Below are 72,089 nucleotides of genomic sequence, written 5' to 3'. Positions count from 1 at the left end.
CCCAATTCAAACAAAGGTAAATTTACTTAAACAAATTCATACATCGTTATCCATGTTTTTGTATAGCTTCCAAAAGTTTGTGTTTTTCTTCAAATATCAGAAAAGATGAAGAATGGGATCCCTCTTTCAGAAGAAGATAGAATCCCATGGCTTGAAACACTTCGAAATGTCTTAAGACAATGTTTAGAAGATAAGAAAAGCACAATTCTCGGTTGTTCGGCACTGCAAAAGCAATTTAGGGAGATTCTTAGATCGGCTGATCCGAACTATGTACCACAAAGCTATGTCAGCAGCACTGTCAAGTTTGTTCTGTTGGATGCTACGGCTGAGGTGCTTGCGGCACGGTTAGAGAAGAGAGCTGCCCAAGGAAAGCATTTCATGCCCTCTACCCTTTTAAAATCACAGTTGGAGTTGCTTCAGATTGATGATTTAGAGAGTATATCAAAGGTAGATGCCACTCTCACCCCTCAAATTATTGTAGATACCATTCAAACACTCATATTATGAAGAGATTGTTCAAAACTACATCTTCAAGTTTTGTAAAGAGCTGTGTTTGGTATTGATATGGATTGTTCAACAGTGCAAGGAATCTCATGATGACATTTATCGAACCAAAATAACACTTCTTGAATTTCGCTTTACCATTACATATTGACCATTATGGTAGTATTTTCTGCATCATATATTTCTTCATTTTCTTATTTAATCCCTGTCATGTTATTGATTGTAGTTAGAATTCTAATAAAGAGAGTAGAGGAAAGTCTCTTGTTAGATCTGGAAATCATCAAGCTTAAACTTCTATTCTCATGCATAATTCTACATATATACGAACAAGTTTAAACAGTACACAGCTCTATATAGCTCTGATTGTTTGTGCTTCAATAATTAGTTAGAACCAAAATATTTTCTTATGTTGTGGCCACGAAATGAGAAAACTTGAGATTATGAATTTCGTGTAAAGTATCACCTAAATTATTTTATTTCAAAGTGACTATTACCTGAATTTTGACCCAATTGAAAATATTTTAACAGAACCAAACTTACCAGTATAATTTATTTAATATAAAGAAAATATTTCTAGTGACTATACATATATTAATTCCAACAGTGCATAATATAAGAACAAATTTGAACTGTATAGAACTCTATTTCTAGTGACTATACATATATTTAACATGACTATTCCTATTACTTTCAAAACATGTACTTTAGTTTGATGGAGCAAGCCAAGATCTTGTACTCATTGAAAAACCAAAAGCAAGCATGTTTACAAAAGCCACAAACCAGCAAAGGACCAATGATACCCACGAAGCCAATTGCAAATCCAACTGCAATGCCCAATCAAAACCGGTATTCCTCTAGGTGTTGTCTCTTGATCTTCTTTACACTTTTTTTTTTTGCTAGTGGTAGTCCACAAAGTTGATTTCCGTTAGAGCATTTCTAATGGAGTGCCAAAAAGTTGGTGCAATGCTATACGACTCCAATAGTATTTCAAAAAATGTGTCAAATTTAGCACAAAATATACTATAGGTTAAATTTGACACGTCAATAAATAATATATTTTTTTAATTACTATATTATCGCTAATTATTTATTATAATTTAGTAGTGGACAACTAATGACCAACCATATTTTTTATTTATTTATTTCTTTTAATGACGCGAAATTTTTTGGAGTACACAATTTGGATTAATAAAAAGTAAAAAAAAAATTAATTTTTGCAAATATTGATTTTTTGTGTTAATTTGCTTCTTGTACATTAGAGCATAATTTTGTAAATATTGGTCTAAATATGGCATTAATTCATTTTTTTGTGTTAAATTTGGCACAAAATTTACATATTGCATTGGAGATGGTCTTATAATAAGAAGCTTCGAAATTTTATAGTTGGGTGCATGTTGAATTTATTCATGATAAGTTGTTGTACGACAAATTCAAGTGATTCAAGAGACTATATAATAGATACTATAGCTAGTCTTCGATTAAATATAGAGAGCCAATTATTCCAACTTAGTTTACACGTTTTGATTTGTGCACTATTTTTCTCTTGAGAGACTAGCACTACTCCACCATCAATGGGAATAACAGTTCTTGTTAGATACATATAAAGAATTTCTTCTCAATAGACAAAATATCATCGAAGTAGTATTAATTCCACCCTTGTTTACACGTTGTATGTTGTCCAATATTTTCTCTTATTGCATCCTTTGTTCTAATTTTTTAAGGGTAGGTAACTATTGGGTACCCTGTATTTTTGCAAAATATCATTTTGGTACCTTGTGTTTACAAATAATGCTCATTTGATACTCTATATTTTTAAATCGTACATATCAGGTACCCTACATTTTAAAATCGTACATATTTGGTACCCTGTATGTTAAAATTGTACATATTTGGTACTCTAAACTCAAATTTAATTAATAAAATTTTACCAATTTAATCAAATTACTCTCAATCATACGAGCTATAAATTATATATAACTGTTGACAGTTTGATCATATTGACAAAATTTTATCAATTAGGATACCAAATATCTATGTTTTCAAACTACAGAGTACCATATGAGCATTATTGAAAACAGAGGGTACCAGAACGATACTTTGCAAAATGACACTTTCTTATTAAATACATATGCCATTAGGAGTTGTAAATATAGGCCGGATTTTTTGACATGACATGAAACCGACACGAGCACGAGCACGACACGACACGACACGAAAAAAACATGGATACGACACAACATGATGTTACATATTAGCACAACATGACATGACAAAGTCTACACCCTACGATGACTCCCAGATGGAAACGTTGAATGTCTACAAAGTTTCTTTATGGGAGTCATCGCATGTTCACTTATGATAACTCCTTTAAATTTAGTAAATAAAATTTGTACTCTATATGTCATAATTTAAAAAAAAAAGCATATTAATATTATGAAATGATATATGTTATTTAATTATTTATCATATTTTATATTTTTAAAAATATCATATTATAATTTCTAGCAAAACTATAAAAAGATATTCATCAACCATAGTTTTGTTTAAGATTATTTTAAATAAAATCATACTATTTGTACAAGAAAAAAATATATTAGTTTCATATTAATTATAAACAAATATATTATAACTTTATAGAATTATTTTCAAAATAATAAAGAAGAAATAGTATTTTATGATTATTTTTTAAGGCAAATGTGATCATTCATTTTATTTATCTGTTTTTGTTTCTTTATTTAATTGTTTTTACATTATTAAAACTATGTATGTGTATTAACTTTTGTTGGATATGTATGTTATTGTAGGTGTATTATATTAACTTTGTAAAATTATTAAATAAAATATATATTTTAAAAAAACATTAAAAAAACTATTTTCACTAATTATGCTTAATATTTTAGCTAAAAAGTCCTTGTATGCTTAAACACTGTTATGTGACATATATCTTAATTAATTTGAAATATATTATTTACATACTAGATCAGTATGATAAGTGTGTTAGGTTTTTTTTGATATTTTACTTGGTGTTTCATTTCCAATATATTATTATGAAGTTTTTCCAATGTATATAGTTAGTTTTTTTTTATAAATAAACTACTTAATGTAATAAGTGTGTTAGTTTTTTTTTTCTATTGATCAATCTCTTCATTTAAGTTTCCCTTTACACCTTATTTGAGTTTTTAAAAATTCACTACTAATATTCTATACCTAGCCGTCCATTCTCTGTTATTTTTTTTTTTAGGAAATCTCTTCACATGTGTTGAGACTTACCCACACAAACATTAGATTGTTTTAGAGAAAGACTTGGAAGACTGTGAACTTGTTTCAAAGCTGTTTGGATTCATTGCAATATCTAGCATTTAACAAGGACAAAAGGTTAAGGAATCCAAAGGGTGTAGTTATTGTTCCGCTACGCATCGCGTAAGTACTCTAATGATTTTATTATTGTATTTACGAATCTTTGTATGAAAATCACTTCTATGCATATATTTATATTTTTCTATTATATATTATTTTGGGTAATAAAAAATATGTACATAGACTTATATATAAATGAGATCCTTCAAATTATTCACCAAGGCTTTTGGTTGACTTAAACAAGTGTCACTTCATCAAGTCTCTTTCTATATTTGGTATTGGCAAAAAGCTTTCAAAACTGTTGAAAGTAGAAACGTCCTCTTCTGCTCATCAAGTAAGACTTCATTATATATGCTTAAATCCTCTTCCCACGTTCGACAAAATGTACACCAAATATGACTTTTCCAAATTCCAAGAATTTTGTACTCTTGGCCTTGCTTCCTATTCTCACTTTCAATAGTTTGACACTATAAAATTCAAATAATATCACGTGCATTAGATAGCAGTAGAAAAATAATAGCATTATTTATGAAATTATATGCTGCAGTTATTTATTTTTAAAAAAGGTCTCTATTAATAATTATAACTTTTCTTTATTTCATTATTGATGAAAATTATTTGTTGTACCCATTTAGTTCGTCGGTAGAGGGACAAGATGATTTTCTTTGTTCGTAAAGTCTCTAAGGATAACTTTTTCAAAAAAAAAATATAATAGTTCATATTAATAATAAAATTGTGATAATATAATAAAAAGTAGACTAAGATACTTGTATTAAATTAATTCTTAGTGAATTTAAGCAAAAGAGTTTTCGTAAAAATAAAAATACATATGAAAGTTGACCTACTGACCCGATTTTTCAGCATTGGGATCATCAAGTGGTGGAGGTGGATATTGAGACTTCAAGGATAATAGCATGAGTCTTGATGTGCTCTTCCAATAATTGAATGTGCTTTCTAATCTCAGCAATTTCCTCAAAAGTGGTATAGGGAAGTGTGTACAAGAAGAGATGGTGATCAATTGGTTTCTTGATTACTTGAAGTAATTCCAACAAAGTTTAAAATTTGACAGCATTTTAACTTTGTGTTGTACTCCCCAGCGCCATTTAAATTGCTAATTATATATATCAAACAGTTGTATATTATCCGAAATCTCAATTTTTATCTACATTTAAATATATTTATGAATAATTATAACCTTATTAATTAAATACAATATATATTTAAACATATTACACTAGAAAATGTTTCATTGTTCAAATTACAAAAATATAGTATCTAGTACTATCCGTTGAGCATTGGATGAAATTTTAACTTTTTATAAGAAAATTTCGAATATAAAATAATCATGAGAAAAATTGTACTGTACTTATAATTTCTGGTCTTCGATATTAAATTTCATGACACAAATTTCTCATTTCTTGATTAAGAGACGTTTGAAAAATCAAACTTGATGACATTTGACAACGGAAATAGTATAAAATATGTAGTGGTGTGGTCATAGACTCACAAAATAGTAAGTCTTGAAAGGAGTTGAAACATCCATCAACTAAGAGATCTCCAAAAGATTTTCTATCACATTGACACTGAAAATTATGTATTGATCAATTTGGGCTATTATTATTATTATTTTCCATCAATTTTGTTGTCAACATTAAAGATTTTACATAGAAACTAAGTAATTGTTTATTTATTAATTTTGTTGACATATGTAATACCCTATATATATATATTTTGAAAATTGAATAATTTCATAAAGGCAAACAAAATACTATTATTAATAAAATGGTCCACAACCACCTATAGTGGGAGACCTTATTAACAAAATAAAGACAAACAAAACAATAACAAATTAAGACAAAGTTGTTACTAACAAACTTTTGCAGAGCAGTAAAAAAAGCTTAACGAACTTGAAATATCAACACTAATACAATCTAATTAAAAGGATAATTTTGTTAATTTAAGACATTCTAATTACCTTTTCTAATTATGTAGCTTCCTAGTTAGTTTAGTTAAACAACATAATACAAATTATGATTCACATTTGGAGCAAATATGCAATTCATACTATTGTTTTTCCCTTTAATTTACTATTGTGATTCTCTCTACCATTTAGGAAAGGTTGATATGATGCTCTGTCTTTCTAATCAAACTTCCAATATTGTTTCATATATAAGATTATAATATAAAGTCATGGTTCTGTTATTTTGATTGCATTGCATTAGATTATATTATAATGTGGCTAATCTTATATTTTGAAACATCTCTAATATAAACTCTCTGTTCTGAGAGAACAGACGTTGACCACAATAAAGTTTGTTGTTTTTCATTTTGAAATTTCTTTACTATAAACATGTCCTTATGTTCTGATCAACTTGTAACTTGTATATAAATATATAATCTTTTTCATTATCTCTATTTGTCATAGTCCCTCTCGCACTCTAATCTCTAGCTATGTTGTTCACTCTTTTGTGAATTACTTTGGTTTAGTTCGTGCTCAGTGACAATCTCTTAACCAAGGTGAGTGTGATCACTTTAATTTTGTATTTTGATTATAGATGAGAAAACAGAGTTAGAAGAATACAAAAGAAGATGAATTTGGCGCAAATATAAGTTGTGGTTTATATATTGTTTGATTTCTACTTTATTATTTGATAAATATTTGCAAGAAGATTTCTTTGGTTTAACATTTTTAGAAGAGCGAGCTTCAAGCTTTGGAAGCAACAAATGTGTATGAGGTGATTTTCTTTATTTTTATTATGCACATGCACGTGAGTTTCAGTCCCTTAATAATTCACGTTAGAGCTTATTATGATACTAATCCAACTTCTAATGTTTTTTAGAAAGTCTGTCTTGGAAAAGGTAATGGCTTCAAATATTTTCAGTTGAAAATTTGAAGATGTAAATATGGCTATGTTATTTTTGTTGTATTGTATTACACTTCATTATAGGATTGTATTGTGGCTAATCTTATATTTTGTAATTTCTCTAATATAAACTCTCTGTTTTGAGAGAATAAGCGTTGACCACAATGTTTCATTTTTTTCAATTTGAAGTTTCTGCAAAGGGTAATGGGCTTTTTGGTGGATAAATAGCTCAATATATGCAGAGGTGAATGGAAAGGTAAGCCTATTTTCAAGTTGTTCTTCTCATCTAAATGAGATTTCTACTGTATTTTAGTGTGGTTCAGGGACAATGGCATCTTTGATATTGTGTCACTTTCAGCCTCTTCTTCTTTTTTTGTTGTTATTTTGTTTGAAGTATTTAATTGTTAAATTAGATTTTGACTTTTAACGTGATTGCTTATTTTGTTGTTAAGCAATACTAAAATAAAACACAAATTACCTACATCTTATACATAAAACCAATACGACCTTCTTTGCTTTGCATATAATTTTTGTAAATCCTATAATTGGCATTTTTATAGAAATATCTTTTTCTTAAAAGATAAATTGGTGGATTTAGTTGTTTCCCTTTATTATAATATTCGGAAATGTTTGTTTCCCTTTATTATACTTTTCGGAAATGTTTGGTTTCCCTTATTATAATTTTCAGAAATATTTGTTTCCTTTTGTGTGAAGTTTAGACAATAATGTGCTTCCTTATTTAGCCTATGTTGTTTCATTTTGTTTATAAAGGAAACAAAGTACATTGCAAATATTCGGTACTTACCCAAAGTTGTTTTTGGATTATTTGCTAATATATTTTCGTGCAGCTCAAGGATTGCAATCAGGAAACTGGTTCTTAATGTCATTAATTATTGTTTCCTTTTTGAGCTTGTTTTTTATCCGATACAGGTCTGAGTTGTCCCCACCGATATCGCATCTGTCGGATGAGCATTTTCTAAAAAAGGCAACTCTTCATCAATCAAGAATAACCACTGTGATTCTTGCCTTTATTAGAAGAATTCCTTCTCTGTCTTTGTGAGCACGAAAAAGACTCTATAAATAGGGCTCTAAAGGCAGTGAGAAAAGTGAACTCTTTGGTGCATTATTCGTGAGCTTTACTGTAATATTTGTGAGAGTTTCTCTTTGTATTCAAGATCATAAGTATTCACGTGATCTTGTAGAATTATGTGTGCTTAGTTTTTAGTGGTGAGTTTATACCATATTCATGAGTGAATACACATTGTAATTTGAACACAACATTTATAGTCTTCGGGAGAAGATTTCTTACAAGCCTTGCATCGGGAGGATGTAAGCACTCGCTGGCCATTGAAGGGAGTTCAAGTGGTTGAGCGTTTCAATCAAGATCAGATTAGTGAAGAGAAGTACAACAAGTTGCGGCAAATCTCAAGAGGGGAGTCTTGTTTTGTTTAAGTCAATGTTTTTGTACTTGTGATTCTTTATTAATTGGTTTTATTCTCTGGGCGTGGCCCCAAGGAGTAAGTTACCCGAAAGGGTTTCTGAACCTTGTAAAAATTAATTGTGTTCTTTATTGTTTTGCACTATCTTTTTATTGTGTTCAGTTTTTGTCGTGACAAGTTTGGTTTCTGTCCCGACAGAACTGTAAATAGTGTAAACAGTTAATTACCATTCCGCACTTTAATTAATTTACTTGGTTTAATTAATTTGGTAATTACTAAAAACGAAATTTCAATTTTTATGATTAATTAGATTTAAAACACTTCCACATGTCTTGAGGAAAGCCATTCAAACATTGATAATTATGAAGATGAACTCCTTATACTTAGAGTCGAGTTTGTTGTTAATTATAGTTGTTAAACACTGCATTTGGGGATATGTTCAGTGTTGAAGAAGTTCATTAGGGATGACATTTATCGAATAAAAATAACACTTCTTGAATTGTACTTTACTAGGATATATGGACAATATGGTATTACTTTTTACATTATACAATATAACCTTGATAAATTAATACTTTATGAATTAATAAATTATACTTTTGTCTAGACTCGACTTGAAATAGTGGAAATTAACATTCGATTAATTAATAACATTGGTTAAATTATACTTTTGTCTGGTCTCGACATTATTAATTTAGAGAAGTTTTACAGTACATTTCTTCATTTTCTTATTTAAACAAAAATTAGTTTTCTGAGAAGTTTAGGGACTGACCCCTGAGGCTAGCCCTTAATGTTTGAATGGTTTCAAGAAAATGAAATGTATAGTTTATATTATAATAAGAAGCTAGAACCAAATATGTTTTCTTATGTTTAAAGTCTTAGCAGTTTCATATCATGAATAACAGAAGTTAGAGCATTGAATTTCATGCAAAGTCTTAGTATCTTTTTTTTTTTAGGATTTACATACCATCTATAATTAATACATGTATGAAGTTTTCTTATAATATAAACCATACTTCATTTCAAAATAATTTCTTTTTCTTAAAAAACAAATACATGATTAAAACTTGTAAGAGAAGTTTGGTAGCCACAAAATGCTCATCACTTCACAAAACAAAACAAGAAAACAATCATTACGGCTTAATGGATTAATAAAAAAAAAAACAGAACAAACAAATAACATAAAATAAATCAAAATCTTGAGAATGATCGGAAGTGATTGCATTTAATTTCCAGTATTATATATATATATAGTACAGGTCTTGTGTGTCCAAGACTTGAGTCAACCATTATCACAATTTCCTAGTGTTTGGGCTTCGAAAGTCTTCACACAACAATTGCTGGTTTGTGTGGTTACGCAGTACAATAGGTGTGATACAGATGATTTCCATCCCAATTCAAACAAAGGTAAATTTACTTAAATTTCTATTATAACTATAAACTATTTTATATATCAGCATCCATGTTTTTGTATAGCTTTTAAAATTTTATGCTTCTTCAAATAACAGAAAAGATGAAGAATGGGATTCCTCTTGCTGAAGCAGACAGGATCCCATGGCTTGAAACACTTCCAAATGTCTTGAGGAAAAGTTTACAAGATAAGATAAGCGTGATTCTTGGTTATTCAGCGCTGCAAAAGCGATACAGGGAAATTCTTAGATCAGCCGATCCAAATTATGTACCACAAAGCTATTGCAGCAACATCATCATGTTTGTTTTGTTGGATGTTGTGGCTGAGATGCTTCAAATTGCTACAGAAGAAATTTTTTTCATGCTCTCTACCCTTTTAGATTCGCAGTTGGAGTTGCTTCAAATTGATGATTCTGAAAGTATATTAATGGTAGATGCCTCTCTTGCTCCTCAAATTATAGTAGAAACCATTCGAACATTGATAATTATGAAGATGAACTCCTTATACTTTGAAAACTAACTGCAAGCTAGCTACTGTTCAAGTTTTATATTAGAGTTGGGTTTGTTGTAAGAGAAGTTTGGTAGCCACAAAACAAAATGGTGTACCTTTCAATATTATAATACCCCAATATATTTCACAAAACAAAACAAGAAAACAATCATTACAACTTAATTGATTCCAAAAAAAAAAAAAAATAGAACAAACTACCAGAAAATAAATCAAAATGTTGAACAAAAAGAGTGATGAGTCTTTGGTCATAAGGCAAACGAGAAAATGAACAAAGCTATATCTTATTACTAAAGCCATAAAACATGATTGAGCCTTCTAATTTTGCAGCTTGTACCTTACTCTGATAAAGCAATCCTCAATCTTGTACCACATATACTCGTTGAAGAACCAAAAGTAAGCACGTCTCCATAAACCACAGGCCAACAAAGGACCAATGACACCCGCAAAGCCAACGCCAAATCCGACTGCTATACCCAATCGAAACCAGTATTTTTCTTCTTCATCTTCAGTACTTGCATCATTAGGTGTTATCTCATGATCTTCTCTACACTTTTTCAGGAGTGGAAGTCCGCAAAGTTGGTTCCCAATATAGTAAGATTGATCCATGCTCTGTAGTTGGGTGCTTGTGGGAATTTCTCCTGAAAAGTTGTTGTATGACAAGTTTAAGTGATTCAAGAAAGTTAAACTTGACAAACTTGGAGGAATGACACCAGACAGTTGGTTCATTAAGAGGTTAAGAGATTCCAACATATCCATATCTTTTATTTGATTAGGAATGCTTCCTTGGAGAGAGTTTCTTGACAGATTCAAAGATTGTAATGAATGGAGATTTGTGAGCTGTATTGGGAAGTCTCCTGATAAATTGTTATTTGAAAGATCTATGCTAGCCACCAATGATAGGATGGTGTTGTATTGACCTTCCCTTCCTTTCATCACCACAATTGCATTTTCCATGAACACACCCGTATAAAAAGAATACGAGATTAAATGACCACTCAAACTTGATTTATTAATCATGCCTTTAAAATCTCCGAAACATCTTGGTATGGTTCCAGAGAAATTGTTATAAGCGATGTCCAAAATCTGAAGTTTGTTAAGGTGACAAAGTTCAGATGGAATCATCCCACTCATCTTATTTGAACGAAAGCCAAGAAACATTAGATTGGGAAGACTAATTCCTATCCATTTGGGTAGACTTCCCACAATGTTATTTAGACCAATGTCGATGACACTTAACATTGTACAATTTTGAAGGAACATAAGTATGTCTCCAGAAAGGGTATTATTACGAAGGTGCAATGATTTCAGTCTATGTAGAGATCCTATGGACTTTGGAATTTGCCCAGTCAAATTAGCATTACTCAAATTTATCACTTCTAGTGATGGCAAGTACTTCCAACAATCAGGAATATTGCCTGACAAAGCATTGTCCCCAAGATGAAGAATAGTCAATTTATTTGGCCCATCATTTGGTTCACCACACAAATGATGGGAAGTATCCCCTGATAAGGAATTATTGGAAAGATCTAGCTCTGTTACAGAAGAAGATATACGAGATAAATGACCCTCAAACTTATTGGAACTCAAGTATATCATGCAAATATATTTAGAATTAAAATGCATATCAGGAATACCCCCACTTATTTGGTTATGGGAGAGATTCAAGTAACAAAAATTGGTTGATAATTTCCAAAACCTATTGGGAATGGCAAATGAAATTCCAGTTTGGGACAAGTCCAGGAACTGTAAATACTTTTGTGATTTGAGCCAGTTTGGAAATTGGGGGCCTAGGCTCCAAGATCTTAAACATATATCTGAAAGCTGAAAGGGTGGAATCCAATAAGGACTCACTCTTAGTGTCAGTGAATTTCCAGAAGCATCTAAATATATCAGGTTTGTGAGATTGGCAAAGTGAATTTCTGAGACAACACCTTCCAAAAGATTATTAGAGATATAGAGTGCTTCTAAGGTAGAGAGAGATCCGAGACTTTCAAGCAAAGTTCCTTTGAATTGGTTCCCAGCAATATCTAGAAACATCAACGCTGATAGTTTCCCAAGGGAACGAGGAATGAGACCCGAAAGCATATTACGTGCAAGAGAAAGATAGGTTAGATTTTCAAACATCTCAATGGTGTCATCTTTTGGTTGACCAGAAAAAAAATTTCCACCCAAACTCAACGATGTAATTCTTTTTGGGTTGCAACCAATCAAACTTTCAAGGGCATCTGAAATGTCTCCCTCAAATTTGTTTTCATTCAAAGAAATAATTTGTAAATTGGATAAACTTCCCATAGATGGCGGTATTTTTCCTTCTAAGGCATTATATGATAGGTCAAGATAAAACATAGAAGTTAGATTTTCAATGGCATTTGATACGACTCCGTGCAAATGATTTGAGCTAAGTCTCATCATTTCAAGATTTTTAAGACTGTAAAGGCATCTGGGAATGGTGGAGTTAAAGTTATTCCCATATATATCAAAATATTTTAGAATGGTCATGTTATGGAAATGGCATGCAATTGAAGCATCAAGATTGTTGCCACCAAGTAAAAGTTTGGCCATATTTTTAAGACCAAAAAACCAGTTTGGCAAAGAATTAAGATTGCCATAAGAAACATCAAGGTATTTTAGAGTAGACAAGCTCTTAGGAGGACTATTGGGAAGTGGGCCTTCAAAATCATATCCTCCAAGACCAAGATGGACAAGCCTACTGAGATTGAAAATCCAATTTGGCATCAAAGAGTTAAAATTATTGAATGAAATATCAAGAACCTTTAGAGATGTGAAATTAACATCAGATGTCTGATGGATATTGGTGAGTTCACAAGATGACAAGTGTAATTCCATCAAAGAAGGGATTTTGTTTATTGAGAGTAGCCAATGATCAGATGTTGCACTAAGATTCACTCTCATCTCTAGATATTCTAGTGAAGAAAGATAAGACAACCAATGAAGATTATCAGCATATAATTTGTCACGATAATAGCCAATAACATAATCACTGTAAAGAATAAGATGGCTCAAACTCGATAGATTTCCAAGTTGGTAGGGGATATTTCCCTCAAATCCTGTTCGAGTGAGATTTAAATATTTCAAACTCATCAAAGAACCCATGAAGCTGGGAATTTGAGTTCCCCCAAAATCATTGTAGCTCAAGTCTAAGTGAGTAAGATATGTAAGATTAAGTATGGAAGGATTTACCTTGCCACTTAATGCACCATTATATTTACTTGTCACCTCATGATAAAGAAAATCATAAGAGATCAGAGGATTAGCAAGTCGGAGGTGTGTGACATGGGCTGTGATGTTGTCACAAACAATTCCAGTCCATTTGCAGCAGTCATCTCCGTTGGCAACCCAAGAACTTAACCTATTCATGGGATCAACAAGGTCTTGCTTGAAACTCAAAAGTTCTTGTTTCTCACTTTCGATACAGAGTACGTCATGGATTTTTTTTGGAGAGGTAACAGTACTGGTAGCAGTAGCTTCTACAAGAAAGATAAAATTGAGCAGAATAAGGAGAAGAGTGGGAATTATTGGTTTAAGCGAATATAAAGCCATGTTGATGGATATGAGAAGTAATTGCATGTTCCAGTTCTATTTATATATATATATATATTATCAAGAGAAGAGTGGCAAATAGTGTTAAATTTGCCACGATATTTTAATATATATATATATATATAGTGCTCCCTTGCACCATTTAAAATATTTGTCATTTGATTTAAAAGTTAAAAAAATTACTAACGTTAAAATTGTCATGTTATTTTTTTCTTCATTTAAGTAAATGAATAAATAAGAAGGCATAAAATAAGGCTATAGTTTTAAATCAAATTTTGTAAAAGCAATGGACAAAAAAGGATAAACTATTAACGTCGGTTGTGTGTGTTGTGATATGCCTGACTTTTGAACAAAAGCAATTCCATTGACTTTAATAATAAATAATTATACTTTATATATAATGTTGAAAAATCTTATATGTTTGTAATTTTTAATTATTTTACAAATTATGAGAATAAAAACTAAAATTTTTATTAAACGGGTACCCGACGAAGCCCCCGATCCCGTTTTAAATGCGGACGGGGCGGGTATGGGGAGAGAAATTTTGCAGTGGGGCGGGGGTGGGGGAGCCATCCCCGACCCCGACCTGTCCCATTTACATCCCTAGCAACAATTGGTCGGACACACAATGTTTTGTATAACGGTATGTCTTAAAAAGTTAATTGGGTGAAATTTTAATTATTTAATTTGAAGCCAACAAAAAGTTATATATAAATATATATTATTTAATTAATGGCTAGATGAACTAAAATAAGTAAGTTCTCATTAAAAAAACTAGACGGCAAAATAAGAAAATACGTATATTTATGTCTTATTATACTATCACATAAAGGTTTGGATAAACAAAATAAATTAAATGACAAAATAAATAATTAATAAAAGAATAAAAAATATTAAATATTAAATTTAAGCACATAAAAATTGTTCTATTATAGTTTGGAAAATATGATTGATAGAGTAATTTAAATATGTGATGAGAAATTTTTTTTCATTTATTATTTTTTTTAATTTATTAACCTTATTTAGATGATTTTAAAAAAAAATTTATTTACCTTATTTAGATGACTTTAAAATTAACAGTTTTAGAAAATAAAAAAAAAATTAAAATCTAACTGGAGGAACAATTTCCATTATACTCATATGTTTCTTATATTCATATGTTTTTTTTTTTAAGAAAATGACTAGACTTTGATGTGAATTGTTTTGAGCATGATCTCAATACCATACACATAACACGTTTGTGTACAGCTATCAGCATTGACACGTTTGTGTACAGATATTGGAACAATTTTCTAAAAATTGTACCGATGCTCTAAATAACTACAATATACACGGTCATAAAAAAAATCGTACCGAAAATTATACAAAGGTCGAAAACACTGGAAGCCCCACCAGTAGAGTTTAAAGTGAAGCCCTATAAAAATATTCTCCATTATATTTATATCATATTACTTGTAAATGAAATGACTCATCACAATATGTGTAACCACAAATTAATGATGATATTGGAATGGCTAATTCAGAAGAAGTGTTATTCTTCCCTAATTTACACGTTTGAACTTTTATTCTTTTTTTTAGTTCTTTATCTTATGGTCTCATTATTAATGACAATTGCTAGACATCCAATTTATAATTCCAACTTTAGTTTACACGTTTTAGTTTAATTAATGACTGTTGTATCTCTTGGGAGATTAAAGAATTTCTTCTCAATAGAAAGGAAATATCAAGCATTATTATTAGTTAGATTATTGATGATTAAAAAGAATAAAAAAAATGTATTTTTTTAATTAAAATTTGAAGTAATAATTGGAAATGAAATAGTAATTTGAAGTGAAAAATATGAAAAAAATGAAGTTAAAGTAGATTTATAATAAAGTGAAGGCTGGCCTAACATTTCACAATCGATATAGTAGAAAATATGTAGTGGTTTGTAGACTCACAAAATAGTAAGTCTTGAAAGTAGTTGAAACATCCATCAATTAAAAAATCTCTGAAAGATTTTCTAATCACATGAAAATTGAAAATTATGTATTCAATTTGGATTATTATTATTATTTTGCATCAATTTTGTCGTCAACATTAAAGACTTTACATAGAAGAAAGAAACTAAGTAATTATTTATTTATTAATTTTGTTGATATATTTAATACCCTATATATATATATTTTGAAAATGGAATAATTTTTTTACAATTTCCAGGTCTTCGCCCTTTCGAAGGTTTCACACGAAAATGGTATTTTATTGAATGTAATGGCCCATGTGTGGAAAATGGTAGTTGTTGGTGCATATGTGTATTCGATATCTTAGATATACATATATTAAAAGAAATAATAGTGGACGAATTAAAAGAAGTCTCTTGATGATAAAATAAGTCTACTTAGTTGGAGTAGTATTCTCCAAGGGAAAAAAAGTGAATATGACTTTAATTGTAAAACTTAAAGAATTATTATTATTGTTATTGTTTTTCCATCAGGCTTGGTCAATATTATGAATAGACTTTATATAAAATCTATAGGTTTATTGGGATTAATTCTTCTAATTTGATTTTATCGAAGAATATAATGATCAATATGTAGGCATATTACAATGTACAAGATACCTAAAAAAGAAAGAAATAAATATTACAATCTATGCTTAGCTGTACAACACACTCTAGATACTCTAGATATTTACACGCTATTACTATTTCTATAGGAGTTAGTGCATAATCAAACAAACCAGGAATTATAGTAAATGAGGGCTCAATGGAAAAGTGATCTGTCATCAGTGGATGCAAGTGTTATTTTTAACTTTCTTGTATTTAAAATTTTACAATTACGTAGGGCTTCCCTAATTTTCAATTTAAAAGCTTGGAGAAATAAATATGGGTCTGTTATGTATCTGTTTAACGCCCAAACGTGACTTCCACTTAGCGGTAGTCGTAGTATAGATCGGGCGGTCGATTCCACAAGGAGGCAAAGAAATAAAGTTAATCAATAAATAAAGTTTAAGAGATAAGTAATATGAGGAAAATAAAACAATTGATATTTTTGTTGTTTTTGAGATTTATAGATTAAAAATAAAGATAGACTAAAGTGTGATGTAACAATAGGTAACAAATAGGAAGGATCAAGAGTCACCAATATGCATACTTATTTATTTGGATCTTTGATTCATAAAAGTTACGCAAATGAAAAGTTCACATCCCAACTATTCATTTGGAAGATTTAACATTGAAGCATAAATATGTTTTACAAAAATGTATTCAAGTGATTATTATTCTTTACCATGGAAAGATGAGATAAATCTTATGAGAAATCTAAAAATGACATTATACCATTGACAATAATGCAATAAAAGATTGGACATAAAACCTAACACAAATATTACTTTTATTATTTATAAAATACATAGAAAGAGCATGGCAAATTCTATATTGATTTTAGCAAAAATACATATATATGAGTGAGATGGAGAAAATGATAAATATATTATCTATATTATTTTTACTAATTTGATAATACACAGAAAGTGCATGACAAAATCTATATACTATTAGTAAACATAAATATAGATAATAAGATGAAGAAGTAGAGATGAAATAAAATAAATCACTAAAATATATAAACTTTAAGCACATGGTGAATCAAAAATACCAAACAAAGTCATAGTACATATAGGATCATCCTAACCTTCCTAAAAAAGTTAGCCTATTATGCTAGACATTCTCATGAAATTCTAGAGAGAAAATATGAGAAATGAGACTAAAATTTGGTGGAGTTTTGCTACCTAAAAATTACATATTAAATGTGAAGAAAGAGTCCCTATTTATAGAGGGAGAAAAGGACTAAAAAGAAATTAAACAACAAAATGGGGTTTACAAAATAAATCTGAAATATTAATAATAAAATATGATTTTAAAAAAATCAAATCTTATTATAAATATTAACCTAGTTATTTTGGTGTATGGTCAAAATACTCTTTTTCAAAAGCACAAAAAAAGATGAGCTTTAAAGCTCAAAATGATAATTTTGCAAGGCCCAATACCCACAAAATATGGGTTGAAGGTGGTTGTGGCAGAAGTGGGTTTTGACCCATTTCCAGCCAATGGGATCGCGCCACGTAGGCAGCTGGGAATGTTGGGCCAAACGTTGGGTTTGCATGGGCTTCAGCTGGAGACGGGGTTTAGGTGTGAGTGGGAGGTGCTGAAGGGAGTTGGCTGCTTGTTGGGCTTTTGGAGTGTTGGGCCAGCTGGGATGATGGGGAGGCACGTTGGGAACTTGTTGGGGATGCTTCGGCTGGTCACGTTGGAGGTGCTGAATGGAGTTGGCACATGCGGAGAGAATGGCTGGGTTGAAGGAGCTGCCTGGGACGCGTGGCATGCGTGGAGTGCGCCAGGTGGCGTGCATGGGTGATGAGAGCCTGGGTGTAACGCCCCAAACTCCAGGGACCGTTACGGTGTGCCTTGTAAACAGTGCTAAACTCGCTAATCGAGTCATTTGGCCACTGTGGGCGTAATTGTACATTTTGGGTGCATGAATGTGATTAATTATTATAGCCACATTATAAGGTGGATTGGTTCGAGCTTGTCGACATGAGACGATCATGGGATGTAAGTGTTCGGTCTAGTCATAACGGGTTTAAGTTCGGGGCTCAGGATGAGTCTCGGGGTGAATTTAATGATTAGAGCGTTACTAGGGATTTTAGGGTAACGGGATATGAATTACTGGAATTTGAGGATATTGAGAATAGCGGGAATTGGAGAGCGTTAATTATAATTAACGAGATAGGTGGGAAATGACGGTTTTACCCTCGGAAGATTTTAGAGGGGTTTATTTGGCTTAGGGGTATTTTGGTCTTTTGGCCCAAGGATATATATTACATTGGAGGGCTGTAGAAGGCAGAGCAAAAACAGAGGCTATCCATTTCCCTTCCCGTACACTACCTTTCCTTCATCCTTCTTTGGTGTTCTTGAGGCCATCTTGAGGTTTTGAGCTAGGAATTCAAAAGGCTGAAGTTGTGGACCTGGTTAAGCTGTTAAGGAAGGTTCAAACTAGTTGCAAGGTGAGTTTTAGTCACTTGTTTCAGGTCATGCTCTGTTTTGATCTTTAAATTTCTCAGCCTTTGGTTCTTGATGGAAGTATGGATTTAAAGGGGTTTTGATTGATGGTATGATTGGGTTTTGATGATGAGAGGTTATGGGGGATGTATGGGGGTTTAATTACATGTTAGGAAGAAGTTTTAAGATGGTTAGAATGACTGGTTCTAGGGGAAAACGCAGGGGCAATTCTGAGTTCGCGTGCTGGTTTTAGGCTGAACTGGGCTCGGTGCCGCGGCACGGCTTTTGCGTGCCGCGGCCCAAGCGTGTCTGGCAGATGGGGCTTGGAGGCGTGCCGCGGCACAGCTTTTGGGGGCCGCGGCCCATAAGGCCAAATTTGTTAAAAAGTGGTTTTTAGCTTAGGGATTCTTACCATAGGCCTCGGGGTTGGACCTAGTACCCGGTTGGGTAGTATTTGAGGTCTCGGGGGCTGGGATTTGGTTTGGGAACCCTCAGTTATCGTTTTTATTAATGATACCTTATATTTGGTTATGACTAGGTGACCGCTAAAGGACTAAAAGTTGATCATTCTCAAGGGTCGTTCCTTTAATCGTTCTAGCTCGGCTTTGAGGTAAGAAAACTGCACCCTGTGTATATGTGACATGCATGGCTGTTATGATGCATGTTAGTTGCTTAATGAGTATGACATGTGTGGTTATCATTGATGCATGTCGGTTGACTATTAAACGTGACATGCATAGCTGTTATTGGTGCATGATGGATTGTTGGATATATTGCATACGGTGCATGAGAAACATGTGATTAGGACATGCTTTGTATACTGGGTATGAGATTGTTCAGAGCTTGAGCCTCTGTGGTTGGGCATGGTCCTAATTGTACTGGTATCTGTTAGTAAGCATGCTAAATACCTTGTTTATGGATATTGAACATGTGATATATGATTGGTGGCATGTCTTACTCGTGAACGACACTGACTAGTCAGGGACCGACTCTAAAGTCGATGATCACGCATTGAATAGCTCTATGACATTAATGCAGGACCGACCCTAAGGTCGAAGAACTTATAAGCGCTTGCCTGGTCTACGACCAGATGACTATAGCCAAGGTATATGACCCCGGTGACTGTCTGTCACATGGCTAAGGGACGTTGTCCATAGTTTCGACTCTAGAGTCGTGAGGAAGGTTATGTTGGTGACTAATCACCTTGCACTTGTCCTAATCAAGCTTAAGTCGAGAATCATGCATTGAATGGCTCTATGGCATTAATGCCAGACCGACCCTAAGGTCGAAGAACTATTAAGCGCTTGCCTGGTCTACGACCAGATGTTTATGGCCAAGGTATATGACCCCGGTGACTGTTGTCACATGGCCAAGGGACGCTGTCCATGGCACGACTCTAGGGTCGGGAGGAAGGTTGTGATGGTGACCATTCACCATGCACCTGTCCTAATCAAACTTATGAAAGGATCACTTATCAGTTAAGCCCTGGTGACCCTATCGTCACATGGCTAGAAGGAGCGATGCTCATTATTGTGACTTTTGGCTATTGTCACCTATTTGCTTGGACTGATAGTCCTGAATGGTTATTATGATCGTTGTTGACATTATAGCATGCTTTATTGAGTTTTCTTGCTGGGCTTCGGCTCACGGGTGCTACGTGGTGCAGGTAAAGGCAAGAGGAAGCTGGACCATCCCTGTGTTGGAAAGCTTAGGTGATGATGTGTACATATGCAGCTGCTCGTCCGCCACGGCCGAGGTTTAAAGTGGAACTAGGGTTGAACCCTGTTTTGCCGCTAGAACGGCCTGTTGTAAATGTTTTCTGTAATAAACTCTGAAATTATATTTTCGGGATCCCAATGTATAAATTAAACGTTCTAGTGAAACGTTACATCCTAATCAAAGTTTTTAAACCCTAAACCGCTAATCATACTTAGTTCACGATTTTGGCCAAATGACTCGATTAGCGAGTTTAGCACTGTTTACAAGGCACACCGTAACGGTCCCTGGAGTTTGGAGCGTTACACTGGGCTTCGATGGGCTTGGGGAGGAGACGGGTTGGGCTTTTCCTCAACAAAATGCCATTTTTTTCCTTTTGTTTTTCAGATTTAACTCTTTTTTTATTCTTTCTTTTTCTTTATGCCAAAATATCAATTAATTCCTACAAAATAACAATAAATTAAATCATGATCAAATATTTTCATCCATAAAATATATCATATTAATTAAATGAAAATAATAATCCAAACTTAATTTATTTTGACATTTAAGATCAATAAAGTGCAATTTTCACCTCTAGTTATAATCTTGCCAAAAAGAAAACAAACCAACCCTTTCTTTGTTATATTATATTATATTATCTTATCTTATATTATTTTATAGTATATACTATTCAAAATATTGTTAATTATCTTATTAGAGTTGTGTTTCCTGTTGCTAAGGATACTAAATCACTAGCTACATTCATTTGGGGATATATATTTCATGTACAAGTTTGGTAATCACAAATGGGGCAATCTTTGATGCTATTTTGATGCTCTGCAGTGAAATTTGACAAAAATTTTGGAGGTACATATTTTTGATGAAAATTTTGGAGGTTTATATTTTTTTTACTCAAATATCTGTTTCAAATGATTTTTTTTTTTTTTTTAAATTTGTATTTTTTCGAGATCTACAAAATTAGAATGAGAGAGAGAGTGAGAAAATAAGAGATGTTAGAGAGAGAGAGAGTTCGGATTGAGATAGAAAATGAGTGTTTGATTATTTTTGTCTAAAAAATTAAAATTGTCATATATTTGGGATAGTAACTTATATTGACATATTAAAAAATTTCACTAAGTTATCATGCATATAACATGAAATTTCCCTTTTATAATCACACCAAGTTTTCTAAATTATTTCTTTAATTCCTCAAGGGAAATGAAGACACATGATTAAAACTCTTAAAAGAAATTGGTAACTACAAATGGGGCTATCTTAAAAAACGATAATATACCAATAAACTTAACCGAAAGATAAAAGACCAATTAGCGGCCAAATACATGGAAACAACTATTCTGACTTCAAGGAAACCATGAAACAATACAACCAATAGTACAAAATAAAGTAGAGAAGGCTAAACAAAGTGAGTAGAAAGGAAAAGGAACAGGGCCCTATCTTATTACAAAAGCCTTTAAACCACAATTGACCCAAATAATATTAAAACATGTACTTTACTTTGATAAAGTAATCCACAAACTTGTACCACAAATATTCTTCGAAAAACCAAAAGTATGCACGCCTCCAAAATCCACAAACCAGCAACGGACCAATGAAACCTACAATGCTCACCTCGAACCCCATTCCTATGCCCAATCGGAACCAGTATTCAGCATCTTGTGTTTCTCCATCTTCAGTACTTGCATCTCTATTCAATGTCACATGATCCTCTCTACACTTTATGAGGAGTGGTGGTCCACACAATTTGTTGCCAATAAAGCCGGAAGCATCCATGATTTGCAATTGGATGATATTGGAATGGCTAATTCAGAAGTCAAGTGTTATTCTTTCCTAATTTACACGTTTTTATGACTGTGTATATTGTAGTTATTTAGAGCATCCCGCAAATTTTCAGAAAATTCTGAATAGTTTACAGTATCGAAAACTAGGTTCAAACATGTTTTCCATGCGCATAAAAAAAATTAGCAACGCGTGCAACAACATGTTTGAACCTAGTTTTTGGTACTGTAAACTATTCAGAATTTTCTAAAAATCGCTCCGATGCTCTAAATAGCTACAATATACACGGTTATAAAAAAAATCGTGCCGAAAACTGTATAAAGGTCGAGAACACTAAGAGCCCCACCAATAGAGTTTAAAGTAAAACTCCTATAGAAAAATTCTCCTATATATTTATATCATTACTTGTAAATGAAATGACTCGCCACAATATGTGTAACCACAAATTAATGATGATAACTGAATGGCTAATTCAGAAGTCAAGTGTTATTCTTCCCTAATTTACACGTTTGAAGTTTTTTTCTTTTTTTGGTTCTTTATCTTCTTGGTCTCATTATTAATGACAATTGCTAGACATCCAATTAATAATTCCAACCTTAGTTTACACGTTTTGGTTTAATTAATGACCACCGTATCTCTTGGGAGAATAAAGAATTTCTTCTCAATAGACAGGAAATATAAAGCATTATTTCCCCCCTACTTTACACCTTGTTGTGCATAATTTTCTCTTGTCTCTACCAACCATCCTTTGACCTCTTTTTTGTTCTTTATAGTAATAATAATTAAATACATTAAATTCTATGATCACACACTCTCTCACTACAAACATATCACAATCAATTAGGCCTACAATTATTTTTAAAACTAAAAGACAAGTAAATGTCTCTCCATACTACTATATAGAGTCTCATACGACTATATATCTCATTTATTATTTTCTTAATGTTCAAACCATAACGACATATATATATATATTCTCATGTTTCTAAAAGGAAAACTGAATTAGGTATCACAAATAATATATTTTCATGCATAATTATTAAAGGAGTAAGAGAATATCAAAATCAGTATTACATATTAATTGGTTTATGTATACTGCAGTAATAAATAAATAATTATTTCTTATTTAAAGTTTCAGAAAATTATTAATTTTAGAAATTACTTCACAATATCAAAATTTTACATATGGTCAAATTCCTCTATATTTATATAGTTCAACTATCTAAAATCTCATATAGATGATTCATTTCAAACTTATTTTCTTAATTAGAAGCCTACATTACAATAAATATTTCAATTGTTTAGAAAAAATAAACAATTATAACTATTAATATAGATTTCTCTTTTGAAAATAAAACTAGTTGTACAAATTTATAAACAAACCATATTAATTAACACGTTATAAGAGTTTTGCAAATAGATAGAGTCTGTCCAAGTGAGAGATAAGCTGCTCCTGCATGTTTATAACGTTAATATATAATATTATTATTAGTTAGATCATTTATTGATGATTAAAAAGAATTTAAAAAATTGATATTTTTGTTTTAATTAAAATTTGAAGTAATGATTGGAGATGAAATAGTAATTTGAAATGAAAAATTGAAGTTAAAGTAGATTTATAATGAAGTGGAGGTTGCCCTAACATTTCACAAGACATAGTGGAAAATATGTAGTGTTCATACACTCACAAAATAATAAGTTTTGAAAGTAGTTGAATTTTCTGATCACATGGAAATTAAAAATTGTATTCAATTTGGATTATTATTATTATTATGCATCAATTTTGTAACAAAAATAAGTAATTATTTATTTATTAATTTTGTTGACATATGTAATACCCTATCTATATATATATTTTGAAAATAGAATAATTTTGTTACAATTTCCAGGTCTTCGGCCTTTCGAAGGTTTCACACGAAAATGGTATTTTATTGAATGTAATGGCCCATGTGTGGAAAATGATAGTGGACGACTTAAAAGAAGTCTCTTGATGAGAAAGTAAGTCTACTTAGTTGTAGTATTCTCCAAGGGAAAAAAAAATGAATATGACTTTAATTGTAAAACTCAAAGAATTATTATTATTATTATTATTCCATCAGGCTTCGACAACATTATGAATAAAAACTGTAGGTTTATTGGTATTAATTCTTCTAATTTGATTTTATCAAAGAATAGAATGATCAATATATAGGCAGATTACAATGTACAAAATAATTAAAAATGAAAGAAATAAATATTACAACTTATATTTAGCTGTACAACACACCCTAGATATTTACACATATGCTATAGCTATTTCTACAAAAATCAATAGTTCATATATTTAATACTTCTACACAACAAAGTCATGAGCTAGTTAGTGCATAATCAACCAAACTAAGAATTATAGTAAATGAGGGCTCAATGGAAAGCTAAATTATGAGTCAATTTCAAGTTTTTTAAGATTTATATATCTTGTGTATTTTTTTTTTTTTGACAAAAGATATGTAAAAATCATATTACATTAGTCTCTCACATATGAAATTTGAAAATGATAATACACAAATGGGGCAATCTTCGATGTCATTTCGATGCTCTGCATTGAAATTTGATGAAAATTTTGGACGTTTATATTTTTTCACTCAAATGTCTCTTTCAAATGATTTTTTTTAATTTTGGTATTTTTTCGAGATCTACAAAATTAGAATGAGAGAGAGTGAGAGAATGAGAGATGTTAGAGAGAGAGTGATGATTGAGATAGAAAATGAGTGTTTAAATATTTTTGTCTAAAAAATTGAAATTGTCATATATTTGGGATAGTAACTTATGTTAGTATATTAAAAAATTTCACTAAATTATCACACATATAACATTAAATTTTCCTTTCATAATCACACCAAGTTTTCTAAATCATTTCTTTAATTCCTCAAGGGAAATGAAGACATATGATTAAAACTCTTAAAAGAAATTGGTAACTACAAATGGGGCTATCTTCAAAAACGATAATACACCAATAAACTTAACCGAAAGATAAAAGACCAATTAGAGGCCAAATACATGCAAACAACTTCTGATTTCAAGGAAACCAAGAAACAATACAACCAATATATTTATATCATAACTTGTAAATGAAAAGACTCCCCACAATATGTGTAACCACAAATTAATGATGATAACTGAATGGCTAATTCAAAAGTCAAGTGTTATTCTTCCCTAATGTAAAGCTTATCGGCAAGCTTTATCTTCGATCTACACCACTGGCTGTTGCCAGAAACACAACACCATTAACAACAGAGTACTAGCTCTCAAACTCAGAACAAGAACAAATATATCTTTAAAACTTTTGTGTCTTTACACTACAAGAAAATGGGGTCTTTACCTACCAATTGTAAGTGTAGGTAAAACTAGCATAATGGTGGGTAATATGGTTTACCTACCAATATTGAATTGGTAGAGATTGGTAGGTAAAGGTTAGTGGGGAAAGAGTCTTTACCTACACTTATTAACACTGGTAGGTAAAAGAATCAGTGGACCCCACTAAGTTATAAATCAATTGATGAGTCATCAGATGACGTGTTTGATGACATGGCATCCTACGTGTATGCTGACATGGTTTTTGTAATTTTACATGTCTGATGACGTGGCATCATATGTGACATCCTACGTGGCATCATATGTGGCATCCTACGTGGTGTCATTTTATTAGCCCACATAGCATTATTTTATTGGTCTGTTACACAATTTATATTTTGTTCAAATTTAATGGTTATGTGTAGGTAAAAGATAATAACAGTTATTTATAAATGTTCTATATTAGAAATAAACTAGAAAAAAACCATACAATAATAAAATGTCTAATGCTAAAATTCTTTATAATGTTCAATACTAAAATAAGTTATAAAGTTATCATTTTAAGGTTACCCCTACCAAAATAAAAAAAAAAACTTCATAAAGTGCATTCCTTAATAAATTAATGTAAATAAACTAAGAATCATCTTGTGACTCCCGAACTGAAAAAGATGGCGACTCTCTTAAATTTGCATCTGAAGCTTGGTCTGTTGGAGGTGGTGGAGGCGGTGCCATCAAATTGTTATGACGAAGTATATCCACAACCACACTAAGTTGTTCGTTAGTAGCATTAAGGTGGAAAGTTGTATCATTAAGTCGTTCAACTAACTCTTCATAAGTTGGTTGATTACCCACAATATTTTCACAATGTGAAGTAGAAGTTGTGACACTAGGAGACCGCCCCCACCCTCGCAAGTATACCGAATCACGTCCAAGTACACGCTCCATAATCTCTTTATCAGACAGTTCTTCCGGAGGATGTTGTGTAGCACCCACATTATTTTGATATAATATAGCCAATAATCACATGATTGCATTGCATTACATATCATACAATATGTATAATTTGAGCATATGCATATTCTTATAAGTGTTTTCGTGTATAAGTATAAAAGTTGTGTATGTGATGTCTATATGTATGCTCAATATTATTAACCTTGTGGCATTTGAGTTGTCTTTTATGGGTGTTTGATGTGCTCAAGATATAAGAAAGTATGAAAAATATGGACAAGGCATGGAATTAAGTGATGAAAGTGAGATATAGAAGGAAAAATAGGTTAAGTAGTGAAAAATAGTACAATGTCGATTACTAGTATTTCGATGTAAAATTGAGTATTTATGGATTTACCAAATGTAATCGAGGTATGATTAAGGTCTCATTGATGATGTAAAAATGGTTTTAGAACTATTAGATCAATTCTTGATGGGAGGTATACATAATCAGTGGTATTGATGCAAAGTCAAAACGAGCTTAGCATAAGTGCGCTACGCTCGATCGGGTAAGCATAACTATTGGGTATGAAGTCATATGGACCTAAGGTTTGGTGTGAGTGTTTTACACATAAGGATAATAGGCCTAGCAGATGATTAAGTCGAAATTATTGAAGTGATAAGGTTTTCATAAGTCAAAAGGTGAAATGATGAGATGAAAGGTGTCAAATTTTGATACAATAAGGCTAAATCATTGAAAATAAGGAATTTTCATCAACCTTATCACTTTGCACGACCATTACTCTGAAAAATAGAGAGAAAAGAAAACCAAAAACCATTTCTTGGCTGGTTTGAAGAAATTCTAAGGAGATCCAAGTGAAAGCAAAGCCAAAGAATTAGATTAAGCTTAGTTCTAGCATTTTTATGGTAAGTTCTTGTACTTGGAAGTTAAACCATGTTTTTGAATTTTTCTGAAATCTTATATATGGTGTTTTATCTTTTTTAAGATATTTCTTGGGGTTTCCAAGTGGTTTGAGGTTTAGAAAAGCTTGAAGAGATTGTTTTCGCCGAAAAGTTGCTCGGTAAGTGAAATTTTGTGTTTTATGAGATTTTTGGGGTTCTTGGAGTACAAGTTGATTTTTGGTTATTTGATTGAGTTTATAAGAGAGTATATATGTTTATAAATGTTTGAATAGATGTGGAGACTCATTTAATTTAGGTGATGATCTAGGAAATTAGAATTTTATCAAAATCGGTATATGATAACTTTATGATGAATTATGTTGGTATTTGGGATATATATGGTTATGGTAGGTTATTTGATGTTGATTATTGGTTGATTTTGATATTTGAGGATAGCTAAAATTAAGGGGAAACTCTGTCAAAATTTCTCCAAATGTCTAAGATAAATCTAATGCTCGATCTAGGTGGTTTAAGGCATTTTAGGCATGTTTTGGGTATGAAATTTGATATGATGTTTTATGGGTATTTTTAAATGAGAGTTCAATGTATTACTGCCATCATTATGATGAGAAATCCATGCCATTGTCAGGATAAGCACATCAATACCTAAGACACCACTTGTTACACGGTGAATTATATTTTGGATAGAAGGTAAGTAAAGTACTCAACTGCAACACAAGAATTACATGTTATGTGAAAGTATGCATTATATGAATATTTTGTGAGTAAGTGGTATTAACATACATTGACACTTCATCATAAATTTTTATGCATGGCATAATAGTGATATGGTAATGTTATACCCAAAAATTGGAGATCAATGACGTGGCAATAAAGGTGACAAGTGGCAGTGCATGGTCAGTAAAAGACACATTAATAGTCAATTAATACATTGACTCCTCAGAGTTGTGATAAAGGGACCCGGTAGACTGACGAAGAATTTGGACTGCCTGAAAGATGTCATAACCAAGCCAAGTGCACCTTGGTCCGAGGAGGCTAAGGAGAATGCATCCCAGGAGGCTAAGGAGAGTGCATCCTAGGAGAGCTAAGGAGAGTGCATCCTAGGAGGCTAAGGAGAATGCATCCTAGGAGAGCTAAGGAGAGTGCATCCTAGGAGGCTAAAGAGGATGCATTCTAGGAGAGCTAAGGGGAGTGCATCCTAGGAGAGCTAAGGAGGGTGCATCGAGGAGAACTCAAGAAAGTGGTCCTAGGAGACCCCAAGGAGGATGTGGTCCTAGGAGACCCCAAGAGAGTGATCCTAGGAGACTGTAGAGTCCAAGAACTTTACTTAGCTAAGATAGATAATAGTATGATAGCATTATCTTTGTTACTGTGGATTTTTGGTTCAGACCGGGAATTATTTGGACACTCATAGTAGTACTTATAGATTTTTCTAAGTTTAATCTATAGTTTAAGAATATTAAGTTTAACCTAAGGTTTGATTAATGTGACTGATATTAAGGATTATATTTATTATACTATAAGGTTTAGATATCAACCAATAGGATTTTAAGCACATGTTATGAATGGTGATTAAGGATTAAGTATTTTTTAGGATTAAAAATAATAAGGAGTAAAGTTTGAATGTTATAGGGTCAGTGAGCAGCTTTGAATACGTTGAGGGCTTAGTCAAGGCTGTTTACTCCATTCAAACTTAGCTAAAAATGTGTAATTTCGTGTTTAAATATTCAGCGTGTGCCGATATATCGCAGCACGTAGATACGGAAAACACGAATCAATGCACGGTCGCCTCGGGAACAATGGTCCAGGCGATATATCGCCTATAGGGGGCGATATATCGCCTCCTCCAGCATAAATTCAAACATTTTTTAATTCCTTTCCTTTCAGCCATTCAAACTTCTTCTTAAGTCCATCATCTTTTGAACGAGTCTTCAGCCTCTGCTGAACGATTATTCAAATTATTTTCACCTAAATAGCCATTATTTTTATTCAAGTAAAATCAAGATACTTTCATTCCCAAACTCTATAAATAGGACCTAGTACCCAGCCATTAATCACCTTTTACTCTAAGTTCAGAAGCTGCAAGTGCTAGGAGAGTGTGAGAGTTAAACACCTGGGTTTGGGAAATCATAAGCTTAAACATCATAAGCTTATCAAACACTTTGGGAAGTGAGATTCTATAGTATTTCGGTTGTGGTGTAGATTGGTCTCGCAAGTCTTTGAGGTAAACCCAAAACTCTAGTTCAGTTGATTTATGTTATGTTTCCCTTCTCTTAGTCTTCTACTCAGTCCCCTAACCTCATTCTTATTTTGGTTAGGGAATCCAAGTTCTTAAGCACATAAGTTGTGGTAAGCATATTTCTCAATGGTTTAGTCTTCCTATTCATTTTCATTTCTTCTTCTTCATAAAACTCACTCTTTCTCATATGGTTTTAGGAGTGTTCCAAAAGTCCCAACCCAGTCCATCATATCCCGGTAACTTTGGTAAGGAAAATAGGCTAGAATCTATATGTTATATGCTTATGTTATCTTATGTTTTATGTTGTTAAATGTGTTATGATATGTATGCATGTATGTTTGTAGGCTTGGGCATATGACCCATATGACTAACAAGACCCCAAATGGGTTATGGGCATATGACCTACTTAGCTAGTAGGACCCCACTAATCCCATGGGCATATGCTTGTTTAGTCTATGGGACCCCAAGTAATAATGGCCATTATAATAAGTGTATGTATTATGTGTTATGATATGTCTTTACGTTTATTATGAAGTTTATGTTTATGATTATGTGTTAGATTTTCCTTGCTGGGCATTAGGCTCATTCCTTTCTGTTTTATGTGCAGGAAAATAAGCTTTAGAGGCGGTAAGATTCGTGACGCTTAGAGGATGTGTATCGATGGTGAATGGAGTCAAAGGGGCCGAGCGTTATTCGATTCGAGGATGTAGTCTTGTTTATGTTTTTATGGTTTTAGATGTATTTTCTGCATTTTCTATGTAACTCTTTTTACTTTAAGTTATTTTTGTTTTAAAGACAATGGGTACCCATATCCTACTTATTTTTATGAAAGTAACCTTTGTTTCTACAAGTTTATAATAAATTATGGTATTTTCGCAAATGTATGTTTTAGTAAGAATTTGTATGTATAGTTCGATAATGGTCCAAGAGTCTAGATTAGTGGGTCATTACAGAGACCCCAAGGATGAGGTCCGAGGAGAACTCAAGAAAGTGGTCCTAGGAGACCCCAAGGAGGATGTGGTCCTAGGAGACCCCAAGAGAGTGATCCTAGGAGACCCCAAGGATGAGGTCCGAGGAGGAGAGCCCAAGAGACCTTGGTCCTAGGAGACCCCAAGAGGGTGGTCCTAGGAGACCCCAAGGATTTGGTCCGAGGAGAAACATGGCATGCTAGAGGAGAGTGCCATGTTAGAGAAGAGAAGTGCATGTCCTACCACCATGCACGTCCGACCAACAAATATTTGTCCTACCACCATGCACATGTTCGACCAGCACTTGCATGGGTGGTCAGTAGGAGGTGGATCAACTAGCTAGAGGAGACTAAGTCAAGATTCCCAGAAACAACTTCAACAAGATATGCGGGAATCTCTCATTCTTCCCACAAATGGGGGGTTTGTTACATTTTGAATTTTGAATGTTTCTTTGTAATTTAAATGTAATAAATATAATAAAATATCCCGGTTCTAGGGGATACCGTATGCATGACCCTAAGCCTATAAATAGAGAGCTTATGGGATTAGAGAGGGGGTTCTTCTTTCTAGGGAGAGAAATTTGGGTCTGAGTATTCTAGAGAGAGAAAACTTGGGTCTAAGTATTCTAGAGAGAGAAAGTGCTGGCACTTGAAAGAATTCTTGTATTTTTGCAATCTGTACTGAAGAAACTCAGTTGGCTCAGTCCATCTGATCTTAAGTATAGATCTATAAATCACAACTCTAAGTGGATTAGGCTATTACCGACAATCGGGGCTGAACCACTATAAAATCTTGTGTGTTCTTTATTTTCTTTATAAAACTGTCTGTGTCGTTTACATTCTCTTGAAGGCTTGTCGTTATTGACGTTCTCACGTCGTTGGCTAAAAACACAGTCAACAGGTAAATTATTATATGATATAAGACCATGCATGATATTATGATGATTAATTATATGATGCCTTTGCAAGTTTTGTGCAACATAAAAGAAAGTTGTAATAAGAAGTTTAAGTTCAGTGCCACTGTTTTGAAAAGGCAAATGAAAGTGTTAATAAGTGTAAATGGAGCCCTATAGTAGGCTTATAGTGGCTGCCCAATAATTTGGGCTAGGTTTTAGTGAACCAATTATATTGTTTGCCATATTTCCGTTTTTATTTCTCCTCCATATGAGTTATTGTTATATGTATTGACACCACAGTGTGTGGCCGCCTTAACTCTTGAGCCTGACGGGGCAACGATGGAATAAGGTTTTTAATGTGCCCTACTGTGGTGATGGCTAGCCGGAGGAGAACCCATGGGATTTTATATTGTATGTGTAACAAGCCCTGCAGGCATTGACCAATTCAAACAGTGTGCACAATATTAAGGGGCCCAAAATTTAAAAAGAAGTTGTGTATGTCCATTGATATTGGGTAATCATTAGCATTGCATGCATTACTTTGCTTACTGAGCTTTAGGCTCACAGTTGTCTTGTGTTGCAGGTAGAGAAAGAAATGTGTGAATGACATGAGGAGAACTGAAGCATGGTCCTAACCCTGATTTGTACATATGAACATATCGACCTTTTGTGGGTTATTTCAGTTATCAGTGAGATGTTTGTAATAAAGTGTGAAGTTATGTTTTGAAAATAAATTGGGTTATTTAATACTTATGTATAATATGTTTGAGACACACTTTATGTTTAATATAAATAATGTGAAATAAGTTTTCAAGTTAAAAAAAAAAAAAAAATGTCCAGACTTCCGCAGTAATAAATTACGATATAGTTTTAAAACGTAACACCTCAAATATGGTTTTAACTAAAATAAGTGAGGGTGTTACACCCTTACTCAAATAAGAATCTCATATTTATAGATTAAAAATGTAAAGTCGTTAGTTTGTTCAATCGAACCCTTGATTGGTGGAGGAGATATAACCGAATTTCCTTCCAAAATGTGTTGATTCTAAATTATGAATTCTGAAGTCAGAGGCGTAGACTGCTTCTGTCCCGTAGCTTCTGACTTCGGAGCTTCTGTTGATCAAAACGATTCGTTTTGAATACTCGACAAATGAGGAAAGAATTCTGGGCCGAATATCTTGGGCCCAATAGATGCCCCCTGGTCCAAGCTTCGAACGGATGAGGCATGATTATATTCTCAAACCTTGGGCCGACTCTTCAACGCCAAAGATTTCGCCCAAAGTCGTCATTCTCCGTGCATTGAGGCAATTCGTAGGTACACAATCATCAAATCTCCTGACATGCTATTTTTGAAATTTAATGCGAACACAATTATCGAGTGAAACACTCGATTAATCCACTTCTCACTTAACTGGTTTTGATTCAAATAACTCCCAATTCAAACTTTTCAAACTTTACTCTAAATTTTTCAGAGAAAGAACTCGAAGGGAAGAAACCCTAAAATTAACCATCCTTCTATTCACACATCAATTACCTCAGCCTTCTCAATCATGTCTTCACGTTCATCTCCCGAACCCATGGATCGCGATGGATACAAAAATGCTTATGAACGCGTACGCAAATCGTTCGACATTCCTGACAATGTCACAGTGCAGATGCTTTCGGATGTTGAACTTCGGAAATGGCGATTCAAGGACGTAATCAAGCCTACCGAAATTGTCATGAGCCTGAGACACATCGAATGGCTTCGTTTCCCTCTTCCTGCTCTGTTGGTGCAAATAATTTCGAACTCTGGAGCTCATATTTCTCAATTTCTTCCAAACGCTATCCAATCCATAGTTGGTGCTCAGATGATAGGAACTCTTAAGAATGTCGACATTTAGTCAGATGACATTTATGCGTGCTTTACCAAGTCGACGAACAAGGCGATAGAGGGAAAACCCTGGAAGACCTTCTATCTCTCTCCCAAAAAGGATCAGACGATTCTTACTGATTTTGATAGCTCCCATCGAAATTGGGATAAATACTACTTCACCGTTGGTGGAGCATGGTATCCTAAATTTCTGCCCCGAGAAAATTTTCCTTTGGCCGTGGTGTTCATAAAAGGTGAGTTATGTTTTTCTTTTGTCCCTTGTTGCTTTTAGTGTGAGTTAATCATATCTGGATGATTGCCTATTGATATGACTCTGCGCATTACCCCTTATTTTTTATTTCTTTGTGTCAGATTTTTCGTGGCCTCAGGTTAACATGAGTCCCGAATGACAGAGCATGTTGACAGAGAAGGGGTTTCTGCATGAATCCAAAGAGAATGCCATTAGTATCAGGGGCGTGATGAACCCCTACTGTATGCAAATTATGACCCGGCTCTGCTTCGTGGATCGAGTCGATCCTGGTGTCGTGCGGGTCAGATCGCACAGGGTGACATGACCCTAGGCAAAATTACAGCTTCATGTGCAAAGCAGCTGGGAGCTTTTTTTGAAGAAATCTCCCCCTGCTTCTTCCACTCTGTCGCTATCGAAGACCGAGTGTGAAAGAGTGTGCTCTGAGACCTTCGCCGCATGTGTCAAGTGCCTAGGGATCCCAGAAAATAAAAAGAAAGATGGCTCTGGTACAACTACTGCTGCAGAATCATCTCCTGATAAGTCTGCTTTGTCACGCAGATCTTCCCGTATCCATGGACGATCTTCCACGCCTTCTGATGTTCTCCAAATCCAGCCTCTTCAACAGGTGCCTTTTCCTAAGGATGCCTTAGGGAAGAGAAAGACGCGCGAGGAATCCTCTGATGAAGATTTGAACGATGGGAAGTGTATTTCGTCCAAACTTCAGATCCCAAAGGGATCTGCTTCTGCTGCCAAGGGTTCTCCCCTTGCAATCCCCAAGCTTACTCCAGGAAAGTTACCAACTGGTCAGGCTCTAACGTTGTTGTAATGCCCCAAATTTCCTAATAAGGTTTAGGACCTTGATTAGGAGGCCGAGAGGGCCATAATTGATTTATTATATTATTTAATGATTATATGCATGTTTACGTGAATTATATTATTATATGATGGTGGATGCATGCATACGGGAGAATTTATTATTGTGAGGGTATTTTGGTAATTTGGCCACTGTGGGCGTAATTGTATATTTTGGGTGCATGGCTATGATTAATTAATATAGCCACATTATAAGGTGGATTGGTTTGAGCTAATCGACATGAGACGATCATGAGATGTAAGTGTTCGGTCTAGTCATAACGGGTTTAAGTTCGGGGCTCGGGGTGAGTCTCGGGGTGAATTTAATGATTAGAGCATTACCGAGAATTAAAGGGTAATGGGATATGATTTATTGGTATTTGGGAATTGTAATGCCCCGGATTCCCTATTATGGTTTATGGCCGGATTAGTAGGCCGGGAGGGCCATAACTGTTTAATTATGCCATTAAATGTGTTTATGCATGTTTATGAGAATTATATTATCATATGATGTTAAATGCAGGCATGTGAGTCCACATTTGTTTACAGGGGTATTCTGGTAATTTGGCCCGTTGAGGGTATAATTGAATATTTGTTTGTATGATAATGATATACTGTGAGACCACATTATAATGTGGATTGGTTCGAAAATTTCGACATGAGACGATCCTTAAACATGATTTATCGGTTTGGTCATAACAGGTTTGAGCTCGGGGCTCGGGGTGAGTCTCGGGGTGATATTAAAGGTTATAGCGTTACCGGGGATTTTAGGGTAACGGGTTATGAAATATCGGTGTTTGAGGATATTGAGATTAGCGGGAATTGGGAAGCGTTAATTATAATTAACGGGTTTAGCGGAATGTACCAATTTTGCCCTTGGGGTGGCTTTGGAGGCTTAAGATGACATAAGGGGTATTTTGGTCTTTTTAGGGGTGTATATATATGATGTTTGATAGCTGAAGGTTGTAGAATAAAATAGAACAAAACAGAGGCTCTATCTTCTCTTCCCGTACCTTCCCATACCTTCATCTTCTCCATTGCCTTCTTTGAGAGTTTTGTGTTCTTGGTGGTAATTCAAGCTAGAGGAACTTAAGGCTGGGTTGGAGCACTTGTGTTAGCTTGTGTGGAAGGTTCAAGACAAGTTTCAAGGTGAGTTTTGGCCTTTAACACAGCTGGTACTCTGTTTTTGTTTAAAGTTTTCAATTCATGTTCTTGATGTGGGAAGTATGAATCAAAGGAGGTTTTTGGTGTTAGTTGATTGGGGTTTAATGTGAGTGAGCTAAGGTTGTTATTTGGGGGTTTAATTATATGTTTGGAGGAGGTTTTATGATGGTTTGAGAGGCTGGTTTGAGAGAAAAACGCACAAGGGGAAAATCTGGTTTGTGCGTGGGCTAGTTGCTGAACTGGGCTGGGTGCCGCGGCACAGCTTTTGTGTGCCGCGGCCCATGCGCGTCTGGCAGATGGGGCTTGGGGGCGTGCCGCGGCACGGCTTTTTGGGGCCGCGGCCCATAAGGCCAAATTTTGCTAAAAGTGGTTTTTAGCTTAGGGATTCAAACCATAGGCCTCGAGGTTGGACCTAGTACCCGGTTGGGTAGTATTTGAGGTCTCGGGGGCTGGGATTTGGTTTGGGAACCCTCTGTTATCATTTTTATTGATGAATCCTATATTTTGGTTATGACCAGGTGACCGTCGAGGAATTTAAAGATTTATCGTTCTCAGGGGTTGTTCATATAATTATTCTCACACGAACCAGAGGTAAGAAAACGGTGTTTGAGTACAGTTGCACCCTGTATAGGTATATGACATGCGTGGTTTGATACTTGAGGCATGTTGGTTGATATATGTGGACATGGATTGCATATTAAATGCTGTTGAACGTTGTTTACCTGTTTGAGACACTGACTAGTCAGGGACCGACTCTAAAGTCGAGAATCATGCATTGAATGGCTCTATAGCATTAATGCCAGACCGACCCTAGGGTCGAGAAACTTATAAGCGCTTGCCTGGCTTACAACCAGATGATTATAGCCAAGGTTTATGACCCCGATGACTGTTTGTCACATGGCTAAGGGACGTTGTCCATAGTTTCGACTCCAGAGTCGTAAGGAAGGTTATGTTGGTGACTAATCACCATACACCTGTCCTAAACAACTTATGAAAGATTCATTTCTCAGTTAAGCCCTGGTGACCCTATCGTCACATGGCTAGAGGGAGCGATGCTCATTGTTGTGACTTTTGGCTATTGTCACCTGTTTGTTGGACTGATAGTCCTGAATGGTTATTATGATCGTTGTTGATATTATATCATGCTTTATTGTGTTTTCTTGCTGGGCCTTGGCTCATGGGTGCTATGTGGTGCAGGTAAAGGGAAGGAAAAGCTTGGCCAACCCTGAGTGGAGAGCTCGGGCGATGTGATGTACATACAGGGCCGCTTGATCGCCGCGGTCAAGGAGTTCTCAGAGGGACTAGGGGTTTACCCTATTTTTGCCGCTTAGGCCGGCGGGGATTGTATATTTGGAACTGTAGCAACTCTTTTGTAACATGAACTACTTGTAAACATTTTAAAAAGGCTCATGAGCAGTTTATTTACTTAATGAAAAGTACCCTTTCCTTTTTACTGGTTTTCCACCTTAACCTGTTAATAACGCTTAGATCACGTTTTTAACCAAAGGACTCGGGTAGCGGGTCAAATTTCTGGTTCACCGTTCTCCGTAACTGTTCTGGGGTAGCCAGGGCGTTACAGGAATATTGAGAATAGCGGGAATTGGAGAGCGTTAATTATAATTAACGAGAAAGGCGGGAAAGGACGGTTTTACCCTCGGAAGCTTTTTGAGGGGTTTACTTGGCTTAAGGGCATTATGGTCTTTTGACCTTAAGGATTTATATCAGCTTTGGGTGTTTAGAAAGCTGTGGAAAACAGAATAAAACAGAGTCTATCTTCATCTTTCTCCCTTTCTTCCCGTACAAGTTCTCCTTCACCCTTTTCTTTGAGTTTTGAGAGCCAACTTGAGGTATTGAGCTAGGAAATCAAAGGTGGCAGCTAGGGAACTTGATTCAGACATTTAAGGGGATTCAAAATCGCTTTTAAGGTGAGTTCTAGACATTGAATTCAGGTTATGCTCTGTTTTCCTTTTGGTTTTCAGCTTATGGTTTTTGATGTAGAAAGTGGGAATCAAGGGGAGTTTTTGTGTATGTTTGGTTGGGTTTTGATGAGGGGGAGTTATGGGTGATGTTTAGAGGTTTAATTGTGTGTTTGGAGAAGGTTTGGAACTGGTTTGAAGGCTTGGTTCTAGGGGAATATACAGGGGAGGTCGAGCTGGTGCGTTGCTGATTTTTGGCTGATCTGGGTAATGAGCCGTGGCCTGGCTTTTGTGTACCGCGGCCTAAGGTGGCTTCTGAGGCAAATATGCCTCTATCAGGGAGATGAGCCGCGGCATGGCTGTGGTGAGCCATGGTCCATCAGGGCATTTTTGGCTGAAATTGTGTTTTTAGCTTAGGGATGCTTACCATAGGCCTCGGGGTTGATCCTAGTACCCGGTTAAGTGGGGATTGATGTCCCGGAGGCTAGATATTGGTTTGGGAACTTATGTTGATCATTTTTATTAATGATACCTTATATTTGGTTATGACTAGGTGACTACTAAAGGACTAAAAGTTGATCGTTCTCAAGGGTCGTTCTTTTAATCGTTCTAGCTCGACTTTGAGGTAAGAAAAATGCACCCTGTGTATATGTGACATGCATGGCTATTATTGATGCATGTTGGTTGATTATTGAGTATGACATGCATGGCTATTATGATGCATGCTGGTTGATTATTGAGTATGACATGCGTGGCTATTATGATGCATGTTGGTTGATTATTGAGTATGACATGCATGGCTATTCTTGATGCATGTTGGTTGGTTATTAAGCGTGACATGCATGGCTGTTATTGGTGCATGTTGGATTGCTGGATATATTGCATATGATGCATGAGAAACATGTGATTAGGACATGCTTGTATACTGAGTATGATATCGTTCAGAGCTTGAGCCTCTGTGTTTACGCATGGTCCTAATTGTACTAATACTTGTTTAGTAAGCATGCTGAATACCTTGTTTATGGATATGGAACATGTGATATATGATTGGTGGCATGACTTACTTGTGTATGACACTGACTAGTCAGGGACCGACTCTAAAGTCGAGAATCATGCATTGAATGACTCTATGGCATTAATGCTAGACCGACCCTAAGGTCGATGATCATGCGTTGAATGGCTCTACGACATTAATGCTAGACCGACCCTAAGGTCGATGATCACGCACTGAATAGCTCCATGGCATTAATGCGGTACCGACCCTAAAGTCGAAGAACTTATAAGCGCTTGCTTGGTCTATGACAAGATGTTTATAGCCAAGGTATATGACCCCGGTGACTGTTTGTCACATGGCTAGGGGACGCTGTCCATAGCACGACTCTAGAGTCGGGAGGAAGGTTATGTTGGTGACCATTCACCATGCACCTGTCCTGATCAAACTTATGAAAGAATCACCTATCAGTTAAGCCCTGGTGACCCTATCGTCACATGGCTAGAGGGGAGCTATGCTCATTATTGTGACTTTTGGCTACTAACACCTATTTTCTTGGACTGATAGTCCTGAACGGTTTTTATGATCGTTGTTGATATTATATCATGCTTTATTGTGTTTTCTTGCTGGGCTTTGGCTCACGGGTGCTACGTGGTGTAGGTAAAGGCAAGAGGAAGCTGGAACATCCTTGAGTTGAAGAGCTTAGGTGATGATGTGTACATATACAGCTGCTCGTCCACCACGGCCGAGGTTTAAAGTGGAACTAGGGTTGAACCCTGTTTTGCCGCTTAGAACAGCCTATTGTAAATATATTCTGTGATAAACTCTGAAATTATATTTTTGGGATCCCAATGTATATATTAGATGTTCTAGTGAAACGTTACATCCTAGCCAAGGTTTTTAATCCCTAAACCGCTAATCATACTTAGTTCACGATTTTGACCAAATGAATCGATTAGCGAGTTTAGCACTGTTTACAAGGCACACCGTAACGGTCCCAGGAGTTGGGGCGTTACAGTTGTGCAAGAACGAGTATTAATACTAGTATTAATCCTACCATATAAACTCCACATTTTAAAGCATAGATAATAATAATAATAATAATAATAATAATAATAATAATAATAATAAAATTTAAATTCAATAAGTAACACAGTCAATTCAATTTCTAAGTCCAAAAGAAAAAAATTATTAATTATGAACTATTTATTTATATTATTATTTACTTTCTTTACTTATAAGAATTCAAAACAAAAATATACTTATTTACTTATTCATTTTTAAATCAATTTTAGTTTTATGACAATAAGCAAAACGCTAGAGAAAGAGTAACAATAAGACACGAGCAACCCGGTAACAGTATTACTTTTTCTCTTGCGTTTTACTCTTTATAAAAATAATATTGTTATTTTGAATTATTGTATGTGAAAAAATGAATAATAATATAAATAAATAGTTCACAATTAATAATTTATTTCTTTTGGACTTCAAAATTAAATTGACTGTGTTACTTATTGAATTTAAGTTGTTGTTGTTATTATTATTATTATTATTATGTATTTTTGTGCTGATTTTATGGCAATTTTTCTTTTTTAATAAATTGATAGTTTGTAAAAAGATAACTTAATTGTAAACTAATATTTTGTAAATATTTATTACCTCTTCGTTGCATAGGATTAGAGTTTGGTATTTCTTTGTTCCATAACGAGATAATTATGGTAGTCCTTTTTCGACAACAATAAGTTTGCTTGTCCATTTTTTATCTCCAAGAATAATTTCTTAGATAAGCTTAAACTCTCTTGCCATAGTCAACCCGTCAAACATTAAACTATAGAATGAGTAACAAGTACAATATATCTTCAATAGTAATTGTAAGATAAGAAACATAGGTGCTGTTTGGTAATTATTAAAAAAACAGTTTTTTATTTAATTAAATAAAAATTTGACAATTAAACATAAAATAGTGTTTGGTAACTTTATTTTTATTTATTACTTTTTTAAACTTTAAACAAAATTTATTAAATTTTAAAAATAGAAAACTTTCACTTTCAAATTTTTTTTAAATTGTTTTCAACTTTTAATTTTTTTTTTCTTCTCTTCTTCAAATCACCACCTCATTTTATATTGCTAAGCAAAACATAAAAATAAAAGTTATCAAACACACTTATTATTTTTTATTTTTAAAAACAAAAAACAAAAGTAGTTATCAAACATGTTTTTATTTTTTAAAAATAAAAAACAAAAATATAAATAATATTTTTATTTTTGTGTTTAAAAAATTCAAAAACAAAAATTTTACCAAAGACAACCATAGTAAATTGAACGTCTTACTTGTGAGTGAGGGTGGAATGGTGGAGAAGGATGAAGAAAATAAGCTAAATTTATTTGGATATGAGATATATATATATACTTTATGCTTATTTATTTAGAAGATAAAAAGATAAAGGCGGTGAAGCTACGAGGGTAGTAGAAGATAATGGAATGTCTGAGAAAGTAAAAGGGGAGGAATATAGCAGAGTTTATTGTAATCATTTAACGAAGGAAATTATGAAAAGTGATGTGATGGACTTTTGTTTTTTTTTGGCAGGAACTACCATATTTATAGTTCCAAAAAATCATGGGAGCTCGGTTTTTTTTGATAAAAAGGAGAATAACAAAATCAAATGATGAATGGTTACGAATGAGTGAGAATGAGTAATTCTGAACCATTTATATACCAGGTTGAACAATTCATGTATATTATTATATTATAAGTATCTTCGTGGAAGACTTCAAAAAAGGAAGCGTTAAATTGGTTTTTTTTTATTTCTTTCTTCCTCCAAGAGAGTTGAACTCTATCTCAAACAAACTATATATAATACATAAAAAAAAACTATATATAATACATAATAGAAGTCAGTGGACCATTTGTAATGAGGCGGTGGAACAGGACCATAAAAGACAAAAACAAACTAATAAATACAACAAGGAAACTTGTAGCTAAAATCCCATTTATTTATATATCTATCTATACTATACTATATCTAGTATATGGACTTTCTTCAGTCCCTCGGTTTATTTTCAGGACTTAGTCCTGTGTTTGATTTTCAGCCTTTAGATTTATTGTTTTAGAAAATGGATGGTGTGATTTAGTTGTTCAGTTTATTGGGTGTGAAAGTACTATTATGGCCTTAGGGACCCCTTAGTAACCGGTGACCTTTTCTTTGTGTTTGATCGGTGATTTTTCCCGTTTAGCCATTCTTCTCCTTTGAAAAGCTAAAGTCCCTCCTAAACCAAATCATAAGTTTGGAAGGAAAATTTCCTCTCATTTAGTCCATTAGTCTCCTTGACGAATTTAGGCTAGTTTTTTTTGTTCGGAGTAGTGAGGATTTGGATTGAGTTTGGTAAAATTTGCTACTAATTTGGAGGTGTTTGATTCTACATGCACTGTTGCTTGCGTTGAGTTTGAAGGACCGAGTGGCCAAGCAAAAATCCTTGCATCTTTGTGTCGAGTTCTTCGGGTAAGTTCTTGTACCACATTTACGTGATAAGTTTTGGGGATTAGCTAATTAGGCAAAAATTATGTTTGGCTTCTTTGAATTATGGGTAATGGTGCACTCGATTATTCAGTGGCCGAGCATATATAATGGTGACCACCTTATGTTTGAATTTTAGTTTGAGAGAAATTATAATAGCAATCATATGATTGTGAAATATAACAATGCGTGATCAAATTGATATTATCAAAGTTTTTAATGTATTTGTTTCATCCAATTCTAAATTCAATTTTTATTTGTATCAATTTTAACAGTGCTTGCATATTGTTTGATAAAATGTCTCAGTGAAGAATTTATTCGAAAAGTTATGAATTTCTTATTGCTATATGGTCAATTAAAGATGCAGTTGGCACTCGTCAAATAGGCATATGAATTTAAGTAGAGGGTCTGGAAAAGAATTAAAAAAATTTACGGAAATATACAAGGTAAGAGAATCAGTGTACTGAATAAGAGACTCGTATAATACTCAAGTAATTTCTGACTTTGGGTGTGCTTCAATTGATAGTTTGCTAATTTTAGCATTGTTATGTTTAACAAGATTATGTTCACAGTTGTCACTAGATGGAAGAGATATAGTCATGGTGTACTATGAATGTGTCATCATTGGAAGGTAATTGATGATAAACTGAAATAGATAACTCTGTGAAAATGAGTACAAAAAATAAAATAAAACACCATTGTGGAAAACTAAGGGCCATGCATCAGGTCCTAATCACAAGAAAATTAGTTATTGACACTTTATTTGAAAATATTGGATGCCACTTGAGATTAGCTCTAGTGGTGTGTGTGAGATTAAGGGGCAGAGTTGAAGTCTGTAAACATATATGTTATTGAAAAAATGAGAATAAAAAATTGTTAACCTATTTTCTGTGACCAACCAAAATGTTAGAAGTAACATATAATTGGCTTAATTGGTTTTGGCAACATAACTCACTGGTAGTTTCAGCAGTGATTGAATCATTGATAGTTTACTTTGTCACTTCTTCGATAGCTTTTAGACAAATGTAATTAGTTGAGCGAAGTATTATTTTTTTCATGTTAAACAACAGATTTTGGAGGAAAATATAATCAACTAAAATGTGTTTACACCTTACTTATTGTGTTCAAGTTTTTGAGAAATTGGAGTAGATTATATTTATTTGCCAGGGGGTTGTTATACTGAAATCTATTTTGTCTAATGCACTATCACTCCATTAACATCTTTGTTTAGAAGTATTTAAAATATAAACAAATCTAAATGTTAAAGCATGACAAGTATTGTTGTAGCATGGAGTATACTAATTATAATACAAGGTATAATTTATTCTAATCAAGAAGTTTGGTTTTTTATGTGTGGTGCATATCTAGTTAAATTATGTGATAACTTGAAAGGACTCGGGAGTTCCCAAGAGTTGTTTCATTTTAATTACAAAGATGGCTAGGTTGTTGACGTAAGTGCATAGGAATGTTTACTTAGCATAATTTTTATTTATTTTTTTATAAGAAGAAAAATATATTCCACTAAAAAATCAACTTACAAAACCCCCTGTACCACAAACGAATATACAGTTACAGCTTTACAAAAGTTGAATAAAATCAACCATACTCTTCTCAACAGCCTTTACTTTAATGCTCCTAATATCAAGTAATTTGGCTTTAAGACCCATAAGAATCAAAGAATTCAATTTCAAAACATTACAAGAATAAGACTCAAAGATACACCAATTCCTATTAGACCAGATGATGTACACTGTAGCAGCAAGAACAACAGCACTAATCCTTTGATGAAGCCCCCTAGGTCTCCCATCCATCCACTTCATCCACTCTGAGTATTTAGGAGGCCACATCAGATGACCCAGCCAAGACCGAACATGATACAACACCTACTGAGAGAATGGACAACTAAAAAACAGATGATAATGCGACTCCATATCCAACTCACAAACAGGACATAAGCAAGACTCAATTTGAATACGGCAGTTAATCAAGTTGTCTCGAGTAAGAAGGTGACCTAAAACCACTTGCCAAAGAATAAATATATGCTTAGGAATAGATAGCTTGCACCAAACCACCTTATTATAATGAACCTTCTCTTTGTGAACCAGATGCATATAAAGACTAGAAAGATTCAACTTGCCTTTGGAAACCGAAGGCTTTAATGAATCATGAGAGAAATGATCTCTCAGCTTAATAATCTTCCTCCAGTACCAACTAACATCAGATTGTAGATTATAAGACCAGAAACTATGCCCTTTGAGATAGATATTAGCTACCCATTTGACCCATAAAGAGTCCTGCTTAGATGAAATAGCCCAAATATATTTGGCGATCAATAAAATATTCCATTTAGATCCTTCTTTAAAACCAATCCCACCCAAACTTTTAGGCAAACACACCTGATCCGATAATGATAAATGCACTCTGCTACGGATGCCTTTAACTCCCCAAATAAATTTCCTGCATAACCTATCAATCTCCTTAATAACTATTTGAGGGAGCAAAAATATACTCAACCAATAAGTCCTAATACCCAACAAAACAGAATGTATGAGTTGAGATCTTCCTGCAAAAGAAAGATGTCTACTAGACCAAGTATGTAATCTATTTTGGATTTTTTTAAGAATTAAACCACAATCCTCAGCCTTCCATTTAGTTGGTGTTAGACACAATCCCAGATATTTAAAGGGAAGGATCCTTCCTCAATATTCAAGCTATCCATGATTTTTTTCCTTTCATCCAAATGAACACCACCAAAGTAGATGTGAGACTTAGATAAGTTCACTGCAAGACTAGAAACCTGACTGAATTTTCGAAAACCATAATACAGAATCTGAACTGAAATATAGGAACCCTTACAAAAGAGAATGAGATATTATGGGCCAACGATCTTTGCTTAATGAAAGCACCCTGATTGTGATGAGTAAGAAAAGGAAGAACAGTAGACTATCTCACACACATCATCTTCGAAATACACTTGTATAAGGTGTTACAAGAAGCTATTGGTCTATAATCTATTGCTATGGAAGGAGTATCTTTTTTAGGGATAAGGGTAGTAATTGATCTGTTAAGGGAATTAGGTAAGCAGCCAGAATAAAAAAAATGCAGCACAGCAGTGGCTATCTAATCCCCAAATCTTTCCACATATACTTGAAAAACCCCGAACCAAACCCCTCAGGACCAGGACTTTTAACAGCATGAATACTAAACATGGCCATTTTTACATCCTTCTTCGAAAAAGGCCTAATCAAACTAAGTTGCTGGTCTAAACTCAAAATGTTGCCAACCTTAAAACAATCCAGCTGAATCCTAGAAGTAGCAGAGCTAGGACTGCCCAGAAAACCTTTAAAATGGTTAATAAAATGATTAAGCACATCATCATAACAATCAACAATCTTGCCATGTTCATCCAAATAAGCAGTGATTCTATTAAAAGCTGACATCTGTTTTAAAGTAGCATAAAAGTAAGATGTATTGTCATCTCCAAATCGCAACCAAGTAACTTTGCTCCTTTGCCTAAGAAAACTGTCATGCATCTTTGAATAGTGTTTAAACTCTGAACATGCTACTTGTTCTACTTGCTGTAACTCTATAGATTGAGGTTGCTGTTGCAGCAAATATTGTGGTTGTTGAAATTTTTCCTTGGCTTCTAAATATCTATCTGTGACATCTCCAACTTTCCTCTTATTAAACTAAATCAACACTGACTTCAATCTGTTTAGTTTCTGAATAATTCGCAGCAGATCAGATCAGAACCCCTTAATACACCAACTTTTAAGAACAATCTCTCTGAATTCCTTATGTTTTGTCCTTTGTCATTGGTAAATTTTATGATAGGCGAATGGTGTATTTATTTTTATGAGTTTGTAAATATTAAGTCGTGTTTGACTAATAAATTTCCGTTTTTTATTTGACAGGTTAGTTTGGACTGATTAAAATAATTAAAAAATGGCTGAAGCAAAGAAGATAGATTATAGATGCTCACCTCGTAGGGTATTTTCTGTTATTTCCAAACTCAATGGGGATCAAAAGGAGGTAGTGAAACAAATGGGATTTGGGGCACTTTTGGGGATGAAAGATTGTGTCGTAAGAAGGAATCTAGTGACATGGTTGTTTTCTCGGTTCAACACCCAGGACGGGTCTTTGGTTCATGGGAAACAATTTAAATTGAACAGTCAAATCTTTGGTGCTACGATTGGTGTTAAGGATGGTGTTGAAAATTTATTTCATGGTAGCAAGAAGAAGCATTCGAAAAAGAAGGTTGAAAGCACTGCTGTGCAAGTTCTAGAGGAGAAATTGATAACAGGTCAATCGGCAGACATGTCCTTCGTTCGAGACTTCTTGCTCTTTATTGTCTCTGTATTCTTGATGCCTAATACGTCTGTAAATGTTGCTCGCGAAGTGGAGGATCCTATAAAGGCCATAAATGACATTGCAACAGTTTGTCGTGTTAACTAGGCATCACTGTCGTACAATTATCTATGGAAGGCCCTTCGACGGCATCAGAAAAACAAAGGCATGTTTGTCGGAGGATGCATATATTTTTTACAGGTACATGTTCTTTACACTTAGCAACTGTAATTGTTTTATGAGACACCATCGTATAACAATTTATGTTTCTGCATGTTGTAGTTATTTTACTGTCATCACGTTGTTTGGAAGGAAGGATATGTTGATAGATCCCTCTGCCCTTTAAATGTGTGGTCTGACGATGATTTCAAGGCTATACTGGATTGGGTACAGGAGCATGGGGGGTTTGAATCAAATAAAGTAAGTATATGATTATGTAAATAATTATTTCTTGTTTTCGAAATATTTTTTTTGGTTGAATTAATAAAATTTTCCCATGTTTTTCAGATTCCAATGATAGAGTTGCAGGACGATGCTGCAGCATCGAAGATGCCTGCCATGCTCGCCTCTTTGTGTGATAAGGTTGAATCAATTGAGAACAAAATGATTGAAAAGGAAATATAAATGGTAAAATTTCATGAGGATTTGAAGTTGCAAATGGCCAAGGAATTCAAACGATTACGTAAGAGTTTGAGCGGCGGAATCAGTTCAAGGGTGCGTGGTGGTGGTGTTCCCAAGTATAGTAAGGGAGAGGAGCCTCGGGATTCAGCCATATTAATTAATGACCCTATCCTAGCAAACATGCAAATGGATGAGAATAGGATATTGGAGAAGCTTTCGATTAGGAATGACCCAATGTTGTTGGAGTGCGGTATAGGATTTCGGAATGAACCTTCTTATGGAAACTACTCACCCTCCTTCAATGAAAGCAACCTGGGGGAAGTGAAGCATGACTTCATTAATTTTGAATTAACATTTTCACCAGCGAAGGAGTTCTTCAATGAGGTCCCAGCAAACACTGACCCAAATGCTTTTCCCTGTGAACCATCTAATTCGGAGAATGGGAAGACCATGGTTGAAATGGACAAAGATTTCAACGAATCTCTTGCTAAAGTTAGACCTCCTGAGAAAGAAAAGAAGGAGGTGGAGAAAGGGAAGGAGAAGGATATTGTGGATGAAGTCACGACTCATGAACCTAGTATCCCAGGGATTACGGTTGATCATGTTGTACATGAAATAGAGGAAGATGATAATGAGAAGATCGATCCTCCCACTCTAAGGAGAGAGAAGGAGCTCTGCAAATTGGACAACTTGTTTCAGAATATGATTCACACATACAATGAAAGCAATTACTACCAAATTGGAGCATTCAAATTGCGGAGGCCCTTGCCCCTGGCGAGTTTCGAAATGGCACTTTTCATTTTTGACTTCAGTTTGTCTTTGAGGTATGCGATACTTTCCCATCTTAAATCAACCATTTTTTATGTCTGACACAATTTCTACATTGAAAATATTGATGTTGTTAGGTTTACTTTTTTTACATTTTTCAACCCCATAATTTTCAGTGAGGTGTTGGTAGTAAATCCAATGGCAAAGTTGCAACGTTGGTACTTTAGGAGCCTTAGGCCTGAAGCTCATGTGGACATGAAGGTAAGTACCCAGTTTGTACATAGTTCACTTTTATTAGGATGCCCAAAGTATCTTATGAAGGGTTACGCCTTACATTTGTTGGATAAGTTGGGTTTGGATAAATGGCTTTATACTTAATTATGTTTTGCAGATTATTGATGCTTTTGCTCATGTACTACGATTTAGACATAAAGAGAAGTGTGACAAAATGGAGGATATGAGAACTCTAATTTTGCCCACCTTTCTTCCCAATTTGGTAAGTTGTAATGTATGTTTGATTGCCTCAGTTGAACATTGATAACGTAGTTAGTAGTTGCTAATTTTCTATTAATCTAATAATAGGAAAGTGGTCATGGTCGGAACTTTTGGGAGACGGGGGATTTTGGTTTTCTTGGTGTACCTGTCGATGTTACTTTGGTTCTAAATAATGCCGAAAAGTTATTCCAAGCCTTCCTTATGCAAGTTATTTATTTTCTTTGAATATTTCACTTATCTAATCATCTGTTTTTGGGTATGAGTTAACTTAGATCCTAGTGCCTATGAAGGACATCGAATACAATCACTGGATACTGGCTGTATTGGACATTAAGAGTTCCTCTGCATCGTATTGGGACTCCATGTCCACTGCACGCGCAAAAAGGCACAGGATACATATGCTTAGCACACTGGTATGCGTGTCTTGTCAATTTAATATTATTGATGTTAAATAATGGATAAAGTATATGTACTATTTAATTCTTATTACAGTTGAAGAAGCTTGATAAGTTGCTGTTGAGGACGATGGATGATGTGCATTCTGGCCGACCTGTTTTTGAAGTTTTCAATATAGTGCCTGCCGGAAAACTCCCGCAATAGGACAATGGACATGATTGTGGTATTTTTGTCATGAGGTTTATGGAGTACATTGCATCCGGAAAATCTCCTCCGTCGACCTATGTAGGTGTCTTGACCTTATATTTTTATTTTTGGTTAAACAACCTATGCACTGTGTTTAGAATACCGCGTTACTATCTTAAATGTATGCTTGCCTGCTTCTACTTTGCAGATAGTCGACCATAATGAGAGATTCCGATTTGCAATTGATATTGTCTTATCGGAATCCAATGGCCTATTTTGGGATGTGATGCATGATGCAACCGCTTATTATGGAGTTTGTTCAAGCAAAGGTGGTGAATCATCAACCTTAAAAGAAGGTAAGTGTCTTCCCCCAAGACGTGATGCTTCGCCTCCAACGCTTTCAACAAAAAAGTCTAGACAACAACACTGGTCGAAGCGCGGAATGAGAAAAAAGAGGAAGTCAATGAACTAAACTTGTATTTACATATTTTTTCTTCATACTACCATGCCATGTTTAGACCAATTAGCTATTACACTATTAATTTCTTTGTGACTATACAATAGTTGGGCATGCATGCTTCTCACATTAATGTGTGTTATGTGGTTTATTTTTTGATTATTCACTCTTAAATAGGAAGGCATTATTGGGACATATAATGCGAGTATCCATCAACCATATTAGTAAAAACCAGACCTCTGTTCTGTGTACTGCTCAAAAATGCAAAACATAATCCTGTCCTTTATATTTGCTGGAAAGATGGTCATGTACTTGAACTGTCAATTTTCACACTGTATTTCTCGTTTTACGTGAACTTGCACTTTTCTTACGTAGCGTATCACATATATTACGTTAGTGCGAACACTTAATAGGAGCTCAGTACATTCATTTGCACTCTCTCACTACTTTAACTGAATTGCCAACACGCTCAATTTGCTAAGAGGTTTCTATACATTAGAATAGATAAATTGTATAGATTTTAACACCCGAAATCGGTGAGGACCACGAAAATAGCCTGGCTTAAATGTTAAAAGTTCAGGAAACTAGCTTTTGCAGATGCAGTGTCCAAAATTAAAGTGGTAATTGATACAACCTGATTCCTAGTCTTCATTGTTCATATTTCTAATCGTTTGGTTTGTATAATTACTCCAATTCATGTTTTTTTCCTTATTTCGTACCAATAATGGAACTAATTTACATATACGTTGAATGTGTAGTGCATCCACTTGCTTTGAGGACTACTTGCTGGGAATTTGAAATTGTTGTGGAGGTAAAGGTAGGCTCCAACATTCCCAAAAATACCTTGCTTGTAATTTTACTTAAATGCACTACTGCAACCATATTAAATATGGTTTGTGGTATATATCCTTCTGTATGTTGTACTGATGTTTTTGTAATTTTACATAATTCTTGGGGAAACAGGTGGGTTGACTTGTACATAGCAGAGATTTAAGTTAGCTACAAAATAATTTGGCTCTTTTTTTTTTTAGTTTATAAATTTTTTTATTGTTACAGAACCAGAGATTACTAAGAGAATCTGACATTAGGAGAGTGAATAAGGAGGAAGTACTTCAACAAGGAAATTTTGAACGTTCTTCCATGATATACGTTAACGGTTAATAGGCTCTGACAACATAATGATTGCTTCAAGTTCATGAGTATGGTTGTCAACTAAAATTAATGACATTCGTTGCTTATGTTATACTACTGTTTCTTTTAGAAAATCAAATTGTATCATGTAAATATTAAAATTGTTTACTAAAAAGGGGATTACTTGAATGAATCATTAATTTATTGAATGTATTAATTTTGAATTTTATACATCTTCTTCCATAGCAGAACACATATACATTCATTGACTAATTATTTTTTCTTTAAATATTGTGAATCTCTATTTTCTTTGAAATGTAAACTTATTGTTTACAGTGTTATTGAAAAAAATATTAAAGAGTAAACTCATTGTTTATAGTTTACAAGAAACCAATATTTGCCTATACAATTGTGTTAAACTAAAAGCTTGACGGTTAATCTTAATTTTAACAATTTACTTGAAAAAATACTTAATACCTTGTTTATGTATTTTTTGTTTTACGATTTCGGTTGGAAAATTTCTAAAATAGTAAACTCATTGTTTACAAATTTGTTAAAACTGATGATTAAAGACTAATTAGTTTGTGAACTTTGTGATTAAACGAAAAACAACATGTTTTTCTTTCTTTATCAAGTTAGTAATGAGGGTAGTTTTTGAATTGTCTCTTCAAAAATTAAGATTTATTTAAAAAAGGGTACACATGTTTAATCAATGTGTCAAATGGGTATTCCTGGCCATTTCTGTAAATGGTGTATGCGCCACGAGAAAAGCTGAATTACATAAAAACTATAATACCCAAATGTGGGAAAGTGATGATCTTTAAGAGTTGGTGAAGATGCAGTTAAAATATGGATTTTTGGGTTTATACGGCCGACGCTCAATTTCAATGAATAGCACAAAAAATAAATTACAAAAAAATTATTTTTTAAAGACCACCATCATTGAGGTCGTGTGTATGAGGTAACATGATATACAAAAACCATGGAAGTCAACTTTTTTAGTAAACACGGAACAGGTAAAACATAGCCTTCGTACAAGATATTGGCCATTATTACAATATTTGTTTCTTTTATTCTGACATATCTTAGAAGAGCATGAGCTTAATAATACTACATCCACCCACCCTAAAAATAGACTCACCTTTCCTTGTTATGGGATAATGTGAAGAACAGTTCACATTATGGGCTCCCGAAATTGTCCTCTCCTATCAATATACTAGTAAACAAATACACTCAATTTCATTTCGATAGTGAAAGTAAAATATTTTCAAAGTTAATGTCAAAAAAAGTGTGATGAGTCCATAAATAACAAAGGAAAATAAAATATAATTAAATATAATTTAGAAGGCCAACTTACAAACAAACATTTTAAAAAAATGTCAGCAACTTTGGAAATAACAGAGGCAACGAAAGATTAAAAATTGTAACTAACATTTACTTTAAGGAAACAATGAACATAACAAGTAATAGATTAAGCTACTAACTCAGGTACTGGTCATCCTCTTCCACCTCAAATTGGAGAGTTCACGGCCCACAATATTATTCAATCTCTCATCTAGGTATTCTTGGTACCTAGTAATTGACTCTGTTTTAAGTTGCAGCACTGCTTCGGAAAGCCGTTCATAATCTTCCATCCACTCGTCCTTCGAGTACGAAGCATCCCGTGTCATTTCTTGTAAATTATTTGACTTCTCGGCAAGCTCTGCCTCTAGCCGCAGTATCTTCTCCTTCATCATTATGTTTCGTTCCTCCAAAACACGTTTTTCCCTATCAATATTTGAAATGTGGTACTCCTTCTCCCCTAATGTTGTCAGGAGATCGTTAATGTAATCGACCGGATCTGCTGGGAGTGTTGTTATTTTATAGAAACTGAATTGTTCCCAATCTGGGGGGTTTGGTTGTCGTGGTGGGAGGTCATGTAGAAACTCTAAATTGCAGGAATTGATTGAAGAATTTGAATCCATGACCGAGTGCCCTTTCAAAAATTTAGTTTCAATAACTCAATATAGTCCCACCGCGGTATATCAAGAGAGATAATGGTAGAGTACAGTGTAAATGATAACCCACTATACTGTATTTTCGTTTATGTTGATCGGTACAAGCTAATGAAAGCCTGATGAAAGTGATATAACGTGGGCCCATGACCACCAAATGTGATCCATAGTACAATTGTGCACGCAACCTTTGGAAACAAGCTAAAATCAGAAACAGAAATAGATAGTCAAACGTGTGGGGCCCTATATAATGATTTGTACTTGTGTGTGGATCCAATATTACTCCTGTACATTCTATTTACACTCTATTTACACGATACTAAAACATGAGAGTATGGCCCTCATATATACGGAGATTTTATTTTAAATTGAAAATAATCTATGAATTATAAGTTGATATTAAGTATGGCCCACTAATATAAGGTTTCTGATATACATGAAAAAAAACGTGAAAATGGAAGTCAATTCCGTCTCCTTTCTTATTTTTCTCATGTACTGTTCTCCAAATAACTTCCCACGTAATAGCACTCGCAACTCACGTGACCATGACGTGCTGAAACGCAAATTCTAATTCTTCCCACGTAATACGTGATTGCTTCCTTATGTTTCTAATAATGGCATACTTTATGTAATTTTGACTGATGTGCAACCCTATTTTTGATAAGTGACAGTGCATTAACAACTCCACTCCACCATTTACAGAGGAATGTGTTTTCTATATGTATATATATGTGTGTAGGGATCGTGTTGACCTCAATTCAATCTCCACCACCCTACCTGTATACTTGGATATCCTCTTTTTCTCTCTAAAATGGACTCCACACCTTTGCCAATGAATAACATCGTTAACTTCCCGTCGTTTGATGACAATCATCTTGAGCAAATGCAATACATTAACCGAATTGTGCATGACAACGTCAGGCTGGCCACCGAGCGGAACGAATGGGAGAGGAGATATAATGCGTCCAACATCCAGAACACTCTCCTTAAGTCTGACCTACACTCCATCAAGATGGTGGTATTATAGCTGAAAGAGAAGTCGGTTGCAACAGAGATGGCCTGGAGAAAGGAAATGGAATTTGTGGCAGCCGCGATCGATGAGCTCCGGAGTGGCTATATCAACATGTACCCACTATACGTCCAAACTCAGCAGCCACCTAATCAATAGATATCTATTTAGTTATATCTACTCAGTTTGGTCTACACTTACTATAAATGGAATTACTGAATATGTATCTTTTCAAGTTTTAATGGCTTTACAAGTCACTTTGCTGTAAAACGGTCTTTTGGATCGTACTTTTGGAAACTCTTCTCTTTTGTGTACCCCCTACTATGATTAAGGCTTTTTTATCAATGTGTAAGGGGCCCTTGCATGTGTAATGCAAACTATCCTCTATGTATATATTAAATGTTATGGTTTTAGTTTTAACAAGTCTTCTCCAGCTTACTTCGTATGTATTGTGTAACACCGACTAATACCCTTTATGGCCGATTACTCCTAGTGTTTCTCAATTCCTATGGCTTCTAAATGAAGGTTCATTACTAGATGGCATCTACCATTAAAAAAAACTATGTACTACCATTTACACATTCAAGAATAAAAATCTATATTTGTCATGTAAGAGCCCCAACAATTGTCACCATTTCCATTTCAACCCAACAAAGACGATTCATGTAAGTCAATCACTACACTTAACCTTTGTAATATATTAATTCGTTTTACATCGGGTAAGTAACCATTTGCTAACATGTATTTTTCCAGAGTATCATGTTGGTACAAATAATGTTCATTTGGTACAATTGACATATTTGGTACCCTGTATTTTGAAAATGTACATATTTAGTACGATAAACTAAAATTTAATTAATAAATTTTTACCAATTTAATCAAATTACAATAAATTTAATCATACGAGCTACAAATTATAAATAACTGCTGACAATTTGGTGTTAATGGCAAAATTTTATCAATTAGGATACCAAATATTTATGTTTTCAAAATACGGGTATCATATGAGTATTATTGCAAACAGAATACCAGAAGGATATTTTGCAAAAAAAAAAAAAAAAAACCAAATGAGTAAATTCCCTTTTACATCTACCACCCCATATTTTTAATGCATTTACTGTGATGTCACCTTCTATTGCTTGTTTGAGCGTTTATTAATTAACAAATTATAATTATGGAATAACATGAATGTTTGTTCATTTAATGTATGGATGAAATGACACACCATTTACCACCAGGTGTAAGGAGAACGATAATTAATGTAAGGCACAGTTGCGACAAAAAACCAGAACCACCACATTAAATGGCTCATTCAATAGCAGTATATATATGAGCCATTCACATGTTTTTTGTGAACCAAACTGATGTTGTGCCTCTCTTCGCCCTTGGATGGCAAGATCTACATCTAGTATCATAGAAAGTCACAAAGTCAACCAACGTTTACTTGTTAGTATATAGTTTATGAGCTACTGAAAGAGGTAATTTTTATGTCATGCTCATCTAAACAAATTTACGAGAAGATATACTTACTCTATATGATTTGTAGTGTTCATTTGTTTTTAGGTGCCAATTTTCACTCATGGCTTCATTATTTTCTGCACCACTCGTAATGTTCAACTAACACTCCTTATTAAGGTATACGAGCTGTAATTGTAATGACCCACTAATCTAGACTCTTGGACCATTATCGAACTATACATACAAAGTCTTACTAAAACATACATTTGCGAAAATACCATAATTTATTATAAACTTGTAGAAACAAAGGTTACTTTCATAAAATAAGTAGGATATGGGTACCCATTGTCTTTAAAACAAAAATAACTTAAGTGAAAAGAGTTACATAGAAAATGCGGAAAATACATTTAAAACCATAAAAAACATAAAATGAGACTACATCCTCGAATCGAATAACGCTCGGCCCCTTGACTCCATTCACCATCGATACACATCCTCTAAGCGTCACGAATCTTTCCGCCTCTAAAGCTTATTTCCTGCACATAAACAGAAAGGAATGAGCCTAATGCCCATCAAGGAAAAATCTAACACATAGTCATACACATCAATTTCATAATAACGTAAAGACATATCATAACACATAATACACTTATTATAATGGCCATTATTACTTGGGGTCCCATAGACTAAACAAGCTTATGCCCATGAGATTAGTGGGGTCCTACCAGCTAAATAGGCATATGCCCACAATCTTTTTGGGGTCTTGTTAGTCAAATAGGGCATAAGCCCAAGCCTACAACAAACACATGCACAACATATTCATAACATACTCATATCATAACACATAAGATAACATAAACATAAACATATAGATTGTAGCCTATTTTCCTTACCAAAGTTACCGGGATATAATGGACTGAGTTGGGACTTTTGGAACACTCCTAAAACCATAAGAAAGAGTGAGTCTAAAGAAAGGAGATGAAATGAAAGAGATGGAAAGACTAAACCATAAAACATACTTACCGACTTATATGCTTAAGAGCTTGGATTCCCTAACCAAAATAAGAATAAGGTTAGGGGACTGAGTAGAAGGTTTTGAGAAAGGAAATAACATAAAATACAGAAAGGAACTAGAGTTTTGGGTTTACCTCAAAGATTGCAAGACCAATCTAACATCCACCGAAATACTATAGAACTCACTTCCCAAAGTGTTTGATAAGCTTATGATGTTTAAGCTTATAGTTTTTCCCCAAACCAGGTGTTTACACTCTCACACTCACTTAACACTAGCAGCTTCTGAACTTAGAGCAAATGGTGAATAATGGCTGGGTACTAGGTCCTATTTATAGAGTTTGGGAATGAAAATATCTTGATTTTAGTTGAATAAAAATAATGGCTTTTTAGGTGAAAATCATTTGAATAATCGTTCAGCAGAGGCTGAAGACTCGTTCAAAAGATGCTGGACTGTTGAAGGAGTTTGAATGGCTGAAAGGAAATGAATTCAAAAGAGTTTGAATTCATGCTGAAGGAGGCGATATATCGCCCCCTGTAGGCGATATATCGCCTGGGCCAGTATGCCCGAGGCGACCGTGCATCGTCTCGTGTTTTCCGTATCTACGTGCTGCGATGTATCGCCCCCTATAGCTGCGATATATCGGCACACGCTGAATATTTAAACACGAAATTACACATTTTTAGCTAAGTTTGAATGGAGTAAACAGCCTTGACTAAGCCCTCAACGTATTCAAAGCTGCTGACTGACCCTATAACATTCAAACTTTACCCTTATTTAATTTAATCCTCAAAAATACTTAATCCTTAATTACCATTCATAACATGTGCTTAAAATCCTATTGGTTGATATCTAAACCTTATAGTATAATAAATATAATCCTTAATATCAGTCACATTAATCAAACCTTAGGTTAAACTTAATATCCTTAAACTATAGATTAAACTTAGAAAATATATAAGTACTACCATGAGTGTCCAAATAATTCCCGGTCTGAACCAAAAATCCATAGTAACAAAGATAATGCTATAAATACTATCATACTATTATCTATCTTAGCTAAGTAAAGTTCTTGGACTCTACAGTAATAAAATCAATAAATCCATTCCCATGTTATATGTACATTTTCTATAATCGATCCCGTCGTTTTAGAATAAAATGAAAGATATTGCCTTAATTAATTTGCCTATTAATAAAGTTGTATAGGATCTTCTTTGGGGCGGATTGTCAGGGGAATATTGTGTCCTTTGATTTAGCTACCCGTAATTGAGCAGGTGGAAGAGTAAGAAGGGATGCAAGTGTTCAGATAGCATTGGGCCACAATAACTTAAAGGTACCACTGACCCTTACTGTTCATTTAATTTGCTTGAAACATGGAAGATGTAACCCACTTTCATTTGTAATCACGAAACCATCGTTTTGTTATGGGTTTTGTTTCACTGTTACACATTATCGTTAAGGTTGAATATAGCATCCTTAACCAACAAATTTTTTGGCGGGAACCAGTTTTGAGAATGAACACCCCAGCCTCCCAGTATATATAACACTCTCGGTTAGTGAAACCCGCCACCCCCAATCCCTCGCCTTGTACCCTAGTTTTTTGCACTGAACCATTAAAAAAACATGGCATCTTCTAACTTATGCGTCAATCTATTCCGAAAGGAGGTCGTAGTTAAAAAAGAGCCTGAATCACCAACCCATCAATTCCCAATTCCTTTCCATGTTGAGTCCACTCCCCCAACACCACCGTCCACTAAGAACACTGAAATGACAACCCACTCCGCTCCTTCCTCGGTTAACAGGTCAGCGACGATGTCGCCGAGTGATAATGGTAGTAAGAAACCAAAGACTAAGCCTGGTTTCCGTGGTAAGTGCAAAAATTGTATGAAAAAAGATCTTAAGATTGAGAAGCTTTCAACTTTCAAAAACCTTGCTGCTAAGAAAGCTTCAACTTTAAGGGTTAAATCAATGGACATTAAGTCTTTCCTTTTCCAACAGCGCCAGATTATAGATCATCTAGGAACTATGGTTAAGCACCAAGAGACCATTAGCAGTGAGTTGTGTGTCGAAGCTAACGACTCAGGAATTAGGACGGAGATCATAGTGCTTGACTGATATTTCACATTATGATGCTTTTGGTTATAAGATCCAGTTGCATTATGGCCTCACTATGTTAAATTTCATGTCATCAAGTGTCTTGCAAATGCATTATTGTTTTTTATATTACGTAGGTACTCGTATTAGGTACTAAATTTACCTAAAACACTATTTTGGGCAATCCAAGTACCTTTTATTAGTAAGATAGTTGCAATGCTTTGTAGTAGGTGATATATCCTTGTTAAGGCTATGTGTATGTTATGTACTTGATGTCATTCACCTTTTAAATTAATCTTACTTCGTACAGAAATATTAGTTTGATGAAAGTCCAAAGTAATATCGCATAAAAATTACACACTCAAAGTATTTACACTCTGATTTACATTTTTTGTAAACTATGACCATTTATGATAAGATTTCATATGGTTAATTTATTACGAAATCAGAAAGATCACCTTGGGCACCAACAAAATTGGTAATTTATCTCCCAATTTTTTATTGCATATAGTGTAATAGAAACCCATATGACATAAGAAATAACAATATGTATAAGCCTTGTACATAAGACCAAATATACAATTGCTAACCTGAAAAAAAGAACCAAATAATAATTCACATGCATTTATGTTGTAGTCACCCATCCTCTTTATACATAGGTGTCGTTTGTTAACACTTGTTATTTAATTAATTAAAAATGTGACAATTAAACAAAAATTATGTTTGGTAACTCTTTTTTAATTTATTAAATTTTAATTAAAATTTATTAAATTTTGATAAAATTATTATTTTACTTTCAAAATTCGTTTAAATAGTTTTTAATTTTTCTTATTTTTTTCTTCCATTATTCAAATCAACACCTCGTATTGTTAAAAATATATATATATAAAAGTTAGCAAACGTGTTTACTATTTTTTGTTTTTAAAAACAACAAACAAAAATAGTTACCGATCATCTTTCTATTTGTTAAAAATAAAGAAATAAAAAAATTAATATTTATATTTTTGTGTTTAATAAATTTAAAAAATATTTTTTTTACCAAACAGGCCCATAGGAAGTAGAAGATGTGAACATTATCCGTAGTTTTGCTCTTTTTATTTCCCACTAAACTGAAAAGTGAAAAGTGTAGGAGGGAAACACCAACATTTTACCCAAGAAGTAACACTGTCTAATATAAGTTACCGGGCCGATGTACATTTTAAGATCACAGATATAAAATTTTCCATTTTGCCTAATTTAAATGAACCCTAATTAAGAATTTGAATATAGAAATTGAAATATATTATATCACGTTTTGGCAAGTCGAAGATTAATTTAATAAAAGTCCATTTACTAAAAAAAAATAAAGTTTTTAACAACAACATCTCACAAATTTTTAAAAACAGTAGAGGGGAGATATCCTAAATTTCAATATTTAACGCCCCGAAATCTATTAAATCACGACTTTCATATTACTGAAATATTTTTTCTACTTTCCTCGGCACTTACGAAGTTGTAGTGTATTCAGGGATTTAAGATCGAGAAAACACGGAAAATATGGAAAGTAACATTTGTACAGTACCGGGCCAAGTTAAATTTTTCAATAAAGATCCACAAGAACTATCAAAAGAAGACATCGTACATCAACACCTTAATACCCTTGAAGAATGGGAAGATTTTTATTACACGTACTCCCAATGGATGGGGTTTAGTGTTCGAAAAGAAGATGTTCGCCGCGAGAAGGCCGATAACTCAGAGTGGCAAAGAAAATGGGTTTGCTCAAAACAGGGCTTCAGAAAAGAGAAGTGGAAAAACCTAACTAACCGAAAGAAAACACCCAGAGCCATTACCAGGACAGGTTGTCTCGCAGTACTCTGAGTAAACTTGGATAGGTCGGATAACACGTGGGTGGCGAAAGAATTTAACCCAGTTCATAATCATGACCTAGCTGCAAAGACAGAGCTACATTTCCTGCGATCCAACCGAGCTATACCAGAATGTATAGGTGCACAGGTCATGTCAATGAGACGATCGGGCATACGCACTTGCCATATATTAAATCATCTAGCACGAGAAAGGGGAGGACGTGAGTATCTTCCATTCATGAAAAAGGATCTTTATAATTGGATTGGTCGCCAAAGACGACAGGAAGCAGAAGAAGGGGAAACAGACGCTGAAGGTGCTCTCGGTTACCAAGAATGTCTCGGTTTGCGTGACCCTCATTTCTATGAAACACACACAATTGACAAGGACTTCAGATTGGCAGACCTGTTCTGGGCCGATGGAAATTGTCGTAGAGATTACAATTTGTTCGGCGAAATCATGGCTTTTGACACGACATATAGGAAAAATGCATACAACAAACCATTACTAATCTTCGTCGGGGTGAACCATCATTTCAGAACAATTGTTTTTGTGGTTGCATTGTTATACGATGAGATGGAGGAGACATACATATGGGTTTTACAAGAATTCTTAGAGTGCATGAAAAACAAGGCACCGCGTGTTATTGTCACCGACGGAGACCACGCTATGGCAAACGCAATAAAGGTAGTCATGCCGCAGTCAGTCCACCGTTTGTGTGCGTGGCACCTTCAGGTCAACTTAACCAGCAATGCACCTCACCCACTTTTCAAGGCAAAATTCAACGAGCTCCTTTATCAATATTGTACCGAGGAACATTTTGAGGATACATGGAACAATATGGTCTCATAATTCCATCTTCAAGAAAGTCGCTGGGAATAAACAACTTACGCCAACCGTAAAAGTTGGGCTGAGTGTTTCCTTCGGGGAAACTTCTTCGCGGGTCTTACAACCACCCAAAGGTCCGAGTCAATCAATTCCTACCTATCGCACTTCCTAACGAGCAAACTTAAGCTTAGGGATCTTGTCGGCCAAGTTGATGCAGCCATACAGAACATTCGCCACACCGAAAGGGAGGATGACTTCATCAGTAACCACACTTCGCCCAATATACCAACAAACGTCCTCCACCAGTACTACCAACAAGTTGCCTCCATTCTTACCAGGACCATGTACGAAAAGGTGGCAGAGCAAATCAGTAGTGCTCTTTCATACTCAGTTGTCTCTGCAGATGTAACAGTTAACAGTCGGTCGTACTACTTGACACGTTTCCCAAAAGGACTAGTACGGAGTCAAGTGAACTACGACACTGACCATGGACACATCAATTGTACATGTATGCTATTCGAGTCCGATGGAATTCCATGTCATCATATATTCGCTGTTATGAAGCACTTGAACATACCTTGCATTCCAGACTTTCTGTTTAAGGCTAGATGGAGGAAGGATGCTAAGAGCTCGGTTGAATTGAATGGTTTCCCCCATTCTAGGGTGCCCGCTGATGTGTTGGTATGTACAAGATGGGGATCATTAACATCACGGTTCAATGCAATGGGATACTTTGCGACCAAGCAAAGCGACACTTACGAAGAGGCCATGAATGAGATGTCTCGGTTGGAGGAGAAATTTAAGTCAATGTGCTTCCAATTTTGTAATCAATCCGGTGATGCAAACATTGAGCAAAATGAGAACCACTCCCACCCATCTAACAGAGTGATCCGAGATCCAGCTTTAATTCGGACTAAGGGGAGGGAACCTAATAAAAAGTCAAAAGGAAAGGAGAAGGAGCATGATAACAAGGTGGCTAACAAGAGAAGATGCAGAAACTGCAACGAGTTAGGGCACAACAGGGCAACTTGCAAAGTTCAACCTCAAATTCAAATGACTCAACAATTTCAACCATTTTCTAAGTTTCCATCCACAGAAGCAAGTGTATGTTGTGGCTTCATCCAGCCTGGAGAAAGCAATGACGATGGCAATAATGACACATCTACACCATGGTAAAATAACATTTCTGCGAGTGGCGATATTCCTCTAAATGAAAGTACGATAGCCGGCAGTCATAGTTTTGCGACGCATGGGTGAGTAGAATATATATGTTTTAAATTACTTTGTTGTTTGTGTTAATAAGCTTTATTAGGTTATGAACTTCACCCATGATTTCATATCGTACTTCTTAAAGCTGAAGAAATGAAATAATTAAAATTTTGAATATTTCGATTATTATGAACTCATGGAGTATTATTTCATATTAAAGAGCTTATTTAATCATTATAATGGTAATTATTTAAAAAGTGTAGAGTCCAAGAACTTTACTTAGCTAGTTAGATAGTAACACCAATAGTAATAGTTGTAGTATTTTTATGACTGTGGATTTTGGTTCAATTTTGGATTTAGCTGAACACTCGTGGTAACACTAGTATATTTTCTAAGTTTAACCTATAGTTTTAGAATATTAATTTTAACCTACGTTTGATTAATATGACTTGTTTACTTTACAAGCCCCAAGTAGTAACGGCCATTATAGTATATATGACATATATGATATGCTTATAGTATATGTTATGGTATGTTTTTAGCCTATGATATAATTTTATGTATATGATTTATGTTGTTAGATTTTCCTTCCTGAGCATTAGGCTCATTCCTTTATGTTTATATGTCCAGAAAAATAGCTTTGGTGGCAGAAAGGTTCTTGGCAGCTTAGGGGTTGTGTATTGAGGCGGGATGGAATCGGTGGATTGAGCGTTTCGGTTCGATGATGAAGTCGCTTCTTAGTATTTTAAAAATTATGCTTTATATGTATTTTCCGCACTTTATTTTGTAATCCATTTACTTAAAGTTATGATATGTTTTTATTTTAAAAACAATGGGATCCGATATCCTACTTTGTAGTTTAACATTTTCTTTTTAGTTTTAAATAAAGTTATGATGTTTTTATATGTAAGTGTAGGGTAATGGGTCATTACAAAAAGCATTAGTGCTTTCCTTTCCAATTTATATTAGAACCCAATTTCGAAGGATAATTAAATATACCGAGAAATGGATTCAATTTTTGTAACTCCTCATTTGTATCACCGAAAGGCATATATGTGGTTTATGTAGTCAATAAGGGGAGGATGTTGTATGTAACTGGGAAAATGTAAAAAATAAGATCCATGTATGACCGATCTGTAGAACAACACTTTTTAACAATGTAGTTGTGAATCCTTCAGTTGGCAGGGGTTCATAAAAAATAAATTGTACCTGCATATATATATGGTCGTAATTGGGGGATGGGAGGTGCTGTTTGATTATGGCAACAACCAACTTTACTTAGACTAGATGAACCTACTCTCTAGATAGGTGCACTGTCATGTGGTACTCTAACAATTTCTTCATGATGGGAAGGCTGTCCCACTAAGTCTCCTCAAGTGTAACTCTCACATTCATTTACAGTAATACTAGTGAACATAATTCCATTATAAGTTATTAATTATCATAAGTACTACAAATGCATATTATGAAAGTTTAGTAAAATAATCTGGCAAACAAGTCATTGTGACATACGCCACCTCAAGAAACTAACAACCCAAACCTAATTGAACAACACTTATAAACTAACAAACCATTCTTACTCGGTGAAACTAATGCAATGCAACGCCCACTTAGACTAACTTAGACAGGGATAGTATCATAAAGTTTTGAAGTTACTAACAATGGAGTTGTTCATCCTCTTCTACATTCCTTTTGCAAACGGACGCCGACCCTGTTGTGCACTTTTTCATCTAGATATTGTTGGTATCTAGTCAATGCCTCAGACTTAAGTTCGTCCACTACTTCGGACAACCTTTGGTAGTCGTCCTTGGAAGCAATCCTTCTCAATCCTTCTAATTCGTTGCACCGTTCAACAATTTCGGCCTCCAACTCCAATATCTTCGCTTCCATTGACTTGTTACGTTCCTCCAACATACCTTTTTCAAAATTGATTTGCCAAATCAAGAACTTCTTCTCCTCCAATTTATCCTTTAGATCATTAATTTTCTCTAAAGGGTGTGGGGGGAGGGTTGTTATTCTACAGTGCGTGAACTCTTCCAGTTCCGGGCGGATGTTTTCTTGACGGGCGACCTCGGGGAAAACCTCTCGATTGCATGAGTCGAATGAGGAGCCGGAATCCATAGTAGATGGTTGGTCGTAAATAAATGGGAGTTTATAGTGTTCCATACATAAGCACACTAATAACATAGTCCAAACAAGAGCATAGGACATGGATGGTGTACTCTAGAAGTCATTGAGAGGTGTAGGTATGCCTAAGTGCCATAGGCGTTATGACACAAATTTTAAGTGGGACCAATACGAGGCCACACTATCATTTCTTATAGCACATTCCTGCAGTAGTGACATTTGAAATAAATGCAAGTAACAATGTAGGGTCGTGTTATGAGCAAATAAACAATGCATCCACAGAATTGGCCCCACTATGGATATTAAAATTAAATTTGGATATGACATGAAGGTATGGTGAGGGTGGGTAGTATTTGAGTCAAAGAAGGCATAACGTGTATAAATACTCCAAAAAATGGTTGGATCCCACGACAGTGTAGTCAATTTCAAAATACTGTTGGTAGTCGGTCAATCATTCAATGCTTGGCGGGTATTGTGGGATATATGGGTTCTCAATGCACAGATACACTAATGTACATGTAATATAATAAGACAAAACTAGTGGAAACCATAATAAATTGCCATTATATAAATCCAACACTGGTATAAACACATATGTGCATTGGACTTCTGTTTTGGCGAACAGAGACATTAAGGGTAATATTTCGAAAAGATGATGGCCACCTCAGCCAACGATTCAGAGTTGAACAAACATGACATAATTTTGGATGCGGACGCAGACACTGACGCTAGAGCCATACAAACGATGGATTCAGGCTGCAACACCATCGCAATGGATTTAACTCCTCCAGTTTACTTTCGAACCACCCAAGTGGCTATAGACATAAAATTAACAACCATATCCCTGTACCCGGTTGTTAAGAAACCTGACGTCGCCAAATTAGAGTATCCAAAACCCATTGACATTGAATGTTTTATTAAGGAACAGATTGGGAAGTTTGACAAGGGTATGACGACGGCTCAGTTACTCCGAGCTAAGATTGAGAAGAAAGGTTTGAGCAGCTTAACCGTCGGTGCTATGCAAGATGCACTAGACACTATGGTTTTCTGTTTCCAAGAGTTGGAGGATGTTGTGTAGTGACAGAGAAAATTAACTTCAACTTAACAAGCTAATGTAGTAGTTCTATATATATGTAACGACCCACTACTCTAGACTAATTGGACCATTAACGAAACTATACATAAAATCCTTAAAAGAACTTACATTTGAAAATACCATAATTTTATAAAGTAACTTATAAAAATAAGAGTTACTTTACAAAGTAAATACCAAAACGGATATGGGATCCCATTGTCTTTAAAACAAAAACATAATTTAAAATAATAAGACATTACATAATTAGTGCGGAAAATACATGTAAAAAGACATAAAACCGAAACTACATCCTCGAATCGAATAACGCTCGGCCCCTTGACTCCATTGACCATCGATACACATCCTCCAAGCGTCACGAATCTTACCGCCTCTAAAGCTTATTTCCTGCACATAAACAGAAAGGAATGAGCCTAATGCCCAGCAAGGAAAAATCTAACACATAGTCATAAACATAAACATAATTTCATAAGAAACATAAAGACTTAACATAACACATATAACATACACTTATTATAATGGCCATTATTACTTGGGGTCCCATAGACTAAACAAGCATATGCCCATGGGATTAGTGGGGTCCTACTAGCTAAGTAGGTCATATGCCCATAACCCTTTTGGGGTCTTGTTAGTCATATGGGTCATATGCCCAAGCCTACAAACATACACATATACATATCATAACACATTAATAACATAAAACATATAGATAACATAAGCACATAACATATTGATTCTAGCCTATTTTCCTTACCAAAGTTACCGGGATAAAATGGACTAGTTGGGACTTTTGGAACACTCCTAAAACCATAATGAACAAGAGTGAGTTGAAAGAAGAAGAAGAAATGAGAAGGATGGAAAGACTAAACCATAAAAACATACTTACCGACTTATATGCTTAAGAACTTGGATTCCCTAACCAAAATAAGAATGAGGTTAGGGGACTGAGTAGAAGGTTTTGAGAAAGGAAATAACATGAAATGAATGAAGTAGAGTTTCGGGTTTACCTCAAAGATTTGCAAGATCAATCTAACCTTCACCGAAATACTATAGAACTCCCTTCCCAAAGTGTTTGATAAGCTTATGATGTTTAAGCTTATAGTTTTTCCCCAAACCAGGTGTTTACACTCTCACTCTCACTTAACACTAGCAGCTTCTGAACTTAGAGCAAATGGTGAATAATGGCTAGGTACTAGGTCCTATTTATAGAGTTTGGGAATGAAAATATCTTGATTTTAGTTGAATAAAAATAATGGCTTTTTAGGTGAAAATCATTTGAATAATCGTTCAGCAGAGGCTGAAGACTCGTTCAAAAGATGCTGGACTGTTGAAGGAGTTTGAATGGCTGAAAGGAAATGAATTCAAAAGAGTTTGAATTCATGCTGAAGGAGGCGATATATCGCCCCCTGTAGGCGATATATCGCCTGGGCCAGTATGCCCGAGGCGACCGTGCATCGTCTCGTGTTTTCCGTATCTACGTGTTGCGATATATCGCCCCCTATAGCTGCGATATATCGGCACACGCTGAATATTTAAACACGAAATTACACATTTTTAGCTAAGTTTGAATGGAGTAAACAGCCTTGACTAAGCCTTCAACGTATTCAAAGCTGCTGACTGACCCTATATCATTCAAACTTTACCCTTATTTAATTTAATCCTCAAAAATCTTTAATCCTTAATCACCATTCATAACATGTGCTTAAAATCCTATTGGTTGATGTCTAAACCTTATAATATAATAAATATAATCCTTAATATCAGTCACATTAATCAAACCTTAGGTTATACTTAATATTCTTAAACTATAGATTAAACTTAGAAAATCTATAAGTACTACTATGAGTGTCCAAATAATTCCCGGTCTGAACCAAAAATCCATGGTAACAAAGATAACACTAAACATACTATAATACTACTAAACATTTAGCTAAGTAAAGTTCTTGGACTCTACAATATAATGGATATTTGGTTTATGTTGTCACTCTTTTTCAGTAACCATGGTTGCCCATGTGGCCATATGGTTCTATCAAGTAAACATGAGTGTATGTGTACAATGTATTAGTATAAAGGATCATGTTGTGCGAACCCTTTTGTTATAATTAGAAATCAAAATATGTGTAATGTTACCTATTTTCATATCTTTCAGCATCCTCTTGTTTTGGATTGAAACTGAAAACAGTTGATATTGTGTTTAGTATTTACTTAAAATACTAGAGGGAAGATGTTCAACTAATATTTTGAGTGTGGTGTGAACTTAATTTGCAAAAATTTATTGTATATATATAGGCAAAATCAATGCAAGAGAGTTGATTTGAATTTCAATGGAGGGGTGAAAGCTAGCACCTTTAATTAAAGAGCATAAATGTAACAATGCACCAGGTCGAACCCCCTTCCTCGTGTAACAACTCAGATAGCACCTTCCCAGTTGTGCTAACAAAATTTCATGAAATCATTAGAATTTTATAAATATATATTAATACCACATGTGAAAGATATCTTTTTTTTAAATTATGGTCAAACAAATTATAGAATACAGTTATACATCATTTAAAATTTAATTTTGTAGTTATGAACATAGCTGCAAAATGCGGAGATTGTTTTCCAAAAATGATGTGGAGTTTCACTGAAACACTAATGTATCATAATTATTTAATACATTAGTATTTCAACTTATTAAAGAGAAGTCCCCGTTATTCTGATGCAACTTACTAAAGAGAAGTCGAGTAAAAATGAAACGGTAGAAAAGGTTGATTACTTCGTGGTCTTATGTAGTTAAAAACATATGAAGGGCATGTTTATGTGAATTATATTATAATATGATGTTAAATGCATGCATGTGGGTCCACATTTCATCATAGGGGCAGTTTCGTAATTTGGCCAGCTGATGGCGTAATTATGTATATTCATGCATGTTGGTCATAACAGGATTAAGTTCGGAGCTCGGGGTGAGTCTCTGGGTAATTTGGTGATTACAGCGTTGCTGGGGATTAACGGGTAACGGGATATGAATTTTTCGTATTTGAGAATATCTACAATAATGGGAAGTTGAGGGTGTTAATTATGATTAACAAAATGCATGGGAAATGATGGTTTTACCCTTGGGAGCCTTTACAAAACTTTAAATGAGTTAGGGGAAATTTAGTCTTTTCACCCCTACGATATGTTTAAGCCATTGAAGACTGTGGACACCTGTGTTCAGACATTAGATGAGCTGCTTCAGCTGGAGGTGAAGATGCATGGGGAGACCCATTGTAACGACCCAAAATCGCTAATAAGGCTTAACGGCTTTGCTTAGTGTGCCAGGACGGCATTAATGGAATAATTGTGATTTAAATGAGTAATTATATGTTTAGTAATTTTTATATGATAATTGATGGTATTATGTGGTAATGTAATATGAAATAAATATGTGGTATATGTGAGAACCACATTATTATGTGGATAGGTTCGCAGAGCACGACTCGAGACGATCCTAGGGTCAGATAGCGGGAAAAGTCACAACGGGACTTAAGATATGACTTTGGATAAGTCGGAGGTATTTTTAGATAGCGGGTAGCGATTTGGACTATCGGGTCATGAAAGTAAATATATGGAGATATATTTGAGGTTAGGATGTCTAGGGGGGAATATTGGGGGATTTTACCATTTTCGCCTCGGGGACGGTTCCGGCACCCCGAGCCTCGGGATTAACTTAACGAGTAAGAGAGACATAAGGAAGCCTTTACAAAATATAAACCGACCTTATTTTCTCAGTCTTACCTCTCTATTCTCTCTCAAGGAAAACAAGGGGAAGAAACACAGAAACTTAAAGAGAATTTGCTAGAATTCAGCTGGAGTTTGGAGGATTGAAGGGGGTGATTTGGAGGCTTAGCTTAGGAGTAAATCAAGAACTAAAACAGGGTTAAGGTAAGCTCTTAATCTTCTTCTCTGTGGTTAGAATTATGAGTTTTGGTTAAGTGTTGAAACAAACATGGTTTTGATGTCTTAAGGCAGAATTGAGGAGGAAACTTGGGGGAGGGCGCCGCTGCGCCCAAGGCAAGGGCCGCGACGCGTGTCTTGTTCAGGATGGGCTTGGTTCTGTTTTGAGGCTAGGGCTGCGGCTAAGCTTCAAGGGTCGCAGCCCTTGGTTGCACACATGAGTTTTTGAGGGTTTTAGGCACGGGGGAATGGTCTAGTATGCTCGGGATTGGTTTCAACACCGTGCTTGGTGGAATTTGGTTTCCCGGGAGTTAGTTTTGTAACTGGAAACCTATATCTGAGTATTAATGGAACCCTATACTTTGGTTGTGACTAGCTAATATAGGCTTAGGCTCGGGAACAGATCGTGCTTCAAGGGCGTTGCTCGTAATCAATAATTGTACAGACTAAAGGTAAGAAAACTGCACCTGGTTGGATATATGTGACGGGAGTAAGGGCTCCCTATTGTAAATGCTTGAAAAGATGGTATTATGCCATGCAAGCCATTTAGTGAACCAACGACCATCGTATGTGCCAAGGGTTTCACTAGCGCACAGGGCGCGGCTCGGCCACTGGTAGCCGAGGACAGCTTATTATGCACTGAGCTCGGTTTACGCGGGCCAGAGTCAGTGGGTTAAACAGAGGGTGCGGCCTAAGTCGTCGACCCTGAATATTATGTGATATGGGTGTAATATGTGATAGATTGTATCTTGAATCTGAATGTATGTGCTGAATATCTGTTGTGGATTGTCTGATGGGAAATACATGCTTAATGAGTTAATTGTCTGTTATCATTGATTGAGTTGTATAAGATGTTTTCTTCCTGGGCCTTGGCTCAGGGGTGCTACGTGGTGCAGGTAAAGGCAAGGGAAAGTTAGATCAGCCTTGATTGGAGAGCTCAGCGAGCAGAATGTACATAGTCAGGTGCCCAGCCACCATGGTTGAGGTTTAGGCAGGGACGCGAGACCTGAAGATTGTCTATTTTTCCTTAATATGCCTAGTGGTTACTCATGTACTTTTGGGAGTCTGTAAACTCATTTTAACTATGTTTTCTTATGGGATCCCGTGTTTATAGTAGTTTCAATATATGAAATGAGTCTATTAAGACCAAAACCTTTTTATCCCTAGCTCTTACATTTTTAGTGACATGTTTTAAAAATAATGACTTCATCAGCAAGTCTTGCACCTTTATAAGTACACAGTGTAGCGGTCTTGGCTATCCAGGGCGTTACACCGTCAAGGGAAAGAACAAGCTGTATTGCCCCGAAATCCGTAATGTGGTTTAATGCCTGGATTATTAGTTCGGGAGGGCCATAACTGTTTAATTATGCCATTAAATGATAATATGAATGTTTATGTCAATTATATTATAAGATGATGTTATACGCATGCATGTCAGTCCACATTTAATTATTATGATATTTTGGTTATTTTGGCCCGTTGAGAGTATAATTGTCTATTTGTAAGCATGTCGGTGATATAGTGTTGAGACCACATTATATTGTGGGTTTGTTCGAGCTATTCGGCATGAGACGATCATGGAATATTAATTAGCGGTCTACTCATAACAGGTTTAAGTTCGGGCCTTGGGATGAGTCTCGGGGTGATTTTAATGATTAGAGCTGTTTACCCAGATTTTCGGAAACTATATTAATGAATATTAGGTAAGACTAATGATATGGAATTTAGAAGATAAAAATAGGATTTTTACGTGGTTGGGGCGATAACGAACCTTAGTCCACGAGTCAGTTGTATTAGAGCTTGGAAACTCTTTTACAATGGAGTTTCTCTCTATGTTTTGACATAGTAACTGTATACAAGTCGAAGAGAGATCCCTTCTGCAGAGCCCTGCCATCTGTATTTATAGGCTCACAGGAGCACGGGCCTTCGACCGGGTATGACTCGGGCCCATCAAGGATAAATACCCTAGGCTTCTATAATGGAAGCCCAGTACAAAGGATAAAAATACAAAATATTAAGAGAGACTGAAGCCCACTGGGGCAGCCCAAAGCCTATGCTCTGCCCGACAAAATAGGGCTTTTGGTTTGGACATTCCGAGTTATGAGGCAGATTCAGTAGAGAAGATCGATCAGTGCATTGCCAGCGCAGGTCTGAACCAACGGCGTGCAATCCCGAGGTGGCCTTTTCCGCAGGTGAAAAGTGGGGACAGCTCCCACGCGTCGTGCGGCGGCTTCAGGGTCATGGATGCCTTTTCCTGCCAACCTGGAGGACATGACCCGGGTTCGTTTACCTCTGTCCCTATTCCTTTACCACAGGCCCGGACCGTTTACCAAACTCCGGGATCATTTTGCGTATACCGCGACCGTATCCCCAACTGGCCATACGTCTCCCGGGCGACTGTCATGGATCATCTTCTTGGACACCATCCAGGTCCGGAACCACACTTGGCCCATCGTCCTTGGTTACTCCCGTGCTAAGCGGGCCTGGGCTGGGCCCATATCCAATCGCCCAGACCATGGGCCTGGACCATCGTCCCGGGGCCACGACAGGAAATGGGGATAACAAGAGCGTTACTGGGAATTAAAGGATAACGGGATATTAATTATTGGTGTTTGAGATTATCGAGAATAGCAGGAATTGGAGAGCGTTAATTATGATTAACGAAATGGGTGGGGAATACCAATTTTTCCCTTGTGAGCCTTTACAAACCTTTATTTGACCTAGGGGTATAATGGTCTTTTCACCCGTAGGATTGATATAAACCATTTTAGGCTATGAAAGAGGTAGGAAAACAGAGCATCTTTAAGAGCCTTCCCATATCTTTTTCTCCTCCAGTTTCCTTTGAGATTTTTGAGCCATTCTTGAGGATGCAATCTTGGGAAGTAAGCCTCACGAGTTTGGGACAGTGTTCCTCCATTGAAGAGCATCATAAGCTGATCTTTGGGTACGTTTCTATACCTTGAATTCTCTGGTTTGCCCTGATTTGGTTCACCACCACGGCCAAGGAGTTCTTAGAGGAACTAGGGGGTTTACCATATTTTTGCCACTTAGGTCGGCGGGTTGTAAATTTGAAACAGTAATGACCTTTTTGAGTTGTAA

At 34.9% G+C, this 72,089-nt stretch overlaps 3 protein-coding genes and 3 long non-coding RNA genes across 7 annotated transcripts in view; 5 read left to right on the top strand and 1 right to left on the bottom strand.

Annotated features, from left to right (window-relative positions):
• The window catches only part of LOC133778847 (uncharacterized), a 10,163-nt gene extending 51 nt beyond the window's left edge, over window positions 1-10,112 (top strand). Inside the window, exons 1-4 of the mRNA XM_062218867.1 lie at window positions 1-16; window positions 101-436; window positions 9,401-9,571; window positions 9,673-10,112. The exon at window positions 1-16 is cut by the window's left edge and continues 51 nt beyond it. Of these exons, the coding sequence (XP_062074851.1) occupies window positions 1-16; window positions 101-436; window positions 9,401-9,571; window positions 9,673-10,094 (945 nt within the window). The 3' untranslated portion in view covers window positions 10,095-10,112. The remainder of the gene's footprint in view (window positions 17-100; window positions 437-9,400; window positions 9,572-9,672) is intronic.
• A 23-nt stretch (window positions 10,113-10,135) lies between these two features.
• LOC133834436 (receptor-like protein EIX2) lies at window positions 10,136-13,653 on the bottom strand. The gene has a single exon (XM_062264046.1). It carries the CDS (start codon window positions 13,644-13,646, stop codon window positions 10,401-10,403), a length of 3,246 nt encoding a protein of 1,081 aa, XP_062120030.1. The 5' UTR covers window positions 13,647-13,653; the 3' UTR covers window positions 10,136-10,400.
• A 13,281-nt stretch (window positions 13,654-26,934) lies between these two features.
• On the top strand, window positions 26,935-30,483 carry LOC133780268 (uncharacterized). Of its 2 annotated transcripts, XR_009869197.1 has the most exons (4): window positions 26,935-27,363; window positions 27,444-27,518; window positions 27,989-28,050; window positions 30,207-30,483. It is a non-coding gene; the product is annotated as an uncharacterized LOC133780268 (long non-coding RNA). The 2 variants fall into 2 exon arrangements; XR_009869198.1 differs by lacking the exon at window positions 26,935-27,363 and having other exon boundaries at window positions 27,371-27,518.
• Window positions 30,484-46,306: 15,823 nt separating this feature from the next.
• LOC133780267 (uncharacterized) lies at window positions 46,307-46,881 on the top strand. Its single transcript, XR_009869196.1, has 3 exons — window positions 46,307-46,550; window positions 46,632-46,769; window positions 46,857-46,881. It is a non-coding gene; the product is annotated as an uncharacterized LOC133780267 (long non-coding RNA).
• A 1,438-nt stretch (window positions 46,882-48,319) lies between these two features.
• Window positions 48,320-48,887, top strand: LOC133780266 (uncharacterized). Its single transcript, XR_009869195.1, has 3 exons — window positions 48,320-48,415; window positions 48,506-48,646; window positions 48,726-48,887. It is a non-coding gene; the product is annotated as an uncharacterized LOC133780266 (long non-coding RNA).
• A 10,763-nt stretch (window positions 48,888-59,650) lies between these two features.
• On the top strand, window positions 59,651-61,816 carry LOC133778846 (protein FAR1-RELATED SEQUENCE 5-like). Its single transcript, XM_062218866.1, has 3 exons — window positions 59,651-59,807; window positions 59,898-60,513; window positions 60,832-61,816. Exons 1-3 carry the CDS (start codon window positions 59,651-59,653, stop codon window positions 61,814-61,816), a joined length of 1,758 nt encoding a protein of 585 aa, XP_062074850.1.
• Window positions 61,817-72,089: the final 10,273 nt, after the last annotated feature.

Source organism: Humulus lupulus, chromosome 5 (assembly GCF_963169125.1).
Source record: "Humulus lupulus chromosome 5, drHumLupu1.1, whole genome shotgun sequence".
Taxonomy (NCBI): domain Eukaryota; kingdom Viridiplantae; phylum Streptophyta; class Magnoliopsida; order Rosales; family Cannabaceae; genus Humulus; species Humulus lupulus.
Note: the sequence above shows the minus strand (reverse complement) of the source record. Positions and strands in the feature narration are given on the sequence as shown.

Bases quoted from the DNA above. Each gene is read 5' to 3' on its own strand.
- LOC133778846 (XM_062218866.1), top strand. From the start codon at position 59,651: ATGGGGTTTAGTGTTCGAAAAGAAGATGTTCGCCGCGAGAAGGCCGAT. The intron at 59,808-59,897 runs GTTGTCTCGCAG...ATCATGACCTAG, and splicing joins CAGAGCCATTACCAGGACAG to CTGCAAAGACAGAGCTACAT. The intron at 60,514-60,831 runs GTCAGTCCACCG...ACTTAAGCTTAG, and splicing joins ATAAAGGTAGTCATGCCGCA to GGATCTTGTCGGCCAAGTTG.
- LOC133834436 (XM_062264046.1), bottom strand. From the start codon at position 13,646: ATGGCTTTATATTCGCTTAAACCAATAATTCCCACTCTTCTCCTTATT.